General features: G+C 41.8%; 3 protein-coding genes and 1 long non-coding RNA gene across 4 annotated transcripts in view; 2 read left to right on the forward strand and 2 right to left on the reverse strand.

Annotated features, from left to right (window-relative positions):
• The window catches only part of LOC9271617 (cytochrome P450 87A3-like), a 5,080-nt gene extending 4,903 nt beyond the window's left edge, over positions 1–177 (reverse strand). Inside the window, 1 exon segment of the mRNA XM_066312689.1 lies at positions 145–177. Within this exon segment, the coding sequence (XP_066168786.1) occupies positions 145–177 (33 nt within the window).
• A 38,894-nt stretch (positions 178–39,071) lies between these two features.
• Positions 39,072–41,224, forward strand: LOC4343238 (uncharacterized). Its single transcript, XM_015790106.3, has 6 exons — positions 39,072–39,300; positions 39,478–39,544; positions 39,914–39,962; positions 40,200–40,244; positions 40,384–40,488; positions 40,908–41,224. Exons 1-5 carry the CDS (start codon positions 39,091–39,093, stop codon positions 40,448–40,450), a joined length of 438 nt encoding a protein of 145 aa, XP_015645592.1. The 5' UTR covers positions 39,072–39,090; the 3' UTR covers positions 40,451–40,488; positions 40,908–41,224.
• A 923-nt stretch (positions 41,225–42,147) lies between these two features.
• On the reverse strand, positions 42,148–47,456 carry LOC4343239 (FT-interacting protein 3). Its single transcript, XM_015791407.3, has 2 exons — positions 47,127–47,456; positions 42,148–45,372 (listed from the first exon to the last, which is right to left on the reverse strand). Exon 2 carries the CDS (start codon positions 45,325–45,327, stop codon positions 42,292–42,294), a length of 3,036 nt encoding a protein of 1,011 aa, XP_015646893.1. The 5' UTR covers positions 45,328–45,372; positions 47,127–47,456; the 3' UTR covers positions 42,148–42,291.
• On the forward strand, positions 44,037–46,015 carry LOC136357242 (uncharacterized). The gene is made up of 2 exons (XR_010742439.1): positions 44,037–45,698; positions 45,784–46,015. It is a non-coding gene; the product is annotated as an uncharacterized lncRNA (long non-coding RNA).
• Positions 47,457–72,089: the final 24,633 nt, after the last annotated feature.

Here is a 72,089-nt window from a genome sequence, read left to right on the forward strand (position 1 = left end):
ACAATACCAAAACGCTTAGTATCCTACGTCCGATACGAGACGAAACCCCGGACGGTCACATAAGATGGGACCCACAGCCAAAACCCATCTTTTCCCCAACCTTATCCTCACTCCCCCTCGTCGTTTTTTTGGTAGCACACGTACAGGAACACCATCAGAGAGAGATTGCGGGGCCATCACCTGCGCAAGCGGCCACAAAAACGCGAAGAGGAAGGAGTCGCCGGCGGCCACGTGGGCGGTGGCAGCCGGCAGGGAAGAGTGAAGCGAAGAGGGAGGAGGGCGGCAGTGGTTGGCAGGGAAGCGTGAAGCAAAGAGGGAGGAGGGTGCAGGTGGCCACGTGGGCGATGGCGGTTAGTGGGGAAGCGCGAAGTGAAGAGGGAGGAGGACAGCGACAACTACGTTGGCGGCAACGGCCCAGGGCAGCATGACAGAAAAGCTTGAGACACCATCACTTGAGAGGGCTCTGAGCTCGCCGGTGAAGGTGAGGAGGCTTGTGGCAACATCGAACTAGTGAGGATTATTGCACACCACATATTTTTTGTTGCACATAGTGTGTTCGTGATGTTGAAGCCGTATTTTCTGGATGTTTCTTAAATCAGTACTGGATGTTGTATTTGGTTTCTTCGGATGTTGCATATATTGGGTTTTTGTTGTTGCAGACAACGCTCTTGAGTATTGCATTCGATTGAAACATCTTCGATAAATCGGTAAAATATTGTTCAGTGAAAGATGAAACATCAAGAAACAATTCATGTTGAAACATTTTTTTCGAGCGATGAAACACTGTAACATTCATTCAACATACAGTAAAACATCGTCTAGAGATTTGAAAATCTCCGGACGTCTGATGCGTAGCTCTCTCCATACAATACTAAACATGCATGTGATATTCTACTACCAATCTAAGTATAGAAGGTAGACATAATACGTAACAGTATGGATATCCAATTATTGTTGCTATACGAATATCCACATTACACATAATGTATCTGTTGCTCCTTTCTGTCCCTTGTCTTCTCGCATTTTCTTAGATTATTTTAGCCTACAAACACTAATTCAAGATATATATGAATATTATTTTAACATACACAAATTAATTAATGGCTATCCAAATCAGACATGTATTTGTCACTCCGACAATTTGGCATTTGTTTGCACTTGGCTAAGTCGTATGTGTTGAATTCAATCGATATCATCCAGTCTATTGATCTGACTGTTTTATTTGTGTAAAATTAGTTAATTATACATGGAAATTATTTATGATCTGTACGAGCAATTTGAGTGGTTTCAATCTCCTGATAAATATTGTTTTTCATATTTGGGGCCAATCCTATTTGGTCCTTATCTTTCTTAATTAATTAGTTCATTATTTTTCTGTATGCGAGTTATTTGTATCCCTTTTTCCATGTGGCCGAACGTGTGATTTGGAACTTCTCAAATCTCTTACTCAAATTCACTTGCAACTTTATTTTTTTCCAACAGTAGGTGGCGTACTTGATAGCGAGACGTTCGTGATGACTTCGTTAATCTTAAAATATACTGGCCTAGTCTCTCTGAGATGTTCATAATAATATGGTGTACATATATTCGTTAATCTTAAAATATACTGGCCTAGTCTCTCTGAGATGCTCATAATAACATGGGTACGGCAAAGTGAGCATAGCTCAACTGGTTTGGTTCCTTGTGGTGGAACCAACCCACCCGGATTCAAATCCTAGATTTGACACGGGTGCTCGCATTTTTATATGCCTTAATAAAGATGAGCTAAGCATGTATTTGTGAGCTGTACTGTTCCGTTGACTTTTTAAATGCATTTGACCATTCATCTTACTAAAAAAATATGTAATTATTATTTATTTTATTGTGACTTGATTTATCTCCAAATCTTCTTTAAACATGATTTAAATCTTTTTATATTTGCAAAAAAAATTGAATAAGATGAATGGTCAAGCGTTGATAAAACAGGTCATATATTAAAAAATGGAGGCAGTAAAGTCAGGAACACTACAAAAATTCTCCCATTAATTTTAAAAGAAAAGGGAAAAAAATTACATGCGCACAGCTATAAAATATATTGTAACACTTTCCCACCACTAAATATGTGGATTTATCATATTGGAATTTATAAATATCCAATTATATTGATCAGTTTGGATTCAATTGTATTGTTTTTCATGATTTCATAATTCTAAAACTAGAAATAAAAAATTTAGACCTGTACTTAGTCTAGAGAAGTCCCCAATATAGTTTTATGATAATTTAATAGTTCCAAAACATAATATTTTTAGTCTAATATGGGCGGCGCTCGGAAGTGCTAACTACGGCTGCACTGGCCAGCGAACAAATACCAAGCACGAGCAATTAGAAGAATGTGGCCATGGTCTGTAGACTGTAGACTCGATTAAAGTTTTCACGTTGATTTAATAATTCTGAATCCAGAATAAATATCATAAGGTCTATGACTCTAGGGTCTCAATTAAAGTTTTTAGATGATTAAATAATTCTGAAATTTATAGTTATTAAAAAATGATAATTGATTAATACATATTAAGTTGTACACTTGTACTTACTCCAGAGTTTCAATTAGTTATTTTCTATGATCCAATTATTTCAAATTTTAAGATTAATTAATATATAGCTTCGTTCTCAGTTTGGACTCCCAATTATTATATTTTTGATGATTTAGTAACTCTAAATTCTGAATTGATAAATATTGACCTGATATTTGAATATGTAGTTGTGTGGATGCAAAGTTGGTAAACTAGTCATACACTCATACTCATACCCTAAAATAATTAACAAGCAACTGCAGTACTCCCTCCGGGCTGATAATATTAGTCGTTTTGGACAAGAGTAAATTCAAACTTTAAAATCTTTGACTACAAATAATTTCTAAAATATTTATCTTAAAAATATAAAAACCATATGTGTAGATTAGTCTTTAAAAGTACTTCAATGAAACCATATATTTGTTGATATTTCTATATATATTATAATAGAAAATAATTATCAAAGTTACTTTTTGGAGACTGTGCTGTTGTCCAAAACAATAAGTATTATCAATTTAGAGAGAGTATTGTTAACAAGCAATTTAATTATATTTTGTTCTCCCAGCCGGCATAGGAAATTAGGAACGCGGGCGCTGAATTTATTATGAGAAAGAGACGAACACGCATGTTACGAACATCACCAAATGATGTTGTTGGCAATAAATGCACAGAAAGTCATCAAGCCGCTAAATTCTACACTGAAAAAGACCAGCCTCTGAAAGCACACTCGTAGCCCCCATGGCCCATGCATGTGTGGTGTGGCCATGTTAACGAAGATGGCATATCACCTCTTTAATAAATATCTACTACTCACTTTGTAAAAAAAAAACAACGTAGGATTAAATTTAAAGTACAATAAATTTAAATAAACTTCTGCGCAGATTATACCAAATTCAATTCTTACTTTTTTTTTATGGAGGGAGGAGCCATGAAAATCTATGATACCATTATAACTGCGATGGCATGACAATGAGCAGTCACACATACTCCCTCTATTTCAAAATATAAATGATGATTTTGGACGGATCCGGGCGGAGGGAGTATATAAAAGTCTATTGGAGACAGCACATCACCTCTTTAATAAATATCTCTCTGTCCCATTTTAAATGAACCACGAGTTTCCGCGCTCAACATTGATCGTCCGATTTGAAAAAAAATTATAATTAGTATTTTTTTTTTGTTATGAGATGATAAAACATGAATAGTACTCTACTTATAACTTATGTTTTTAAATTTTTTCAAAATTTTTTTAAATAAAACGGACAATTAAAGTTGGATGCGGAAAACCATTGCTGCACTTAAAATGAGACGGAGGGAGTATCCGTTAGTCATGAAGATAAAAGATTAGTCACGAAGATAAAAGATGCCATAATGACCGCGATAGAATGACGATGAGCGATCACACATATATAGAAGTCTCCTCGAGACGGCACATCATTTCTTTAATAAATCCAGTAGAAAGATATAAGATGCCATAGTAACATGATAGCACCAAACACAGCTCCTTGTGTTCTAAAGAGTCCCTTAGCAATGTTTTTTTTTTCTCAATCTTCTTGATGACTAGAACTAGAATATTTAGTAGGCTGATTGAGTGGATATTTTAATGTGATTTTCCAGGCTTCATAACCATAATCATCAGTGGCTTGTGAGCATTAGGATAACCGCACTATTGCCCTGCTGAGAGGAACTAAAGATTTTGAGAAGTAGTGGGTGAGCATCCAGCTAGTAATACTATTTAAAAAACTGTGATCTAAAAAGCTTATTTTTTAATTCTACAACAAGAAGTTTCTTCCGTACTATAGCTTATAATCACAACAACATCAATTTAGGCAAAGATTTTTCCAATAACAAATGTATCCATAGGGTGTACATGTCTCATCACTTCACTTTCCAAAAACGTATCATATGAATTACTTGCTTCAAACTGTAGATAAACTTCTTGATCAATCTAATCTATGTACCTTTCCAACCATTTGCCTGCTCTTAATATACAAGGGTGGCGTGTTTCGATATGGACATCTCCATTCAAAATCAACATCGAAGGTGATCTTCGCTGAATTTGCTACTCGTACAAGTGCAATCTTCTCGTACGACCATGGTTCAATCTGTGGGAAGCCGTTGTCTGAAACTGTTCACTCTGTTACGTGATGTAGGAGTATGTGCCTGTGTGTATCTTCTGTTGTATTGAAAGAAATTTCCTTGTACTGTACCATACGACACTTTATTCTTCAGATAAAGCCAGTATTGCAAAGGACCTCCACAATTAATTTTACAGGAAATCGATACCCCTCGTTGTGTACTTTTTCTTAATTGATCCCATCACACTAGCTCGTTCGTTTGACTACCTATGTAACCTTGTACTCACGCTCCTGCAAACACCATGTTATCTTTGACATTGGCTCATTCTCTAAACTAAAGCTTTTATCACTATTGCACACCAGGGGATAGAGAACACATAATTATTGGATCATATTTTGCATACTGTGTACGTAACAGAAGCGATCATTGCCCATTTTGATTAAATAATTATTAAATTTTGTGTCAGCTAGATATGTGTACGACAAATAGTATGAGACAGATTGGTAGTAGAGTATTTGATACACCTGGTGGAACTACAATATTACGAAATCACTTTACTTGTTTGATTTTCGGATATGTAAACGATTTTAAATGAGTGTCGTACATATCTTGTTGAGCTTCACAATTTTAATAGTACATATAGAACGTTATGAAGAAAATATACATATGAGTGACACCATTTTTCAGAGACTGATACAACTTAAGGCGATCGTCTCTAAAATTTAATTTTTCATAAGCTTTCGCTTGAGAGTTAGCATCATCAGAAGTGGGCGTCCATACCGACCCATACCGTTATTACATCGGCACCAAGGGGAATCGTTACTAGCTCATCCTAGTCTCATGTAACACATGGAAGGAGCGTAACAATGGAGTATTCAAGAGCGAGGAAACAGCGCTACCTGGGATCATCAATCGCATCATAGATAAGCTTTGCGAGAATCCTAATTAGCGCATACGCATGAGGAGGTTAAGTCGCGCACGTTTTCTGGCCTCTACGCAGACGTGTGTTTTCCTTTTTTTCGCAACGAAGCAATCTCAGATAAAAACATTCTATTTTTTCGGCACAACAAATCTGCCGCATGTGCGGAAGGCTTAGAGAAAAATATGATTAACTTAATTTTTATACGTAATTAGTTCCTACTAGTTGCCAACCCGCGCGTTGCACGGGTTACTGTTAACGATATTACCGTGACATTCAAATTTTGAATGATATATATCACTCAGATTAAAATAATTTTAGTAATTTTAACATAAATCTTACTTTAATCTTTATTACTAAATTGGTAGTCGTTACTAAATATAAATTTTTTACTTAGTTCGGAGTCTGAATTATCATTCCTCTATTATGGTTTATAAAACCCAAGTTCAAAATCAATATTAATACCCTTAATAATTGTAAGATGCTTCATTAGAGTTTATTATTCTTTATAAAATAAAAATTAGAAACTATAATATTATTGGACTACAAATCTAACCACTATTACAACTCACCCTCCTATGTTTAAACAAAATATGTTCTTTCGTAGTTTATGGTTGAATAATGAACTTTTATTAAATAAATTTACAGATGATAGAGTTTTTCATATTTAAATAAAAATATTCAAACATGGAAAAAAAATCTAGTAAAATGATACTTTTTATAAAATTGATGTGAAAAAAGCTAAATTTTTTTCCATAACATTGTATTTTCTTATTTTTATAATTCCAAAATTAAAAATTAGATAATGTGAAAGTTGATTGGGGCGATAAAAAGTCGACAAATTTAACATGCATATGCTCCATGCATAATCATGATGTAATAAAACTAAATAAAGACTTGATCTGGCTAAGTGTAAGTCAACAGAGTTTGTTCCCTTCTTCTATGTCGCTATTATAGCAGATTGAACGTGTGTGTAAAAAAGTAGGAAAAAAATTGTTGAGTCACACCATTAGGGCATGTACAAAGGCATTAATTAGTGGGCTCTCTTTATTGCTATGTAAGCATATTTGATTAGGTGGAAGAGAGAGAAAATAGAAAGGAGATGCATCGATGTTTTGCATGCCATCGGCTTGACATCGGCTCTCATCGAGATAAACACGAGCACACGAGATAAACAACGAACCGTTGTATGGTCCATCTTCAAGAAAAGTCGCTTATTTAGATTCAAAGTGCAGAAAATCACGTAATCATTGCTACTAGAATTTAATTACTGCATATCAGTGGAGAGACGATAAAAAAAGCCAGCCTTTGTAGAATTACTGTTTTATTCTGACATAGCATATCTATGAGCCCATAGTGGGCTCAACCGTTGAACGTGCCCTTAGAACATCCACAATGGTTATCTATAGGCTCTCTACAAGAGATCCATGTTAGCATATTTTCCTACTTGGAAAAGATTAAATGAAGAGAGAGAGCAAAACTATCTACGTACTAACCTAGAGATAATCTATACAGAAAAACGAGGCAATGTATTAGAGAGCTATAGATACCCATGTAGACATATTATTGAGGTGGTTTACTATTAATCTAGTCTATTACTGAGATGTACATGTTTTATAGAGAGCACCTTACTTTACTATTGCGGGTGCTCTTATAGCAGCACCGTATATATGGCTCTGGGACTTGATAGGCGTTAGCGTTCCATCAAACGGGCTGACATTAATTGTAGAAAAATAAAGGCACTACAAATCTTTAATCTTTTGAGAAGTCCATGCAAACACACCGAGTTAGCTCTTCTCCAGATATCAACTGCTTGCATCGACAACAGGCCATGCCTCTTGCCGCAAGCTAAGATTGTTGACTTTGCCGTAGCTGCTCTAGAGTGCTGAGATTAAAATTTACTTTACCGGATCGTGTATTCGTGATCGAATAATTTGTCTTGGTCCATCCATGAGATTCAGCAAGGCAATCGGTATGGTTGGTGGTCACAAATCAAAAAAGGAAAAAAAAAACCCCGAACATATATATACATGATACACGTGGGTTAATAAAGACATTTGAACGTATATTTTTGTAGCAGAAAGTATATTTACTCACCAGGATTGGATGGCTAAATCAAATTACTGTAGAGTTTAGTTGGAACTGATCAATCGACCTCATCGTCTTAAGTGCACAGAGAATTAACATGCATGTTAATTTAGATGCATAAGAGCACCCGCAATGGTAAAGTAAGGTGCTCTCTATAAAATATGTACATCTCAGCAATAGACTAGATTAATAATAAACCACCTCAATAGTATGTCTATATAGGTATCTATAGCTCTCTCATGCATTGACTCATTTTTCTCTATAGACTATCTCTAGGTTAGTAGATAGCTTTGCTCTCTCTCTTCATTTAATATCTTCCAAGTAGAAAAATATGCTGACATGGATCTCTTGTAGAGAGCCTATAGATAACCATTGCGGGTGCGCTAAGGTAGACGGCTATATCAGCCACCAGAGAAACTTGAAATCGATCATGTACTTTCCGCACTGGCTGCCGGTACGTACCAAAATTAGCTAGCTTGCATGTGCCTGCCCTTTTGATCAATCAGTGCCCAAGGTTTTGCTTTTTGGGCAGATGCGCTTCCCGATGAACTACTTCGGTCTAGCCATCCTTGCACTCTTTGCCGATCCAGATGAAGAGAGTACGAAGGAGATGCGACCCCCTTGATCGATTATTAGGATAGGTTTCGTCGCTAAACGCCGCCGATCTAAACGAAGAGCGCACGAAGGAGATGCCGCCGTCTTGTTTAATTAGAGATTAGAGATATGGTGGGGGTCAGATCCATAAGGAGACCGAACGGGCTTTAATTGGCCCACAGTGTAAATAGATCTATTAGATAAATTATTTACATGATGTACGGTCAGGATGATACAATCGACACAATAGATGGTTAAGATTTTTCTGATTAACGTGAGAGCTCGTAGAAAGTGCCCAATTAGTATAGGTATAGATAGATAGATAAATTAGGCCAATCAAGATAAACCTTTTGTTCTAGAACATTATTTTCCTTTTTTACTACAAATTTGCAAACTTTAAACTCAAATTTGGAACTTTCAAATCAAATTTTGAAAACTTTTAACTTGATTTCGAAAACTTTCAACTTGGTTTTGAAAAAATTTAACTCGAGATTTGAAAACTTTCAAGGGAAGATCTAAAAACTTTCAACTCGGATTTTCAACTTGAGATTGAAAACTTTCAAGTCTAAATTTGCAAACTTTTTAAGTGAAGATTTGAAAACTTTCAAGTCAAGATTTAAAAACTTTCAACTCAAAAATTTGAAAAAACGTGTGCTGAAGATTAAAGAAAAAAAATCAGGAAAAAGCGAAAAAGGAATATCAGGGAAAATAAACTGGCGCGGGGAGGGAGAGCCAGCTGGCGCACGCGCCAGTTAGCCATCCCCTAAAATTTGGTTTTGGTCGGCTACAGGGGAAAAGAGTCTCTTGGCCATAATGCGCACGAGAATAGTAGCCCAAACGATCCTGTCTAATACAACCAAACGTAGTGTGGACATGCTTAGCATGACACTCTTTGTCACTACTTTTCGGATTTGCTTTCTGGCACATACGCGTGAGCAAACGAAATCACGCGTGTTTCAAATCCACGCGTTTTGACTTTTTCTCTTTTTTTTTCTTTTTCCCACCGGATCCCCGCAAGCGCACACGCCAGCGCGCGTTTTCTCCTCTCCCGTAATTAATCGAGTGGCTGCGCGTGTTTTCTATTCTCCCGTAACGTAACGGAGTTAGTTTAGGATAATGACGATAATTAAGGAAATATTTCCAACTAAGATTTAGAAACTTTCAACATAAATTTGAAAACTTTCAACTCAAATTTAAAAACTTTTAACTCAAATTTGAAAACTTTCATTTCAAAATTTGAAAATTTTAACTCAGATTTGAAAAGTTTCAATAATTTAGAAACTTTCAACTCAAATTTGAAAACTTTCAAATTAAGTTTTGAAAACTTTTAACTTAAATTTGAAAACTTTCAAGTCAAGATTTGAAAATTTTCAACTCTAGATTTGAAACTTTCTTCAGATTGGAAAACTTTCAAGTTAATATTTAAAAACTTTCGACTCAAATATTTCGAAAACACGTGTACTAATGATTAAAAAAAGCTAGGAAAATAATATGAAAAAAAGAAAAACGTGCGAGGGGGGAAGAAAAAAAAGGAAAAAGTGAAAAGATGGGAAAAAACACGAAAAAATAGCCAAAAAAAATAAAATTGCGTGCCTCCCCCACCTCTTTTCTCTCTTTTTCTTTTTACTCCATACATGGGCCATCCTCAAACACCTCGCCTGCACAGGCAACAAGGTGTCGTTCGAGTGAATGCAGACGGCAACGGGATTGGCGGTGCCTAGGCAGAAGAAGGCGGTGGCAGTGATGATCTCAAGGAAGACGAGGGGGAGGAGCAAGAAGACTATGGCATCGTCGTGTTTGTGTCAGTGTGAAGGCGCAGCACGCTAGAAGCTAGCCCAGCACAATCAATCCATCACTCGCGTACTTGCTAGGCTAGCTCCTAGCATGCTAACGGCCTCACGTACGTCTCGCTACCCCGAAATTCTAACCCTACCCCGAGGTGTGTCGATATGAGGTCGCGAGATGCCTAGTTTGCACACGTTTGCGAACTAGTGATTCTTTGACCCGGGCCAGTAACTAAGCACGTACATCTCACCTTGCCGCTGATAGCTCACTAGAGCGAAACGTATGCTGGAGCATGGATTCGGTAAGAGCAAGTATAATAGTAGGCTATAAGCAGGCTAAATGCTGAGGTGGAGGAGAGAAAAGAGGATAGAGAGGAGAAGTGGGCTGTAAACTTGCAGCCGGCTTGGACACAGGAACCAAGAAACTATGTGAGAAAGATAAGTGGGCCTGTATTAATTACAAAGAGCTAACTATTATATGGGTAGGCTGAGAGAAAGCTATAAAAAACCTTATAGCCACTGGTGGAGAAACCATCTTTCGTCGGTCGGCCGATTTCCACAATAGTCCCGGATGCAATAAAAACCGGGGCTAAAGATGATCTTTAGCCCGGTTCAAAAGGAAAACGGGCATATTTGATCTTTAGTCCCGGTTTGTGTTACCAACCGGGACTAAAGATCATCTTTAGTCCCGGTTCGAATGCTGTCAGGACCTGTCAGGCCCCCCCGGGATCTTTAGTCCCGGTTGGTAACACCAACCGGGACTAAAGATCTTAACTTTAGTCCCGGTTGGTATTACTAAAGATCCCGGTGATCTTTAGCCCCAGTTGGTGTTACCAACCGGGACTAAAGATCTTAACTTTAGTCCCGGTTGGTAATACCAACCGGGACTAATGATCCCGGTGATCTTTAGCCCCGGTTGGTGCTACCAACCGGGACTAAAGTCCCACCCCTATATATATGTCTTCTTCCTCCTTCAGCTGCCCGAGCAAGCTTCAAAATTACTTCAAAAAAGAGGGGAGGTCATGCCAAAATTTCTATTGAATTTATTTTGGTGATTACATACAAATCGGAGGTGCCTAAAAGGTTTGCAACTTCATCCTCCAATGTTTTTTTTTGTCATACTACATTTGCACCTATGTTTTGCACACTTTTTTTTGTCTCCAAAATTTAGTTGTAAGTTGATGAGAGAGAAAATGTGTGTGGGGAAGAAAGAATATATAGAAATTTAGTTCATTTGCTAAACAAGGTTTTATAAAATAGTTGAGAAGGAAAACTCTAGTGAAAGTTAATCTTAAATAATAGAAAACAAACTAAAATGAAAATTAAAAGAAGTAAAACACATTAAAATTAGTTTAAAACTTTACAAATAGTTTTTAAGAATTATTTGGTGTAATATTTTATGATTTTTGTATGAATAAAGATATCTTATAATTATTGTATGACTGTCATTATTGTAAGAATAATTATTTGTGTGCGGTTTTTTTGACTCATGTAGATGGATCGGCAATGGATGTACGCTGACCGGCGGTCCAAAGAGTTTATTGACGGCGTGCACTATTTTTTGAGAGTGGCCGAAGCTAACAGGCAAAGGGGTTTTATTTGTTGTCCATGCAATAAGTGTAAGAATCAGAAGGAGTATTCTGCATCCAGGACTATTCATTTCCACTTGTTTGAGTCGGGGTTCATGCCAAGCTATAATTGTTGGACATCCCACGGAGAGCAAGGTGTTGAAATGGAAGAAGATGAAGTGGAAGACGACAATATTCCGGACTTTGCTCAGTATGTTGGATTTGAAGGAAATCAAACGGGCGAGGAGGAAATAGCTGCTGATGGTAACGACGTTGCGGATGATCTTGGTCAAATGTTGCAGGACGCCAGGGAGGACTGCGAAAGTGAAAAGGAGGCCCATAAATTGGACAAGATGTTGGAGGACCACAGAACTTCGTTGTACCTAGGTTGCGAGCAGGGGCACAAAAAGTTGGATACCACTCTGGAGTTGTTGCAATGGAAGGCAAAAAATGGGGTTAGTGACAAGGCATTTGGCGATTTATTGAAACTCGTCAAGAACATTCTTCCGGGGGGAAACAAATTGCCCGAGACAACGTACGAGGCTAAGAAGATAGTCTGCCCGTTAGGACTGGAAGTTCATAAGATTCACGCATGTCCGAACGATTGTATCCTATATCGCGGTGAGGAGTATGAGAACCTAGAAGCATGCCCTGTTTGCAAAGCACTACGATACAAGATTAGACGGGACGATCCAGGAGAAGTTGACGGGCAGCTAACAAAGAAGAGAATTCCTGCTAAGGTGATGTGGTATTTCCCTATAATACCACGGCTAAGGCATTTGTTCAGGAACAAGGGGAATGCTAGAATGTTGCGATGGCACGCTGAAGAGCGTCAACAGGACGGGATGCTGAGACACCCCGCCGATGGTTCGCAGTGGCGAAACATCGACAGAAAATTTAAAGAATTTGGAAAGGACGCACGAAACATACGGTTTGGTTTGAGTACGGATGGCATGAATCCTTTTGGAGAGATGAGCAGCGGCCATAGCACTTGGCCCGTTACGATGTGTATCTACAACCTCCCCCCTGGCTATGCATGAAGAGGAAGTACATAATGATGCCGATTATTATTCAAGGCCCCAAGCAACCTGGTAACGACATCGACGTGTACCTAAGACCACTGGTCGAAGATCTTAAACAGTTGTGGAAGAAGGAAGGTGTCCCCGTGTGGGACGAGGACAAACAGGAGGAGTTTAACCTACGAGCGCTGCTGTTCGTAACCATCAACGATTGGCCTGCACTTAGCAACCTATCCGGACAGTCCAACAAGGGGTACAAGGCTTGCACTCACTGTATGGATGAAACAGAAAGTACGTATCTTAAGCACTGTAGGAAGGTTGTATACATGGGTCATCGTCGATTCCTTGCAGCAAACCACCCGGTACGGAAGAAAGGCAAGCACTTCGAACATAAGGCCGACCACCGTACGAAGCCTAAACATCGCAGCGGGAAAACAGTGTTTGCTATGGTTAAAGATCTTAAAGTAGTGTTCGGAAAGGGGCCTGGAAGCCAGCATATAGAGAGCGAAGATGGTCACGCGGCGATGTGGAAAAAGAACTCTATATTTTGGGAGTTACCATATTGGGAATTCTTGGACGTACGCCACGCAATCGACGTGATGCACCTCACTAAGAACCTTTGCGTAAACCTTCTTGGCTTCCTAGGTGTATAAGGAAAGTCGAAAGATACACTGGAAGCACGTAATGATCTGAAGCATATGGAACAACGCGGCGACCTTCACCCGGAACCAAAGGAGAAAGGAAGCCATTACTTGAGTCCAGCCAGCTACACTCTTAGCAAGGCAGAGAAGGAAAGTATGTTTGAATGCTTGGAGAGCATAAAGGTACCGTCTGGATACTCCACGAATATCAAGCGAATAATAAGCACGAAGGAGAAGAAGTTCACAAACCTAAAGTCTCATGACTGTCACGTGTTGATGACACAACTGCTACCAGTTGTAATAAGGGGTATCCTTCCAGACAATGTCCGGGCAACAATAACAAAGATATGTGCATTCATGAACGCAATTTCGCAGAAGGTCATCGATCCGGATAGATTAGAAACCCTTCAGAATGAAGTGGTGCAATGTCTCGTCAGTTTTGAGTTGATATTTCCACCTTCCTTTTTCAATATAATGATGCATCTGCTTTGTCACCTTGTGAAAGAGATCCGTATTCTCGGGCCTATGTACCTACACAACATGTTTCATTTTGAGAGGTACATGGGCGTTCTGAAGAAGTATGTTCGTAACCGTGCTCGTCCAGAGGCAAGCATCGCCAAGGGTTATGGAACAGAGGAGGTCATCAAATTTTGCATAGAATTTATCGAAGACCTTCGCCCAATCGGGGTACCTGAATCACGCCATGAAGGGAGACTACGGGGAAAGGGAACTCTCGGAAGGAAAGCAATAACGACGGTAGACAACAATTTATTCCGTAAAGCCCATTTCACTGTTCTGCAACACTCTTCATTGGTAGCTCCTTACATCGAGGAGCACTTGGCTCTAGTTCGCGCCAGGAACATCGGTAAGTCCGATGCATGGATTACACGGCATCACATTGATACTTTCCCCGCGTGGCTACGACAACATCTCATGGGTAACGAGTCGATCAACCAACAACTTGCCTTCCTGGCGAGGGGACCGTCTGGGTCGATCGCGACATTCCAGGGATATGAGATCAATGGGTACACATTCTACACGAGAGCCCAAGACATGAAGAGCACGAACCAAAACAGCGCTGTTCGTGTCGATGCCATGGGACACGATGGAACAACTGCCACGTATTACGGTGCCATCGAGGACATATGGGAACTTGACTATGGTCCTCTCAAGGTTCCTCTGTTCCGGTGCCAATGGGTTAGGTTGACTGGTGGAGGCGTAATGATTGATGACAGTGGGATGACAACTGTTGACCTTAACAAGGTTGGATACTCGGACGAACCTTTTGTCCTTGCCAATGATGTAACGCAAGTCTTTTTCGTGAAGGACATGTCTAGCAAAGGAAAGAAGGGCAGAGGGCCTGATGAGCCTAAGCGTCAAGTGGTTCTCCCAGGCAAAAGAAAAATCGTCGGAGTTGAGGACAAGACTGACGAGGATTACGATCAGTTGGATGGGCAACCCCCTTTCACGGTGACGATTGACCCTAGCATCCTCCTATCAAATGAAGACACCCCTTACTCACGCAGCGATCACAAGGAGGGAACAATAGTGAGGAGAAAGTACGTGCCGTAATTATTGTGTACACGATGTAAACTATTTTGGATGTATTGATTATCCATATAAATCAATTGATGTATGGCATATGTTAATTACGCACGATTATTAGAGGTTTCAACAAGTTTAAATCATGTATATGCTAGTTATATGTGATACTTACAATTTTTAAAAGTTTTAAATCACACAGGTGGCAATTTCATATGTATGTTAATTAGAGTTTTTAACATTTAATTTACTAGCATTCATATGCTAATTATAATTGACTAGAGGATTTTTAAAAGTTTTAAATCACGCAAGTGGCAATTTCATATGTTAATTAGAGTTTTTAACATTTAATTTACTATCATTCATATGCTAATTATAATTGACTGGAGAATTTTTAAAAGTATTAAATTTAATATATCTTTAAAACTATCATTCATATATTAGAGTTTTTCACAATTTAATTTACTATCTTTCATATGCTACTTATATATGACTATTCGAATTTTTAAAAGGTTAAAATCATGCATGTGGCATTTACATATGTTAATTAGAGTTTTTAGCATTTAATTTAATATAATTCCTACGCTAAGTACATATGATGATTAAAATTTTTATTAATTTTAAATCATGCAGTATGTACATACATATCTTAATTAGAGTTTTTACCAATATAATAATATCATTCATATATATGCTAAGTATATATGATTATTGGAATTTTTATTAATTATATTTGCTTATTACGATTTATCCACTTAATTTATTACAGCCAAAAATAATTTTTCGAAGTAATTGTCATTAATCTTTGTACTTTAAATAATGTTAATGCATTAACTTCTATTTTATAAACACATATGTAAGCGAAAATCATATGCAGTGCTATAATCTTTAGTCCCGGTTCTTAACCCTAACCGGGTTTAAAAAGAATTTCGAAATAGCGGGATAAGATATTTACTCCCGGTTGTTGAGAACAACCGGGACTAAAGATATCTTTAGTCCCGGTTGTTGAGAACAACCGGAAGATATCTTTAGTCCCGGTTGTTGAGAACAACCGGGAGTAAAGATCAAGGGGTATATATATTCCCGGTGCGCCCTCGTCTTCTTCACCAACACTTAAACGTTTTCGGCCGATCGATCTCTCTCGGCCTCTCTCCTTCGCCGCCACTGCCTAGGGCAAATCCCCGCGCCGACGACGCCGTATCTCGCCGTCGTCTCGAGCTCGTCGTCCTCGCCGCCGCCTCCGCCTCCTCCGCTGCCGCCGCATCTCTGGGGTGAGAGCCGCCGCCGCCAGATCTCCCTTCATGCATCTCGATCTCTCCGATCTCGATCTCTCTCCGTCGCGCCGCCCGCCACGAGACGCCGCGCCACGACGACGACGCGCCACGCCGCCGCCGCCTTCGCCGCCGCGCGCGCAATGCCGCCGCCGCCACGCCACACCGCCGCCGCCACGCCACGCCACGCCACCGCCGCCACGCCACGCCGCCGCCGCCACGGCCCCACAACGCCACGCCGCCGCCGCCGTCGCCACGCCGCCGCGCCAACCGCCGCCCCGATGCCGCCACACCGCCGTTAACGAACGAGAACGAGAACGATCGAACGAACGAGAGCGAGAACGAACACGTCAACGTACGTTGCCGCGACAACGTGAACGAGAACGATCGAACGAACGAGAGCGAGAACGAGAACGATCGAACGAAGACAAGCGAGAACGAGGGAACGAACGTGAACGAGCTAGGGAACGTGAACGAGCGAACGAACGAGGACGAACGTTAACGTGAAATGCAATATATATATATATATATATATATATATATATATATATATATATATATATATATATATATATATATATATATATATATATATATATATATATATATATATATATATATATATATATATATATATATATATATATATATATATATCTGTGTGTGTGTGTGTGTGTGTATATATATATATGTGTATATATATATATATGTGTATATATATGTATATATATATGTATATATATATATATATATATATATATATATATATATATATATATATATATATATATATATATATATATATATATATATATATATATATATATATATGTATGTATGTATATATATATATATATATGTTACTTCGCATTTATCCTAATACATTTTTTTGTATCTTGCAGAAAAGACGTGTTGTCGGAGTCGTCCGTCAAGCGTGAGTAGAAGAGCTAGCCCTAGAAGGAATTGGAGCAGGCAAGTGACGTAATAATATAAATGATTGTTATATTTGTAATGCAATTAATTAAGATTATTAGACCTGTAATTAGACTTATCATATAAGATTGTGTAGTGTTCTAATATTATTTGAGTTTTAATATAAGATTATTTTATTGCAAATTAGACTTAGTATGACATTATTGACTACGGAATTGGTGCGACTCCTAGCAATTGACTATTGTAGTCTTAATTAGACTTAGCATATACGCACGAAACACTTAGCATACATTACTATTTTAGTCTTAGCATGTAATATTATTTGAGTTTTAATATAATATTACTTTATTTGTAATTAGACTTGGTATGTAATTATTGACTACGGAATTGGTGCGACAAGTAGCAATTGACTATTGTAGTCTTAATTAGACTTAGCATATACGCAAGAAACACTTAGCATATACATGACTATTTTAGTCTTAGCATGTAATATTGTTTGAGTTTTAATATAAGATTATTTTATTTGTAATTAGACTTAGTATATAATTATTTACTAGCTAGGGTTGTATAATATACGTCACCTAGACTTAGCTTATATCACGATTTGTAATTAGACTTAGCACGTAAGGTTGTGTAGGGTTCTAATGTACGACATTTACACTTAGCATACATGACTTAGATTGTTAAAACATAAATGTCTCGTGACTTAGCAGATGTTTCTTGTATCAACAGATGGCTGACCGCGATGAGGAACAGATATTGTACGATACAATCGCGGAGGGAAGCAGCCAGTACTGGAATGAAGAAGAGGGGAACGAGGATCCAAACCAGTACTTGAACGAGGAAGGGAACGTGGAGAGGGATGCGGAGGGGAACCAGCAGGGGCACGTGGAAAGGGATGTGGAGGGGAACCAGGAGGAGGAGGCTAGTGGTAGTCAACCCTCCGTTGGACAGAAGAGGGCACGCGGGCAACGAGGTGCAGCGAAGAAGCTTGAGGGTCGGCACATCATAACGGAAGTGGAAGAAGATGGACGTCCTAGTGCCCCGGCCGAAGCCGCCAAGAACTATGTACGTCACAGCGGTTGGGTTGTGCGGGATAACGTGCCTGTCAGTACGGTGTACTGGCGAAGAACAAGGGCACGCGGAGATCATGAGAGCTTTGTCCCAGATTCGGAGAAAGAGATGCTGTGGACCACAATGCTCGAGACATTCACCCTTCCTGCGGGTACAGAGGACAAAGTGAAAAGGTGGACTCTGAAGAAAATGGCAGAACAGTTTCAGAGCTTCAAGGGAGATCTGTACCAGAAGTATATACTGAAGGGGCAGACACCGAACTTCGACACATTCCCAAAGCTAAGGGATCACTGGGACGAGTTCGTTGCATATAAGACAGGTGAACAAGGGCAGGCGATGATGGAAAGAAACAAAGAAAATGCCGCCAAGAAGAAGTACCATCACCACTTGGGGTCAGGAGGCTATAGCGTCGCGATGCCGAAGTGGGAGCAGATGGAGGCTAGCTTGATTGAGAGGGGTATCGAACCGGCAACAGCCAATTGGCCGGAACGATCGAAGTTCTGGTACTATGCTCACGGTGGAACGCTCAACCCAGCTGATGGCTCACTGGTCTTCGGCTATCAGATACAAGAGGCTGCGCGACGACTAACAGATGCAGTGGAAGCCTCCTGTCAGGGCACGTTCCGACCAGACAGAGATAGGGACGAGCTGACACTCACCCTGCAGACTCCAGAGCATCCAGGACGAACTCGAGGGAAAGGGGTGATTCCTTGGAAGATTGGTTTCAAGGAGGACATCCACACGTACAGGAGTCGGATGAGGAGCAAGAGAGATACCGAGGCGAAGATTGCAGACCTAGAGTTCCGGGTATCGAGCTACGAACTCAACATGCAAGAGGAGGTGGCAAGGAAGGTTGATGAACGCATGGCCGCACATCGGTCCCATGATCCCCAGCCGACCATTCCTCCTGCAATGGTGAGCCCGTCAGGAAACCGTAGCAGCTGCGCCTCAACGGGGCAGGTAGGATCACAGAGCATGGACGCCATGCAAACACAGGACGAATCGACCTGTCCCGTTGATGACATCACTCAGCGGACACCATGTGAGCTGCATATTCCTTTCAAGAACTTATCAATAAAGGTAAGATTTAGCCATTCCGCTAGTTGCTGCTTATATATGTTGATTACTAATAAATAATCTCTCACAACATGAAGGTGGCGTCGGGCATGGCCATCCCAACAGACCCTTCAGGTACTTACCACTGCAGGCCGATTCCAGCAGGATACTCCAAGGTCGAAGTTGAGTTGGTCGAAGGCGCGTACGAGGACCTCGAACTGGATTACCCTGGAGGAGACGGTGAGACGCATCTACGAGACACATGCCATGCCATTATTCTATGGCGCAGGCGGTACATCATCCTCCCTGGGCGACAAGCGGCGTCTCGTGCACCATCTCCTCCGGCTCCGCCATCTCCTCCTCAGGATCCTGCACCGTCTCCTCCTCATGCTCCGCCAGCACCGTCTCCACCTCAGGCTCCAGCATCGACTCCTCCTCAGGATCCTGCACCGACTCCTCCTCGTGCTCCTACACCTACTCCCCCGCAAGCTCCTCTTCCGGCACCTTCAAAGTCAAGGGCCCCCCCAGCTCCACCGCTTGCCCACACAAGGGCAACAAAGAAGGCGAAAGTTGACGCCGCCAAGAACAAGGACCCGGGGTACGATTGCACGCAAGAGGAGCTTGACGCTTACGTTGCATCAGAAGTCAAGAGACAATTCAAGCCTCGAAGTCCAGAAAAGAAGATTCCTATAGACCCCAGTGTCAGGAACTTCTTCAGGGGTATGTCTGCATCTGTCAAGGAGGCTATCAAGCTATCGGACTATGAGCGAACGCTGAAGAAAGCATCTTCTGGAAAGTCCAAACCAGTCCCTCAGCTTGGAGAGCAACCAAACCAGGAGATCGAGCCGTTGGTGACCGGTAAAGAAATGACAATAGAACAATTTATTACTGACACCGGTCTAACTACGGATCAATTGCTAGGAGTCGCACCAATCGAAAAGGCGGAAGTGAAATACATGTACGAACTCGGTAAACCGCTTGTCAAGCCTGAGCTGCTGCAGTCCCTACCCACACAAATGTACAAGTTCCATCAGCTGTACATGGAGATGAGCGCCACCGGTAGAGAGATGATCGGAGCGAGGATCAGGGACACGGACTTCTTGCAAGGAGATGACATTCTCTGGATCAATTTCAGGGGAATCTACGAACTATACCAGCTGGACGCCCTCGACGTCTCTATTATGAGTTGCTGGATTTTGTAAGTATATCGTTCAGTTAGATTTCTTACTATACGTCTCCTTTAATTAATTAGGTCCTTGTATATAAGTAGACCATAGAAAATAATATACTCCCTTTTATCGTTGTAGAATGGAGATTCAAAGGGCCCGACGGCGGAGGGTTTTCGATACTGGATTCATCGACCCTCGGAAAGTAAACGTCGCAATGCTCGACCAATATCCACAAGAAACAGAGGACAATCTCGTCCATCTCCTGAAGGCGCAGCATTACAAGACGTTCATACTGTTGCCATACAACACAGAGTTAGTTTAATTTTACTGTCTTCCTACATACCAAATTTCATTCCCGTACGAACTTGCTAAGTGTTTCATATGTAATGCATCCCACGCACATTGCAGATTCCACTGGGTGCTTTTACTCATCGACCTGGAGGCCTGCACCGTCAACGTATATGACTCAATGGATAAAAAAGAGTCTACGTTTGACAAGGTTTTCGAACTTATAGACAGGTACCGTCATAAGTTCCTTTGTTAATTAAGAAAATCTTGTTATGTTAATTGCTACTACGAATCATAGCTTTAAACTCCATGTAGGGCTTGGTATCGGTTCCGTCATTTGGTCCGCGGCAAATGGAGAGAAAGACTTAGGCGGAAGTTCAAATTTCCTGTGAGTACACATGCTCTACATTTATATTTCTCCGATTCAAATACATACAAGTGTATATTAATTAGATCTCTCGTTGTTTGTCATTTATTTGTAGTGCGCAAAGCAAAAGCAGGGAACTAACTTGTGCGGCTATTACGTGTGCGAGTATTGCCACTGCCTTGCAGACCAAATCATCACCACAAGAGAGCTCGATGTACGTACAAATAAATTCAAAATTTCATTACGTAGCGATTTCTTGTTTAATTACTAATCAATTTCATACATTCATATAGTTTATTCGCATGAGGGATAACCTGACCATACACAAGGAATTTATCGCGGCGGTTCAAGAACAACTCATGGGATTCATCAACGAAGAAATCCTTGATCCCAAGGGTGAATTCTACTACGACGGAAACACAATTCACCGGTCCTTAGCTTCTGAGCTAGCAGCGAGTACTACTACGTCGAAATCGTAGCTAGCTAGGACATATAATGGATTGTAATTAATACATGACTACATATGTTTCTATATGCATGTGTACACATTTTCTATAATGTAAATATATTTTGTTCATATATATATCTATATACATATGCATTTGCATAACATATATATGTATAAATACATATATATTATGCATGTATATACATATAATATAATATAATATATATATATATACATATATATATGTATGCATATATATGTATTGAAACATATATATGCATGGTTTATATATATATAAACCATGCAGCAACAGGGGCATGCAAAAAAAAAAGGTCAGCTCGATCTTTAGTCCCGGTTGGTGTTACCAACCGGGACTAAAGATCGATCTTTTACTCTCGGTTATTTCACCCGGGACTAAAGATAGCGATCTTTAGTCCCGGATTGGTACTCCCGGTTTGGAAACCGGGACTAAAGGGGGGTTACGAACCGGGACTACAAAGGGTTTCTCCACCAGTGAGCCAACAGGTCGGCTATAAGGTGACCTGCCGGCGGCAAGGTGAGCGGTACCTACACACTGATACAAACACGACAATGACATCGTCTTCTTTCTCATATCCCTCGTCTTCCCTAGAGATAATCGATGCCGAATCCTTCCGCGTTCACTCGGACGACACCTTGTTTCCATTGAAGGCAAGGTGTTTGAGGACGGCGTGGTAACTCTCTTTGTCCTGGCCATTTCATGCTCTCCAGATTATCCGAATGCATCCGCTTCCCGACGACAGGCCTCCTTGGCCGCTAGATGCATTGCCTTGCAGCTTCAAATTAACAAAATGTACGTGAGTCAGCAGTGTGTGTACGAAATGTTATGTTCGGTATATACTAGAGTACGTACGAGCCACAGTACAAAAGCAATGTACGGCAGGACAATACACAACATAACATACATGGCGCATAGGCTGAGGAGGTCGGCAATGGACTCCATCACGGTGGCCGCAACGAGAACGAGGCCCGCGATTTAGACGAGTATATCATGGCAACAAAGCACATGACATGTCTCTGTGAAAGACGTGGCCACGTTGGTGTTTGTCACGTTCGACTCGCCCACATGCAATGTGACCGCGGCCTGGGCAAGCGCATTCTCGGCCGCTTCGTCCTTGTCCTTGAAGGAGGTAGCCATGGAGATAGCCCCGTGTTGGCTCATGGAACAAGGTTGAAGAAGAAGAAAAAGAAGAAGAAGAAGAAGAAGAAGTGGTTGCTGAGCGAGCGATGGGAACTTACGGTTGTGAAACCTTGTGGTTCTATTGTTGATGGATGTAAATGATATAAGTATAACCCAATCACGGCGATTCGGAAAATTCACGCGGTGTGCGACGCTTTGTTAACCACATTTTAATTTGCACAACGTATTGTTTCACATCAGAATTTAATTTTCCCTTGCGGGCGTAAATGGTCATGTACGTACTACGTTGCTTCGTTAACCACGAATGGCCTGGCCGTTCATTGGAACTCACGTAAATATTGTGCGGTTACCGAGAATATTGCAAAAAGAATGATGGAATGGAAGCGAAACCAATGGGATTTCCCAAACGTCCGTACTTCGTGGGAGGTGGTGGTTTGTGACCAGCGGTGTGAATGGGGTCGATATATATGCCCCCGCCCCGCACCACTCCACAGTCCACACCTCTCAGATCCCCTACTCCCCCATTCCATCCCTCCCTCCATGTCCCACGCTGACATCCCCCCACTCCCTCCCTCTCATGCCGGCGCAGACGTTAATACATGCTCCTCCTAGAGAAAGTCAACGTGGACCTTAACATAGATTCAGTGCTATAATAAGTAAAGGAAGTACATAGATTCAGTGTCAAGCTGTAGACCTTAACATTTTGTTGATATGTTTATAGAAGGAAATCTTATGCTACTGATGTACATCGCATACTAAAAACTTGATGAAGATACCGTTTTTCCTCGATTTCCGTTAGCACGGTTCTCAAATTACTAAATGATATACTTCTTCATAGGCAAAAACTTTTTGATTATAAGTTGTTTTAGAATATCATATAAATCTATTTTTAATTTATAATTGTTAAAACACCATTAATCAGTTGTTAATGACTCCAGTTTTATGTGCCATCACTTAATCTTCGTATTTCAAACGGGAAATAGATCATCTTCACGCGCGCGCTGCCTGTGCACACAAGCATATAGCTCTGATATTGCTCAGAAGTGAAGAATAATCTTGTGCAAGTTCAGAGCAAAGGTGCTGTTGGAAATTCGGTCATAATTCGGCATATTTTAATCCAAAATATTAAGACAATAAACATGACATTTGCAGTATGAGTAGATCTAGTGACAGTGCTAGATGTATACAACTTGAGTATGCTTAATATGAAATAAGCATCAACATTTACAAAGTAACGCAATGCTGCCATTGCAAAGAGTATTAACAAAGAAATATCTAATAGAATCGGGAGAATGAAAGTATACCCCGAGAACGTCCCACCGCTGGATTTTGAGGCAGTATTGCTTCCGTTGATGTCGTTCATCTTCTTGTCTCCAATCTCCGTTGACATCTTGGTGAAGGTGCCGATGCAGCAGCAGTAGCCACGAAGAACAAGAGCAGTCGCGCTTGAAGTGCTATCCAAAAACTTGATCGCCCGCCTACCCGTGCAAGTTCTCAAGCGGACGGAGTTCCGGAGGCACCTGCTCGTCCCATACACCTGTGCACGCAGGTGAATAGAACCGGGGAAGGATTCTGCAGCTCAGGAACAGAGGAGGAGGAACTCGAAGTGCAAGAGTCGTGAAGAACTTCTTCCGTCCTTCTGGTCGCTGCGGAGTATACATATGCGAGCACGAGAGTAACGTTCGGAGTCATCAACCGCGGTGTTTAATTTCGTAACCGACGCGCTCGTTAATACGGAATCAATTCACGACGTTTAATTCCGTAACCGACGGAATCAATTTACGACGTTTAATTCCGTAACCGACGGAATCAATTCATGACGTTTAATTCCGTAACTGACGCGTTCATTGATACGAAATCAATTCTCTGTGTTTATTATCGTCCGTTACAAAACGAGAGAGCGCAGCAGCAGCAGTTGTCTGCCTCGCCTCTCCTCGCCTCGCCCCGCCTGGTTGTCCGCGCACCATCTCAACCGGTCAATAAAGACTCTCCACTAGCTTCGTATTTAAGTTGAGACCTCTTCACTTAGATTTCCAAGGTGATATTATTACTCATAGCACTTAATGTGGGCCAATGGAATTTATTAGGATTTAATTGGGCCTAGCCCATTAATCTAACAATCCCCACCAAATTTCATGGCTCACAGGAAATGCTCTCGATTCTGATCCTGTTTGTTATACCAGTGTTTCGGTGGAGACTGTTAAGTTGAACTTCCACCTAGGAAAAGAGCTACACCAGATCACAACTGAATAATGGACTATGCCTTGAATTGTCAGTCTAGTGCGATTCAGGTTTCACTCAAACCCTTAACTGGTACTAGGCAGCCGTTTGCATCCCCTCTGTTTGGAGCGTATAAGTCATACTCCTGGCCTTTTCATGAGTATCTAGATATCACCCAGATCTCATAGACTGTGACTAGCAGTCGGACTCATATAGGTGTGTTCCTTCTAAGATGTTCTGTAGGCCAACATCTCTGCTTTATGAAAAGCCACTCGGATCATATTAAGGTGTATACCATCCTACCATACAGATTAGAAGAGAAGTGCATCATGAAGATAAAGCCCATTTTAGGGTCTCTTCTCTCAGTTACACAATAGTTTGTTTCGCCATCCAAATTCACGGGATCTCCGATCACAATGGACAGGTTTCCACCATGTGCAACTCTAAGTGGGTCTCAAGCCCATCTCCCTCGATGCACAGTCTATCACATTACGTGGTAGCCCCTTGGTAAACTGATCTGCCAGATTTTTAGCCGTCTGGACATAGTCCAATGCTATCACTCCGGAATTTTTCTGCTTTCTGACAGACTTCAGTCTTCTTTTAACATGCCTGGATGACTTCATGTTGTCCTTCGAACTGTTCACTTTAATAATCACTGTTTGATTATCACAGTTCATCAGGATTGCTGGTACTGGTTTTTCAACCACCGGCAAGTCCATCAGGAGCTCACGAAGCCATTCAGCCTCAACTGTGGCAGTATCTAAAGCTGTGAGCTCTGCTTCTATTGTTGACCTCGTTAAGATGGTCTGCTTGCAAGACTTCCAGGAAACAGCGCCACCTCCAAGTGTGAACACATACCCACTTGTGGCCTTTATATCATCAGCATCAGATATCCAGTTTGAATCACTATAGCCCTCCAGCACTTTTGGGTACCTGGCGTAGTGAATTCCATAGCTCATTGCCCCTTTTAGATAGCGCATTACTCTTTCAAGAGCATGCCAATGATCATCTCCCGGATTTGAAACAAGCCGGCTCAACTTGCTCACAGCAAATGAGATGTCAGGCCTCGTTGCACTAGCTAAGTACATCAATGAACCAATAATCTGGGAGTACCTCAATTGATCCCTTGCTATTCTTCGGTTTTTCCTTAATAGCACACTAGGATCATAAGGAGTAGGAGCTGCCTTGCAGTCACTATAACCAAAGCGACTCAAGACCTTGTCCACATAGTGAGATTGCACAAGTGTAATCCCACCCTCAACTCCTCTCAGTAGTTTAATGTTAAGAATAACATCAGCCACTCCCAAATCCTTCATTTCAAAGCTTTTGGACAGAAAGTCCTTGACCTCCTCAATCACATTGAGGCTGGTCCCAAAGATCAATATGTCATCGACATATAAACACAAGATCACTCCCTCTCCCCCACCATAGCGATAGTACACACATTTGTCAGCTTCGTTCACAACAAAGCCAGCAGATGTAAGTATATTGTCAATCTTCTCATGCCATTGCTTAGGCGCTTATTTGAGACCATACAAGGACTTCAACAGCTTGCACACCATTCCCTCCTGACATACCCATCTGGTTGATCCATATAGATCTCCTCCTCCAACTCTCCATTGAGGAAAGCTGTCTTAACATCCATTTGATGGACGAGTAGACCATGAGAGGCTGCCAGAGCGAGTAGTACACGAATCGTAGTCAAGCAAGCAACCGATGAATAAGTGTCGAAAAAATCCTCGCCTTCTTTTTGGGTATAACCCTTGGCCACAAGCCTTGCCTTGTACTTTTCAATTGTACCATCAGGCCTAAGCTTTTTCTTGAAAACCCATTTGCATCCTACAGGCTTACACCCATATGGATGCTCGACGACTTCCCAAGTACCATTAGACATAATTGAGTCCATCTCACTGCATACCGCTTCCTTCCAATAGTCAGCGTCAGGAGATGAATATGCCTCTTCAATGGTTCTTGGAGTATCATCCACAAGATATACAATGTAGTCATATCCAAAAGACTTTGCAGTCCTTTGTCTCTTACTCTTTCGAGTTGCTACAATGTTATCCTCCTCAGGATTTTCCTCAAGCGTTTGATCAATGTGTTCTATCGGCACAAAGTGCTCAGGGGATAAAATAGGTTCTTGACTAGAAGTGCTAGGTGCATTTTTCATAGGAAATTCATTCTCAAAAAATGTGGCATCTCTGGACTCAGTAATTGTACCAACTCGCATGTCGGGTACTCCAGAATTTACTATTAAGAACCTATATCCCACACTGTGGATAGCATAACCAAGGAACACACAATCTACGGTCTTTGGTTCAAGTTTACGCTTTTTGGCTATAAGTACATTTACCTTGGTCAAACAGCCCCATGTGCGCAGGTGAGAGAGATTTAATTTCTTCCTTTCCCATTCCTCGAATGGTGTTACTTCCTTATGCTTAGTAGGAATTCTATTCAGGACATGACACGCAGTCAATATTGCCTCACCCCACTATTCCTTGGAAAGTCCTGCAGTGTCTAACATGGCATTCACCATCTCAGTTAGAGTGCGGTTCTTTCTTTCAGCTACCCCATTTGACTGGGGTGAATAGGGAGGCGTCCTCTCATGAATAATTCTATACTCTTCGCAAAAAGAAATAAACTCATTGGAAAAATACTCACCACCCCTATCAGACCTTAACCGTTTGATTTTCCTTTCCAGTTGGTTTTCTACCTCATCCTTATAGATCTTAAAGTAATGTAATGCTTCATCCTTTGTTTTCAATAGGTACACATAGCAGAATCTAGTGCAATCATCTATCAGTGTCATGAAATATTTCTTTCCCCCTTTAGTCAACACGCCGTTCATTTCGCACAGATCGAAATGAACAAGTTCTAATGGTGCCAAATTCCTCGCCTCAGATGCCTTGTGAGGCTTGCGAGGTTGTTTCGATTGAACACAAGTATGGCACTTAGAGCCTTTGACTAAAGTGAATTTTGGAATTAAACTCATATTGGCTAAGCGTGTCATACAACCAAAATTCACATGACAAAGTCGCAAATGCCACACATTGGACTCATCATCATCATCGTTTACATGGTTCACAACTTTATTACACATATCATCCAAGGAAAAGCGAAACAAACCTCCGCTGTCATAACCTTTTCCAATAAACGTTCCATATTTAGATACGACACATTTATTGGATTCAAACACAAGTCTAAAACCATCTCTACACAGTAGAGAGCCGCTAACTAGATTCTTCTTTATTGAAGGGACATGCTGCACATTCTTCAGCTGCACAATCTTTCCCGAAGTAAACTTTAGATCGACCGTACCAACACCATGAACAGCCGCAAGCGATCCGTTTCCCATCAAAAAGGAGGAACCTCTCCCGACTTGATAAGAAGAAAACAGGGAAATGTCCGCACACACATGAATATTAGCACCAGTATCAACCCACCAATCAGGTGAGTGACACACAGAGAGAACTGTAGGTAAAAATTTACCATACCCCAATGTTCCTCTACCCTCACTAATAACCATGTTTGCAAACTTCTTGTCCTTGTGCTCAGGACAATCCTTGGCCCAATGCTCAGGCTTGCCACACAAAAAGAAATCTCCTTTTACCTTTCCCTTGCCTTTCTTCTTAAAATTGGTTGTAGCCTTGGGTTTGACGTCAGGTTTGACTTTCTTGTTGTTGTTGTTGGATGCGTGAGGGTTCTTCTTCTGCATCAAATTGGCGCTAGAACCTCCCTCGATCTTTTTGCACCGGTTATCCTTTGCCCTCACCTTCTCCTCAATACCCAAAGAGCCAATGAGATCAGTGACACTGAACTCTTGCCTCTTGTGTTTTAGAGAAGTAGCAAAATCCGACCAAGAAGGTGGCAATTTGGCAATAATGCCTCCAGCCACAAACTTGTCCGGCAACTCGCCGTTGTTGTTCTCAAGTTCCTTCAGCATCTGAATCTCATGAGCCTGTTCCACTACAGAACGGTCATCGACCATCTTGTAGTCATAGAACTGTTCCATGACATACAGCTTGCTGCCAGCGTCAGAAACCCCGAACTTGGCCTCAAGAGCATCCCACATGTCCTTCCCTGAAGGTATGTGCATATACACATCCACAATATTATCGGCGAGCACACTGATCATTGCTCCACGGAACAAGCAATCTGTAGCCTCAAACTTAGCCTCCTCCTCAAGAGAGAGAGGCGGTTCACTCGGTTTGCCCCGTGAGACAAAGAAACAATGCATCACCGTCAACCACAAAAGTGCACGTGCTTTCCATCTTTTATAATTTGAACCATCGAAAGCATGTGGTTTTAGTGATGCAGCAAAGCCAACTACCGAAAAAGACCTAACAAGTTTTTGGATTGTTGGAAATTTGGTCATAATTCGGCATATTTTAATCCAAAATATTAAGATAATAAACATGACATTTACAATATGAGTAGATCTAGTGACAGTGCTAGATGTATACAACTTGAGTATGCTTAATATGAAATAAGCATCAACATTTACAAAGTAACGCAATGCTGCCATTGCGAAGAGTATTAACAAAGAAACATCTAATAAAATCGGGAGAATGAAAGTATACCCCGAGAACGTCCCACCGCTGGATTTTGAGGTAGTATTGCCTCCATTGATGTCGTTCATCTTCTTGTCTCCAATCTCCGTTGACATCTTGGTGAAGGTGCCGATGCAGCAGCAGTAGCCGCGAAGAACAATAGCAGTCACGCTTGAAGCGCTACCCAAAAACTTGATCGCCCGCCTACCCGTGCAAGTTCTCAAGCGGACGGAGTTCCGGAGGCACCTGCTCGTCCCGTACACCTGTGCGCACAGGTGAACAGAACCGGGGAAGGATTCTGCAGCTCAGGAACAAAGGAGGAGGAACTCGAAGTGCAAGAGTCGTGAAGAACTTCTTCCGTCCTTTGGATCACTGCGGAGTATATATATGCGAGCGCGAGAGTAACGTTCGGAGTCATCAACCACGGTGTTTAATTTCGTAACCGACGCACTCGTTAATACGGAATCAATTCATGACATTTAATTCCGTAACCGACGGAATCAATTCACGACGTTTAATTCCATAAAGTTCATTGATACGAAATCAATTCTCCGTGCTTATTACCATCCGTTACAAAACGAGATAGCGCAGCAGTTGTCTGCCTCGCCTCTCCTCGCCTCGCCCCACTTGGTTGTCCGCGCACCATCTTAACCGGTCAACAGAAACTCTCCACTAGCTCCGTATTTAAGTTGAGACCTCTTCACTTAGATTTCCAAAGTGATATTATTATCCATAGCACTTAATGTGGGCCAATAGAATTTATTAGGATTTAATACAGGTGCTCCCTTATTTTTGAGTGCAGGTCACGGCAAGACAGGAAAAGGATTTGCTTAATGTTAAGATGTCACGCTAAGAAAAAAAAAAGAAGCATGTGCTCCAACTCCAACGCTTTGAAAGAGAGTGAATTTTCTTTGTACAACCATTATATTGCAAATGTAAAAATTATGTTATTTGAGAATACAATAGTGTAAAAGATTGGCGCTCCTAGATTTCTAATGCCATTGGAAAGCACCCAATACTTAAAAAAAATAGGGCGTCTGGTTCTTGCCATTGCCATTTTATTGAGGTGTACGTGAGGCTCGAAATTAGGCCAACTAGCCCACCACTTAGACCAACTAGACCAAATAGCCGGAAAACTCCAACTCGAGCTATGCTTTAATCAACTGTAGAGAATGGTTCAATGAACTGACTTTGGCCTGATATATATGATCCCTCTAGTCAAACCAACCATGATAAGTACGATCTTTGGTGAACGTCATTTAAGTGTATCCAAACCAAAAAAAAAAAGTGTATCCAGGCTTGGTTTAAGCACAGTAGGTGGCAAAATTACCAGTACTTACAGGAAATAAGTTAAATAAATTTAGTTATTTTGTGTGATTATTATGTAAAAAAAAGTTATTTTGTGTGATTTTATAGATTTGTACTCCCTCCATACTCATAAAGGAAGTCATTTAGGACAGCGACACGGTCTCTAAAACACAACTTTGACTTCTTGTTTCTATAAAAATATTTATTGAAAAGTAATATATGTATACTTTTATGAAAGTATTTTTCAAGACAAATCTATTCATATAATTTTTACATTTTCAAACTCAACAACTTGAGAGATATTTATGATTTATATTCCTAAGATTTGACTTAAACATTTTCCTAAACGACTTTCTTTATGAGTACGGAGTGAATATGTAAAATTAATTCAGGACGTGCAGTTCTATCGGTTGCATTTATGGGTAGCGGATAATATTCCACGCTAACAACAAACAGGTAGAGGTAGGGCACGCAGTAGGCTGTAGTTATAGGATTGAAAAATAGGGGGTCGGTAGTTGGCGCGCGTGTTTTCTCAAGTAAGGTAGAGATAATTTCGGTAGTAGTTAAGATTTTCTTTTTTTTCACGAGACTTTTTTCAACTAACAAATTGAAAAGAAATCTATATTTGAAATTAAATTTTTAAAATTTTAAACCTATATTTGAAAACTTTCAATCCAAGATTTGAAAACTTTCAATTTGAGGTTTGAAAATTTTCAAGTTTAGATTTGAAAATTTTTAAGTTAAGATTTGAAAAATTTTAAGTTAAGATTTAAAAATTTTCAAGTCATGATTTTAAAACTTTCAACTCAAAACATTTGAAAAAACACGTGTAATAAAAAAAAAGCAGAAAATAAAGAAAAAAATATCGCCAAAAGAAAAAGGAAAAAAAAGGGAAAATTGCAAAAAACTACCCCAAATATCACTATAAGTTTGAGATGGCCCCTATAAGAAGATTTGTTGCAAATCCCCACCTCTCCACCTCCTAATTCACCTTGGTTCGATTTAGGCACCTTCTCTCTACACATGCGTGATTTAGGCATCTCATGGCGTAATTAGCCAAGTCCCGCTCATCGTGATGATTTGTCAACAGGTCCCTTTTTGCATTAGATTGTGTGGCCTTAATTTTCTGATTAAACCGTACTAAACTTGCTATTTTGGGTCATCTGATCAATTACAACATATGAAATCATCAGGTCTAATCTAACTATATGATTACTGCTTAATGTTCAAATGTTTCTATATGCTCATTACGTCCCTGGAAAAAAAAAACGGATATGTTGTTCAGTCCAAAAGATATCGATTTGGAATATATAGCTAGGATACCATAAAAAACACAGTGAAATGGTCATGACATCACAACGAAATGATCAGTTTATACTGAACAAACATCATAATCTCTTGCACCCGCCAAGTGGGACTCGGTTGATTTTGCCACGAGATTCTTCAGGAATCACGCACGTGTGGAGAGAAGGTGCCTAAATCAAACCAAGGTGAATTAGGAGGTGGAGATTTGCAACAAATCTTCTTATGGTGAGGCATCTCAAACTCAGAGTGATATTTGGAGTGTTTTTTGCAGTTTTCCCAACGAGAAAAGGTCGTGTGGGAAGGAGCCACCAGCAATGTTGCTAGCGCGCGAATTAGCAATCCTGGGAAAATAGAGCTTTTCGGTCCGCTCCGGAGAAAAATCAAATACGATCGTGACAAATCTCTGTTACGAATATGGATAATTTCTACCAAATATGAATAGGAATTTTTTTTGGGAGGAGATACGAATACGAATATACTAACATTTCTGTTCCTGGCAGATATGCGGACGTTGTTGCTATACAAGTATCCACGCGAACACATAGCGTATCTCTGGCTCCTTTCTGCCAATTTTCTTAGTTCTTTAATGGTATTTTAGCCAACAACAATATGGTTGTGTTTAGTTTACCTGAAGTTTAGAAGTTTGGTTGAAATCGGTACGATGTGATAAAAAAGCTGCGTGTGTATGAAAGGTTTGATGTGATGAAAAGTTGGAGGTTCGAAAAAAAACTTTGGAACTAAACAGGACCTATATGCTACAATTATATACTTAAACATCCATTAAACCTCCTACAAACACTCTCAAGCTGTCACATGGCCTTTTATAAACGCTCATAAACTATCGTGTGGTGTTCTAATAAATTAGAAAAAAAATAAAAAAAAATTGATAAATATCTAACCATTGATTTCTTATTAAATTGGTGCATCCATAAGTTTTAACCATTAAATCTCTTAAAAATGGGATTTACTATAGTTGTGTCGACAGTTTTTTCTTCTATGGTTACATTCAGTACTCTAGCTGCCGTTGGATCTATGTTAAAGATCTGTGCTTCCATCCGACTTTTTTCTCGGGAAGAGTCCCGCTTGCAGCTATAGCAGCTAATTTTGTGCTACATACATGCATTCTAATTTAGCACTAACTTTCAAATACGAATTCCTATATCTTTTTTCCGATGTACTAGAGCATCACCGACAGTATTTCAATAATAAATTCCTAAAGTGAGAAAACCTATAGAAGAGAAGGCCTAAAATTAATTTCCTATAATCAAAAGTGGGCCTTTTCTACTCCTCACGCGCGCACCACGTGGCCAGCTCCTCCTTCATCTCATTATTTTTTTTCCGTGCGCGGTCATTTTTTCTCCTTGCACGCACAAGAGAGAGATTGGGAAAAAATCGTTCTCTTGAGGTGAGGAACGAGATATCCGGAGTTGAGAACCTGGATCACTGGGAGAGGATACTAAATAGAATGGCTGCGCGCGTTCTTTTCTGTGGATTGAAAACTATTTCCCTCCGCACAGAAAACAGAGCGATCTATTAGCACGTGATTAACTAAGTATTAGCTATTTTTTTAAAAAAAATGGATTAATATGTTTTTTAAGTAACTTTCGTATATAAACTTTTTTAAAAAAACACACCATTTAGCAGTTTGAAAAGCGTGAGCGCAGAACACGATGTAGAGGGGTTGGGAACAGTGAGCAAAGAACACAGACTAAGGAAGCTGTTGGTCATGCTCCTCGGATTTAGGAAAGTTCAGTCAAAAATTGCATCCAACGTAATCCCTAACCTGTCTCCCAATAATACTAGTTCCCAACTCCGGATATCTCGTTCCCCGCTTTAAGGGAGCGATTTTTTTTTTACGAATTGCTCTCTCCCGTGCGCACGGAGAAAAAAATCGCGAGATGTAGGTGTAGGGGAGGAGAGAAAAACTAATTTTATCTGTTGGTAGTTAAAGGGAGTGCCCACTTTTCATTACAGGAATTAATTTTAGGCTATCTTTTAGAGTGAGATTAGTTTTCTCACTTTCTATATTCTGTTTAGGAGCTCTGAGAAAAAATAGTTTTGAGAATTGATCATTGTCAATCTCTTGGTGATGCTCTTAGCAGTACGTACGGTTGACTCTAACTTTCAAATAATTATTGTCAACGCACGCTAACATGTTGATCAACCGTTGATCTGTGAAATCCAAGGGCTAAAAAGCTGATTATTATTTTTTTGCCAAAAAATATGTCAACAGATTTATAGATTTATAGATAGTCCCAAAAACACAAGGTAGCCTCACCCCCACTGTGGGCAAGTACGTACGTACTCTCTCTATCCGGCCACCCTCCAACCCTCCTACTCTATATCTTCTCCTATTTTTTTAAGCTAATAACTATATTTACATTATACATATCATCTCATCTATGACGGCCCCTCACATGTTTGAGTTTTGCAGGCCGTCACAATGAATTCATCTCAAACGGCCCAAAAAAAAGAGACCGACAAAGATATACTCGCATAGACATGTTAGATATGCATAGAAATCGAGCCCGTCACATATGACACCTATCGGTGATGAGCTCCAACTTAAGGCCCGACAAAGATAACCGATGATATCTTTGTGGGCCCTAATAGAAGCCCGTCACCGATGTCCATCATTGGTGACGGGCTCTAACTTAAGGCCCGGTTGAGATAACTATTAGGCTCATCATTGATGACGAGCTTTTGCTTAGGCTCGACAAAGATAACTGAAACCCATCACTGTTGTAAGTTTTTTTTGGCCGTTATAGATATTTATTACAGTACAAATACCCGAACTACCTAGTGTAATGGTTATCCCACTTCTCACTATTTTGATGGGAGTGTGAGCGGGCCGATTTTTGTCTCTGTTTTCCAAGAAAATCATAAATTGCAAATGGAATTGAAAAATAGTAGTCAATTCTCATAAATTTAGTAAATACTTACCTGCAAAATTTATATATAATACTTTTCCACTTTTTTCAGCTCAGGGATGGACCAAAGTTGGATGTATGGGAAAAACTGTATGACGTCATACCAAGGAGTATAGAAATGGTGTATTGGATATTATTAACGTCGCGGAGGAGGATAGGAAAACAAGAAATAGCGATTACATGTGTTGTACATGTGCAGATTACAAACATGAGAATATATTTGATAGCAGAGTGGACTGTGGACGTACACGCTTATCTGATACAAAGAGGTTTCATGGAGGACTACACATGTTGGGTGAAGCATAGAGAGCAAGAATCAGGAAGTGGTGCACAAAATCAAGAAGATGAAGATCATGAGCATGAATCAGGAAGTGGTGCACAAAATCAGGAAGATAAAGACTAGGGTTCACTCTCACTCAGATCTAGATCGAAAATTTTTCTAAGCTCTGCCACTCTCTGAACCCTAGCGGCGCCGCCCTCTGGGAGCCCGCTGCCATCCCCGAGCCCAACACCGTCGTCCACCGAGCCCGGCGCCAACCCCAAGCCAGCGTCGGCCGCCGTCGACCTCCTCCACACCGTCCTTGCCCCCGTCCTTGCCACCACCGCATCGACGTCCCCCGCCGTCCCCGAGCACGCCCACCGCCTCACCTCCTCCTCCGCTGGTTAGAAATTTTTGTGAATTAGTAGGATTTTTAGGATATGTTTTTGAATTAGTAGGATTTTTTTTGAATTAGTGAAATATATTTGAGATGTTTGTGTGTGATGGTACTTAGTGAAATTGTTGTGAATTAGTGAATTATTAGGATATGTTTGTGAATTAGTGAATTATTAGTATATTTTTTGAATTAGTGAATTATTAGGATATTTTTTGAATTAGTGAATCTAGGGTATTTTATTGATGTTAAGGTGATTTAGTGAATTATTAGGATATGTTTGTGAATTGGTGAATTATTAGGATATGTTTAGTGAATTATTAGGATATTTTTATATATATGAATTAGTGAAGTATTAGGATATATTTGTGAATTAGTGAATATATATGTATGGATGATGGATTTTAGTGTAGATAGTACGTAGGTTATCAAATTATCACATAATACAAGGTGCATAGGGTCCGAATTTGGTTTTATCGAGTTAGTGCATTCACAGAACTGATTAAGACACCTTCGGACCCAGCGCACCTCGTATTCTGTCATTTTTTTGATAATTATTCATTTATGTATGGATTTAGTTCCTTGGTTATCAAATAATAACACAATTTGAGGATCATAGTGATTTTAGGATTTAGTACCTAGGTTATCAAACCATCACAAAATACGAGGTTCTTTGGGTGCCAAGTTGGTTTGGTCGGGTTAGTGCTTGGACGGAACCGACCACGACACCTTGGCACCCAGAGCACTTCTTATTCTATTATTTTTGATAATTAAGGAACTTTAATAGGAAATATGTATGTTTAGGGTATTTTAGGGGTTTAATGCAAATGTATGAAATTTGTGATGTGAGTTACTAATTTAATTAATTTTGTGATTTTGTAAGTTATTTAGACGATGCCTCAGCAAGGCGAACCAATATTGATGACAACTAGAGGGTCCACAAGGACACGGACCCCTAGGATAGGGAACAAATTAAATCCCTAAGGAACGGTACACCATAATAGAGGTGAACCACCTAGGAGTGTTGATAAGTCCCCCAAATGTTCTGAAGAGGTACAAGTTGATATGCGGGGTCATAGCGAGGGAGACCTTCATCATTTTGGAGGATGACATCAACCTAGTACCCGAAGCCGAGAAGAACGCTGCTTAGCTAAAATTCAAGGAGAGCTTCGACTATCTTGCAGCCGATGAGGATAGGCTCAAGAGGGCGGCTTTCAAGAATATGGGAAATTCTTGGAAAAACTTTAAGTCCAGGATGGTCAGTGAGTACGTCCTCAACCCGGCTACTCTGGAGCCATTTGGGACCTTCCCGTTCATCACACGAACTGTGTGGGAGTAGTTCTAAGACAAGAAGTCGACCCCCGAATCCTGGGCCATAAGCGAGGGTTATCGGGCACTCCAGGGTAGGAACTTGCACCCGCATCGGCTTGGCACCGGAGGATATGCCTGACAGTACCCTCGGCATAACACAATTTACAGCAGCGCACCGTATCAGAGGTGGTCTCTCGAAACACCAGGAGGACATAGTTAGGGGGTATTGGCTACATGATTGTATACTAACAAGTGTAAACTACTGACAACTATATATTAGAAGTATATGAACGATTCTTTTTTTTATTCATCCTCCACTTAGCCTAGATTATATTTTGGCAGAGTAGTTCTTAGTTCTTTCTTCTGTGTGTCACCCTTATCATACTCACGAATTAATTAACCCCAACATAGATTTTGATCTATACAAGTAATATATGAATTATTAGCATAGTACTCTCTTATCATATGTTCCATTGGGATTAAATAAATATGATACCTTGGATTACTCATGGATGAAATGCTACAATGGTATATACGTGCGATTGCGGATTATATCTGTGACCATAAATTTACCAAGAATATTTCGGTGTCATTGCTTTGAATTATATTTCTATTAATGTTGTTAAGAAATATCAACAGGGAGTTGGCCCGAGGAGGGAGGAAGAAAAATAGAGGGACGGGAAGGGGACTTTGGGCTGGGAAGGGAGAGGGGGGAGAATTTTGGGCTTAAAAAGGCCCAAAGGAGAGACAGAATTATTTTATATTTTTCTTTTTATAAAACTCTAAAAATTGGTTATGTTGATTAGAATTATTTATAGTCCTATGAAAATTGAAGCAAAATTTTAGGGTTCATTTTAGGCTATGGAGAATTTAAGAAAAATACATTCGAACTTTTCTTGTTTTATTGTTTGTTATATTTTTTAGGATTTTAATAAATTCTATTATTTATTTTAGAGAATGATTTATAATTTGGGATGAATTTATCATGGCACGCCAAATCTCCACTGCCGCAGAGGCCTCCTAGCAAGTTCTTTGTATTTTCCCTTTGCCTTCTTCCTCTTTAGGTAACATTTTGATTGGTGTGGTATGTGCTCGATGGAATCTCCTTATGAGGACAGAGAAAAGGAGATGAGGGAATTTGTATGTGAAGGAAACAGTTCAAAGTCCCGTGTCTTTTATTACGATGTGATTTCCTCTTTTGTGATTGTATCCATGGACCTCCGAAAGGATTGTATCACTGGTATAAGCCTCTTTCGGCTTGACTATGTGGCATGTCCTTGGACTGAAACACAAGTGCTCAGTACTAGCCTTGAATTGTGCTCTTTCTTCTTGATGAAACATATACATAGAGGAGAGAAGGTAGGGAAAACAAGAACAAGGATGCCTCACACGTTCTCGGACACAAGGGTTCCATTTCAATGTTGTTGGAAGAAGGTTATGGTATGTGTTGACCACGACGATAGCGATAGCCATGGCGACAATAGGATCTTAGTGGGAGCCATTGAAGGTAGGGTAAAAATTTAAGGGTTAATTAAATCCATGCCACTGCAACTTTGCTAAATTTAAAAAATACCACTACTATTCGTCGTATCGGCTACATGCCACTGAAAAGTTCTAAAATTAGAACCATACCACTCCCGTCGGTTTTTCTGTCATCCTCTCTCACGTCTATCATTGGTTTCTAGATTTTGGATGTAGTTTTTATTTATATTTTTATATCACGGCGTTCTACGACTACTCATTGATGGCCGCGATCGACACGGTCGTGCTCCTCATCATGGTCGCTGCGCTAGGTTTCCTCATGGTGCCTTATGCGAAACTGTAGATCCGGGGGTTGGGGCTCGGTGGTAGTCTTGACATGCTCAACTTCATGGCGCTCCTGGCGTGGACCGAGTTCGACCTTAACTGGAACAACTTCACCAGTGCAATCAGAGAGCAGCGGGGAGGCATTGTCAGCGCCGAGATTTGGGTCTGAGAGGAGCATAAGCAGAGAAAGAGGAGAGAATGAGGAAAGACAGAGGTAGAAGATGGGGACATTTTCATCCAATACATACAAAATACTATCTTAGTGGCATCATTATAGATATGCAAATAGTAATAGCATATTTTGAAACCACCTAATTTCTAATGGCATATAGGAGTATCTAATTAACAAAAAAGGAAAAGGAAAATCACCTCACTCTCCCATCCCCCTTCTGTTCCACGACACGGCCTGCCCACACGGCACGGTAAGCCCAACCCAAGATGGAAGAACCCGCCGCCGCCGCCGCCTTTCCCGATCCGCCGGAGGACCCCTCCCCCTCCCCCTCCTCCGCGCCTTCTCCGGCCGCCGCGGCGCCTCCTCCGGGGCCGAGGGAGCTGGCGGCGGCGATGGAGGCGGTGGAGCGGGACGTCGCCGCCATCTCCGACAGCTACGCCTCCCTCTTCGCCTCCCTCCGCGTCGCCCTCGCCAACGTACGTACGCACTCACGCACGCGTAACTGGACTAAGCTCCCGCGGCTTCTTCCACCCTCCACCCTTCGCTCGCTTCTCCCATTTCTCCGCCTCGCTTCGTTTGCTGCTCGTTCGCTTCGCTCACTGATATATTGTAGCCTAACCCTCTTGCCGCAAAATTGAATTTTAAAAAAAAAGGTCACCTCGACGTCGGCGGAGAACATGGAGTGCCTGGGAGACGTCGTCGGCCGCCTCCAAGAATCCGGTGAGGATGTTTGCTTACGAATCTGCAAATTTCTCTCGATTTCATCATAAGGGTAAACGATTGGGGGGAAAAATTATGTTATAGGGGGGTAAGGCTGTAAGAGTGTGCGACATTTACCTCTGAATGCTAATTCTTGTATGGTAGTAGTTTGCATCCGGACATGGTGCCCTTTATTTTGATATTGTAGTTGGTAATTCGATCATTTCGCCAGGTTTGCTTGCGCATTGGACTGTCATATTTTCTCTTTGTACAGTTGGGGTGTCCTAATGTTGATTGTATCGTTGGTTGGTTGCTTTATTTTTCTGGATAAAAAAGAATGATTAGATTCGACCAGGTGGCGATTTTTACCTTTTTACTCTGTCCCTGCAGCACTCGAAGCTTCTTCGAAAGGAAATAAGTACATCAATTCGTGCTTGAGGTGATCACTTTCAGCTAATCTTCGTCATCTTTCCGTTTTCTGCTACATCTATTTTTTCTCTATGAATGTAGATGGGCTAATTGTAGTGATTTTATAGCTTATTGTATGGGTGTTCCCTTTCCTGTTTCATCTGTAACTGTAAAAGCATTCATCCTTGAAACTGTGGACTGTTTATATATGAAATAGTAATTTTGCTTTCAGTTCCTTCATACATTATTTTAATGACCTATATTGCAGGTTGAATGAGGAAATGAGAGGTCTGGAAAGCCTAGCCATGCAACTGTATCCTTTGTTAGTTTTTATAAATTTGTTCTCCTGGATCTATGTCATATAATTAATCAAACACCATTTTGCTGTGCAGTTTTATTAGTTCTGAAGTATATTCTGTTATTCATTTTGTAAGCCTTAATATTTGTAAAAGAAAGATTTTACGGAAGAATGTTGATTCACTAGACTTGGCTGTCAATCAGTTGCTCCGCCTCCCCTAGTCAGTTGCTGTTATCCAGTAGGCAGTAGCTAATGCAAGGTAACTACCACTGCTATATGATTTTTGGGGTCATATGCTTTTAATTCTTTTTTAGTTTTTTATATGTGCAGTAAGTGTTTAATGCTTTCACAAAAAGTTAACAGCTAGAAATGGTTTTTAGATTTTCTGCAATTTGGTTTCAAAGCATGGACATGCTACTCCACATGTGGCCTATCTGATGATGGACCCCTTGTTACTACATCTCTTTTATAAATGCACCATTATTAGCTGTTGGGGAAACACGAGCTTTATTAAAAAGAGATAAATTAATTGTTAACAGAGAGTGTTCATTCATGGCCTGATGGCCTCATGAATTGACTACCCGAAATATATATTTATTATGTATATCTGCATACTGATAGTTTATATTCTGGTATGTTGTGTTATGTACTGATTCTTTTATAAATCATGTACTGCAGGAACATGTAATGACATTGTTTCAGCAATTATACATAATAACTCGCGCTCCAAGACAGCAAATGCTATAATCTGAAATGGCACACACCAGCAAAGGAGAAGATTTACCTTGTGTGGCAATATAAAATACTACATCCAGTGTTTCACTTCATTTCCTCTTCTATATGTGTGCTTATGAGCTCCGTATTTGTATAGTGGGTTATTCAATTCAACCCATGGTGACATAATATCATTATCTGTAAATTGGCTATAAAGACTATCTTCATCACTTTGTTCTAACTCCATTCAAAAGAAAGCAATAAAGATCCTTTTTATTGTTTGTTTGTTTGTTTGTTCTACTATTACCCTGTCTCCGTTTAGCCATCATTTGATCTATCCTATGTGATCACTTGATTGTGTTAACACATATACAATTTCTTGACGTGTTGTTTGTTCGGTCAACTTATTTTAAAGTTTAAATATTCTCATATGAATAGGTCTGCACTCAATAGCTACGCTAGTTGCATTATGAAGGGAACTTAAAGAGTGTTATCTTATCATGGACACTTATTGGACGTGCACATAGTACCTTTTCATGCTATTTTTTGCTCTTCATGCTTATGTTTGTACTTAAGCAGATTCCATGTGATTGCATGATGGAGCCAGAAAAGATGAAGGTCTGTGCTACTCTCAAATTTGTAAGGCTTGTATAGTGTTTTATCTGCTCCTAATTGCTATGGTTGATTTTTACATTTTTATTTTATTCTTTTACTTAACATGACTTGAGTATGTTAAAAAATGTGAATCATAGCTACCACTAGTTTGCAGGCAGCCTTGTAATTCCATCACTATTGTTGCTCTCCAATATGTTGGTTGATGCCATATATTTTTTTGGTTCTTCAGATCCTAGGAGGGTAAAGGTGCTGCTTCAAATGAAGAGCACAGAATGAATCTCCAGATTTTTCATAGGCAGTAGGTACTGATTCTCATGCTCGTAATACATTCAGATTTTTATGCTCAGATTTAAGCACGGCTATTTATTTGAAAGAGACTTTATTTAAGCACGGCTATTTATTTGAAAGAGAATTTATTCAAGCATGAGTATTAATTTTTATTGAACATAGGATAGATTCCTCAGACGTATCAAATTCGGTACTCCTTGATTGTGCCAATGTTGATTCAATTGGACAAACTACTGTTGATAATGATTCTTGTAAGCTACTCATAGTATGCAATTTGAATTTCAATATCAAGTCAAGAAAATTATCTGTTGAACTGGACTTATTTTATCCTCTCAGATGAAGCAACAATTACAAATATTAATGTATTTCCCTTAATGCTATCATACAACAATATACTGAAAAACAAAAAATAAATACACAATTGGATATTGATCTCTGAAAATATTTATAGCAAAGAATCTGTCTTTGCAGGTAGCCTCCTGAAGAAGTTCACAGGTGCCGATGGAACCTTATGACGAAACCGTGGGTGCCTCATCCAGAAGAAACCAAGGCAGAGTGCAATCACTTGGAATGGTGTCACATACAAGATAACTGCAGTAAGCAGGCAAAACAATAGGAACATAGATGTTGCCCTTGGATCCCTCCAGCTGAGCAGCGACTGCAGCCTCTCTCCTTGAGTTGCAATGTCCCCAACAACTGTCTGTATCCTCCCAGCAACATGCCGTAGCCTGTCATACCTCATCCTAACCAGATCTGGACTCTTTGATGTTGGGAATGTATCAAATTCTTCATCAAGCTCATCTGGGTTTGTCATATCGGCATGAGATATCCTTGTGTTCATATGAGGTGGGAAACGCGGCCGGAACCGGTAATTCCACAATCCTATCAAGAACATGTAGAGGAAGATTGTTGGGAGGATAAGGTCTGGGTAGAAGACAAGCATGATAAATAGCACATGAACTAAAACTGTTGTGACTGGGTTTTTCCACTGACAAACGTCGCCAAACCACTTTCCTGCAGCAATGAATCCGGAGAAGACTTGCATAAGACGGAAGAAGTTAGCCTTGCTTCGCCGCATGCTCCACAGGTGTGAGCGGGCATCTGACATGAACTCAACAACTTCCCTGCGAACTGGTGGCTCCATGCGCCCTAGACGCTGTGCGACAAGTTGCACAGCTTGGTGGCGGAGCATTTCCTGCTGCACTATTGACAGTGGTTGCGCGTAATGCATCTTGGGCAAGAGGGGCCGAGAATATGTGAAGAGCACATTGAGAAGGGATGTGGCTGTGAACCTGATGGCCAGGTGGAGTTCTCCCATTTTCTTAACTCCTGATGGGTGGAGGACAAGTAATGGATACGTGTGTGTGTACACCCTCCCAGTCTCAAGAGTTGAAAGCCGAATTCGCACTTTCCCGATGGGCTTGTCCATATGGCCGGGGGAACTACTGTGGTTGCTGTCTGCAGATATGTGGCAGTTGTCAAATAAACCAATGGTGAGCACTGTTCCATGGTCGAAGACATCCCATGTGTACTGTTCATTGAATCTAGGGTTCAAGTTGTCAACAATAGTACGTGTCCGCACCCATTTCTGACCATACTTGGCAACACAATATGCATCGCATGACCCCCGCTCATGCTTGGTCTTTGTTGGATTGAGCCCATTTGCACTTAGAATGCCAACTTCAAGCAGACCGATTGGTGGTTTCCACAGCTGCTTCATTGTTGGCCGGAGATCGCTACAGTACTGTGTGGACTCATCGAGCACATGGTAACCACCTTCAAGGCAAATACGAAGTTGCACCTTTGCATAGAATTTATCTTCCTTTAGTTGGTTCAGATCAATCAGTCCTGGCCTTCTGAGATCAAACCATGCTGGCAGCACTGGCTTATGGTCAGCCCTCCTTGGAAGCCTTGCGAGAGGTATCATAGTTTCACCAATCACTTCATCCTTGTTCTGAGCAACTCGATCCTCTATTTGTATGATCAAGTCCTCCTCGAAAGGCTCTGCCGCGACAAACATCATCTCCTCATTCCACATGAAGTTTCTGGTTGGTGAGCGAGCTGGCCTTGTCTTCAGCATTTGGTGGCCCAGCCTCACCTTAACAAATACATCAGGTATGTGGTTCTCCATTGGAAATATATCCTGTGCCCCAATTACATTGACCCTCACATACCACATTCTGGGTACAGGGTAGACCTTCCCACGGATGTAGTTGTGAAGATGGGAATCAATTGGTTCTGATCCTGCGTGGATGGCACTTGGGAAGCACTCATCTGCTTGAGTTCCATACCAGACAGCGAGCATCAGCTCCCCTTTATCCCTGTGCCCTTCCTTCCCCACAAGTCGATACCACTCTGGTGCCAATGGGCTGTCAGGAGGGACCCTTAGTGGTACCTCATTTAGATCTATTGACACCCGGCCAACATAATCATCCCGAATGAAGTCCTTATCCTTCACAATAACTTCAAGTGACGTTGACTGCATTACTTCCCTAGGGAAAGCAAACACCTCATCCCACTCAGGCCTCTGGTTCTTCTCAAAGTGCCTTGTCTTCATTTTGTAGTTTCCGAGGTGCACCTCAACATAAGGATCAAGACTCCCAGTGATGTCCATGTGGGGCAGATCACGGGCCTTAACCACACGCACAAATAGGTACTGCATCTTCTCAACAAGGTCGTATGCCCCTGCCTTTTCACCGGGGATCACCCGGCCGCCAATAACACGTCCGCCACCAAGTGTTGGGCTTGTTTCCTTCAGCTGGAATTCTACAGGCTGCTGCTGTGGACCTTGAGCATACATCCTCATGACTGGAGGTGGAGGACCTTCAGCTTTGTTCCCGACAGCAGAGTAGGTTTTCTGTTGCTGTTGTCCGTATGAACTTTCAGGGTAGTATGGCTGCGCAGTCATTGGCTGCGGACGGTGCTGGTGCTGTTCTTTTGGTAAGTGTTGGAATTGCCTCACTTGATCTGCTCTGGTCTCCTGGAAAGGATTTGGAATGGCATTGGCGGCTACCTGCTCTTGGGCAGTCGTAGGCGTGCTTATGAAGTCGAACTCCTGACCAGGAGCGGACACTCTGACTGATGGATCATCTGTAAGGAACACCCTGAGACCGAGCTCACCACGAGCACGGGATAAGATCGTGCGCTTCTCCAGGGGGTAGTGAAGAGGTGTGGCATCTGAGTGGCTGACAAAGGATGTACCGGAGATCCGAACCTTGCCAAGGCAAGTCTTGGAATTGCTGGCGCGGTTTGCGTGGTACACATACGCCTCGAGGTCTTTCTCAGTGAGGCGGGATGGATCAGATATGTTGAAGTAGAACTGCTCGTTCCAGACAGGGTTGATATCCCTCTCTTTGATGGCTGTGCGGAACTTCTGGTCATCGAATTCGATCTCGACATAGGGGTTGCATGTGCCCTGCTCTTTTGGTAGGAGGTCATGAGCACTGGTAACCTCCACCCCAAGCTTAAGATTGCTCATCATGTTCTGCCACTAGATCTTGTACCTCTGCAGCAGATTTTCTTTATCCTGAAATTAGAACAAGAACATGTATTTAGAAACCTGCCATTGCTGAAACCAGAGAGGTAGCTGGCAGCGTAACTACCACTTTGACAAATGTTCTTGGTTGCAACAAGAGATGAAAAAACAAAAGAAGGTTATTGCAGAAGAAAGTTGTGCCAGCTAAAGTTGGTTGGGAAAGTTTTGTTGGGATATCGAATGCCCACAAGATTTACTTTTTCCCAAGGAATCATAAGATTGGTAGTAGGAATCATCAGGTTGTTTGAAGCATATCCCGCACAGAATGTTCAACAAGAAAAGTGTTGACAACAACATGAAAGGATAAAGAAGAAAAAGTATGTCTCCTTTCTGCAGATCTTTGTATTCACATCAGCTGGATATCAGTTTTTAACTCCCTGTCTGGAATTTACATCTTTACAGATGGAAGCTATCTATCATGATAGGAGTATTCTGCCTCAATTTCAAATCTTTGGAGGGTTGCTACATACGTGTACGCTTGAAATCTCTATTAATTACATCCTACAAGTATCTTTACTACAATAGAAGTATCTTTAAAAAATTCAATTATACCCAGATGATGACATGTTGATGCACACATAGTCATCAATCAACATTTAGACTCTAAACACATATTAAATTCAATCCACAGATAGCTGCATGCATGCGTATAAAATGTGCTGAAATAATAAGTTACAAGTAAACCCTCAGCAGCATTTGGTAGACCAGATGTGAGGGGTAGGGAAAGTGAGAGGCCACCGGCCACCCTCTTTTCTGATTGGGACATCCATTGTAACCACATAAACAATTGATCAAAAATATTATTATAACATAACAGAAACATCAATTTTTATTAAAACAAGAAAATAAGAAGCATAAGCCGGTATGAATACGATGCCTGTTTACTATTACTACAGCCTAATTAGCTTCCTGGAAAACGCTTTGATTAACAGTGATATGTGGTCAGATGACATAAATGAAGAAACAGGATTCTCAGGTCTGAAAGGTAGCATTTGAATTGTTCAATTAAAAGCACAAATGGGCATGAGCTCAGAATGGAGAAAAAAAAGTAAGAGAAACTTTGATGGATGGACACCATGGAGCATGGACCATTTCTTGCACCTTTATTGGAAAAGGTTGGCAGGTGATGGCTAAGAGATGGGGGAGGGTGTCACCATTGGAGTTAAGTGAAGTGCTCCATGATGTTGCATCCATCCATACATACATCAGATATCAAAATCATGTTTATTCATGTGATAGTCTCTATTCTCTAGGAAGTTCAGGCACTTCATTAAATAGATGGAGCAAGGACCAAATGAAATTAAATTGGAGATCTCAACAGAGAAAATAGGATCTGTTTTCACATTTTTGTGCCTCCTTGGTTGAACTTTGGACGGTTTTATAGGAACTGAAATTTCATCTCCCTTCCTCAACTCAGAGTACCATAAACAAATCTGCAGCCCTCATAGTAAACAATCTAAGAATTCTTCCTCCCTTACCTAGTTACCTAACTAATAACTTTCATCCGTTCAACAAAAATAACTAATACAAATTTCAAAACAAAAGAGGGGGGTGAAGAAAAAGCCAAGACAAACATACCAAAACTTCTCTCGGGTACAAAAACAGAATATGATTAAATTCACCCAAAAACAGACTAAATCAGCCACGCAGAAGCACAAGACGGACTCTAGAAAAGAACTAAAGCAAATCCGGAATATTCAGAGCAAAGCAAAACATGCAGAGGTGTCAGCAGGGAGGGTGGTAACCTTGAGAGCTACGATAGAAGCCGGCAGAGAAGCTTCTGCTCCACGTGTTCTTGATGTCTTCTTCTTCTTCTTCTTCTTCTTCTTCTTCTTCTTCTCCGTTTTGATTGATTCAAAGTGGAGAGGAAAGAGAGAGAGAGAGAGAGAGAAAGAGAAGCGTACGGGACTATGGGTTATCTATCCTCTTCGCGGCAACAAGGAGAGAGGAGGAGGAAGATGAGGACAACTGGCCACACGGAGGAGCAGCCGGAGAAAACCCCAACGTATGGTAGGGAAATGAAAACGGCAGGTAGCTAGCGAGAGGAGGAAGAAGAAGACGACGACCCCGAAGACGTAAGAGAGAGATGGACAGGGATAGATATAGAGAGGCAGATCATTACCCCAGCCTATAGAGCGAGAAACACATGCAAATAGTTGTTGCTTAATTGCGTGTTAAGGTTATTAAGATATTATTACACTGCTTGGGAGGAGCTGAGCCGAAACCAGCGTGTGAAAAGGGGTTAATTTAGAAACAGCAGTGCCTATTTAAACAAGGATTAAATGCTCTCTTAGGAGGAACCCAAACAGGATTGTGTTTTGTTGTCTGTACTTGCATTGCTAGTATAAGGGTGAAAACAGTAGAACATGGTCGGAAACAGTATATTATTTTTTATGGGAACGGTTTTTGGTTGGTCATGAATTTTTTCTATATACATCAACTTAACTATTTAGTGACGATTACAATATAGTTCTGATAGATATGTAAAAAAAAAAATCAAAATTTATACTTTCTCCGTTTCATAATGTAAGACTTTCTAGCATTGTCTACATTCATATAGATGTTAATGAATCTAAATATATATGTGTGTCTAGATTCATTAATATTTATATCAATGTGAGCTAATGTTTTACATTATGAAACAGATGGAGTATATTGGTTGAAAATGGTACCACTTTTACGAAAATGATATTTCGAACGCTCAGGAATTTCAGCCACCGTTTTTGTTATAAATGAACAATGAAAGAGATTTCGTTTTAGGTAAAATTAATCAAGGATTGTTCTGTTCAAAACTTACTGTTTTTTAATATGATTATTAGATGTGATTAACCAAGATTTTTTTATGTAAATAATCAAAAGGATTGGGTTAACAGCGACAGGTGGAATATACATACACGGATCAGAAGCGTGGCGACGGATCAACGAGAGGCTGTCATTTCCGTCGCATTCCGACGCTGACCCTTCACTACTGTGGCTGGCCACTACTGTTTTGTCTGTTTATTTCTTGGTGTTTGCTTGCTTGATTATTATTCCCCTTTTTTCCTGCTTGCTTTCTTGCACACTAATACCCCCATTTACTTGTGGTCCTTTTGTGATAATTATCACGCTGAATCCCATCGTTTTTTTTAACAGTCCTTACCTATCATTGCAGTGCTAGTCAACCGTCAATGCACTGGCGGTTTTTGGGGGCATTATACTGGCGCTGATTTTTTTTTATTTGGTTTTGTTTTAACAATATAACTACCTACCCCACGATGTAATACTGCTAGTTTATAGTTTAGCAGATTTTATTAATTAGTCGTCGTATCATCACATGATAATTGCAGATCAGCTCTCGTTTTCTTTCTTGACTCGACATGCACTAACCAAAAAACTAGTCGGGGACTGCACGCACGTGCCGGTGCAACCAGCCTCTCTTTTTTTCTTCCCATTTAGCACCAGTTAATTTGTAAGAAAAACGTACTCTCTCCGTTTTCAAAATATTTGGCACTTTGACTTTATAATAACGTGTTTGACCATTCGTCTTATTCAAAAAATTTAAATAATTATTTATTCTTTTCATATCACTTGATTCATTGTTAAATATACTTTCATGTACACATATAGTTTTACATATTTCACAAATTTTTTTAATAAGACAAATGGTCAAACATATGCTAAAAAGTCAACGGTGTCAAATATTTTGAAATGGAGGGAGTAGAATTTAGAGGATTTTAATCTATATATGAAAATTTCCAAAGGAAAGGTCTTTGAAACGATTAATTAATCCTATCATTTTCTTGAAATCCTATAAAACAGATAATCCTATAAAATTTTAGAGAAAAGTTAACAATAGCTCCAACCTCTTAAAAGATATTTATGTGAGTCTATCTCTCTCCCTTGTCTCACGTCTTTCCTGTGGTAGAGTAAATTGCATTGGTGGTACACAAACTTGTTAGGATGGTGCAATTTAGTACATAAACTTATAAAATGCCCATTTCAGCACATGAACTTGTCTAGTTTGTGCGAACGAGGACCTAAATATCATTGTTCGGTTTTTTTCATCTTTTTCTACTATCACTATATCATATTCTATTTTTTATTGAGAAGGTGTATGTCTAATAGCAACCTTCCTAGATATAAGTTTACATAGTATATTAATCAGCCCCTGAATAATAAGATTAGCCATGTAGTTTCCTTTTCGCCTTCCTCCGCACGCACCAGACAATTTTATGCACCAAAACGAGTATTTTACAAGTTCATGCACTAGATTGCACCCACTTGGCAAGTTAATGTATCGGTGATACAATTTACATCCCTGTGATATATTCAAAGGACATTTTTTTTATTTTTCTTGTATTTTACAATCCTTTATTTTGCACATGCATTCCTATCCAAATCATGCAATTTTTTTATATTTTCTTTTGTATAAGAGACCACTTCTCTTTTCAAAATTTATGAGCAATTGCTTAGTTTTGATTGACTACGATTTTGTTGCTTAGTTTTCGTCAAGTCAATGAGCACCAACAACATTTTGTCATTGACGCGTGTCATGTGGGTTTGCTAGTATAACAACCATCATTATTTTACAATCTCGGAAAAAAGGGCGTTTTCATGCTAATCTAGGATTGATGATTATGAGCTACTAGTATCTATCTATTGCATCGGATCCAATAGTTTTTGGTTCCATTATACTGCACCTATTAAAATGGGTTTATAATTTTTACAGGGATAACTAAAATTAAAATTGGAAGGCATGACTGTAGAACAAATATACTCCCTCCGTATTGTAATATATGACGTCGTTGATTTTTTATGCCATTCTTAAAGAACATTTGATGATAAATCAAGCCACAATGAAATAAATGATAATTACATAATTTTTTTTGATAAGATGAAAGACCAAAAGTCGACAAAAAAGTCAATAGCGTTATACACTAAAATACGGAGGGAGTACTTTCAAATAGATTACACTATAATAGATTAATGGTTTAATTTATTCCTTTAAAACTTTCAAATATTTTTTTAAAATAATTATGGAAACTAATGGTTAGATTTAGATTCTACTGCTCCCTCTATTCCAAAATATAATTACCTTTAAATTTTAAATTTATTTTAAATATAGCTACCTAATATTGCCACTCTTACAAGTGGTGCTAAATTATTTGCCACTAAACCCATATGTCATATACACATGAGGGCCCACATGTCATAGACAGTGAGTGGCAAATAATTAATTACCACATCTTAAAAATGGTAAGAAGTTAAATGTCCCAAAATAAAAGATGATCTTACTTTCTCATCCTACCCCTAACCATCTATATCACACCGACTACTTAACTCTAAGAATATAATGAGGGGTCGTTTTATCTTGCACCATAATCCTTAATATCCTTTAAAACCTTCATAAGTAACTATAACTATTTTGATATGGAGGGAGTACTATCATTTCAGTTAGGACAGAGGGTACCATAAAGCAAGAAAAAAAAGGATTTGATAGGGTTGTGTTTAGTTCACGTCTGATTGAAATTAAAACGATGTGACGGAAAATTTAGAAGTTTGTGTGTGTAGGAAAATTTTGATGTGATGAAAAAGTTGAAAGTTTGAAGAAAAAATTGGGAACAAAACCAGGCCGGAGTACTATCATTTCAATTATCTGCTGAACAATTTTTGCAGGGGAGTCCTGGACTGAGTAGTTCTAGTTTGCTGGTACACTGCAAAGAAAATTGAATATGGAGTGGCCTGGTTGAATGTGCTGAGAAAATAATGCAGGGTACAGCTAGCGCGAAGGAACAGGAGTATGGGTCCAGACTTGAGAGATACTCAACGTAAACCATATGGTTGACTGACTTGACGTTGACATGGACTTGTTAGAGTACAAGTCAAGAAAATAAAATTCGCATAGTACTCCTTATGTTTGTATTTACTGGTCGCTATTACTTTTACTGTTCAAATTTTGACTAGTATTAGATTTTAAACTGTTAGAACACTGGTGGAGAAATCCTTTTTAATCCCGGTTTACAACTCCTGTAATCCCGGTTATGCAACCAGGACTAAGAATCTAAAACTAAAGATACCCATCTTTAGATCTGGTTGAAATAACCGGGACTAAAAATGAACGGTATAGTCCCGGTTGGTAACTCCAACAGGAGTAATATTTTTTTTTCTTTTTTTTCCTGCTAGTATGATTTCGAAATACACAAATCATTCATAAAATTATCCACAAATCATTCGAACACCACAAATCATTCACAAAATCCCCAAATACATCAAGTTGCATTTTCTATATATCCCCAAATACATCAGAAATCATTCACAAAATCACAAAAACATCTCCAAAATCTATAACAAAATTATCCACAAATTCATCCACACATCACATGTCACACAGATCAGGAAAAAAAAATCCACATCGAACAGATCGGCTGTACACATCGCACATATTAAGGAAAAAAATCCACATCGCACAGATTTTACAGATCAGGCGCCGGCCGTCCGCCGCCTCGCCGGCCTCCCGCCCAGCTGCCTCGGGCTCCGCCGCCGCCTGGGGAACGCGCCGCCCACCGCCTCGGCAGCCGGCGCCCGCCCGCTGGCGCCTCCCCGGCTTCCCTCCTCGTGCGACGGCCCCGCCGGGCGCAGCCTCTGCGCGCCAGCCGCCGCCCTCCGCACACCGGCCGCGGCCCTCCGCGTGTCGGCGGTCGCCGCCCTCCGCGCGCCGGCCCCGCGGACCTCGGCTCGCTCGATCTGCATGCAGCAAAGAAAAAAGGAGATGAGGAGTTGAAGGAGAGGATAAGGCAAAGAAAAAGATAAGAGAGAGTAAGAATAGGAGATGAGGAGTTTAAGAGGATAAGTCCTAAGGATTATATACGGTACATCAAATTTTAGTCCCGGTTTGTGATACCAACCGGGACTAAAGATCACGGTGATCTTTAGTCCTGGTTATTAACACAAATTGGGACTAAAGATCCAAACGGAGGGGCCTGACAACCCCTGACAGCATGTGAACCGGGGCTAAAGATCACATAGCCCCATCTTGCTTATAAACTAGGACTAAATACCATCTTTAGTCCCGGTTTTTACTGCAACCAGGACTATTGTGGTTTTTGGCCGATCAGGCAAAGATGGTTTCTTCAGTAGTGGATGTGATACCAGAAACAAAAGTTTATGTGAAGGACAAAAGTCACAAAACACACTTTGATAATACTGTTGACAGTAGGAATCGGCAATAAAAAAAGGTAGCACACAAGAGCTAAAATAAATGGGTTGTGAGACAAAGTTTTACTAGATAGGTTCGGACCCTCTCTATCGACGGGGGATACCCGTAAACCGGATATAGAGGGTATTGGGGTACGTTGGTACGAGGATCTATGTAATACGACATCAAGCAGGCAGAAAACAAAGATTATACTGGCTCAGGCCCCTTGGTAGGTAATAGCCCTAATCCAATTGATATGGGATTATATGATGGAAACCACATATTACAAAGGGAATAGTGGAACTCGATGGTATTGACAAGATCGTAGTCAACTTGATCCGACTAGATCCTCGGCGACTTGGCTCCGATAAGCTCTGGCTTCGTAGGCTGTGGTGGATGTGTTGGCTCTGAGATTCGATGCCTTAGGTCCTCCCGGGGGGTCCCTTTTATACCATAGGTCAACTGGTCTCCAAGTAGGACTCGGAGACATCAGACCCGATACGATACAATGACGACCCAGTTCTATCCGAGTAGGACTCCTTACATCTGTGAATTCCGTAATGGATTTCCCCAACTTATGCCGAAAACGTCCGCATACGCGCAAGCATACCATGTTGATATGTGACGTATATCAAAGGGTAGAGGGTATAACTTTCCCGTAACCCTGACAGTAGCCCCCGACTTCTGCTTGAATAAACTCGTGAAACCGATCGCGACTTCTGATGTCGAAGTTGTCGTCGTTCTCGGTGTGATGACCGAGAGACAAGAAGTGATCGACAATGCCGGGTGAAGCTCAATGGTCATGAGTGAATTTAAATTGAAGTCCGAGAAACTGCCGCGCGTAACGGACCCAGAAATTTCCGGCGGCCATCTCTCCCCTTTCCTTGGAATTCGCACCGTCAAAGGTGCGTCTATTTAAGGGAGTTTTGGTTCTCGATTCACAGGTCTGAGCAGCGAAGCCGTGGAGCGCTGTGTCAGCCAGATGATGATCAGTGGCCCGACAATGGCAAGAACGTCCCTGTTCCCCTTTGCGAGAAGGGGGCAGCCGAACGCGAAGCTACCATCAATGTAAGTGTACTCGACAGCTCTTTTGCACTTTTTTCCCAAGATCGCATCGTGACTTCATAAAGCGTAGGATCTCTCTCTGACTGACATCATCGGACCGCTCGTGGATCACCTGGCGGCGGCGTCACTGAAGGAGAACATCGCCAAGGAGGTGTCCGATGTTGCCGCCGCTGCTGCCACAACGAGTGGCGGCAACGTTCCGAAGAGGGGGAGGAAATTCTCCTCCGTGATCGGAAATCGTCGGAAGACACCCACTCCCTCGATAAGCTTCCTGGTCCTTCATCGCGTGATCGGCAAACTTCCAACTTACATCATACCCGTTATGCTCCAGGCCTCAGACGCGTCTCCCCCGCCTCCGCGACAGCGGCGGGTTGTGATGCTTGGCGAGAAGTAAGCGGATGAATTTGAGGTTTTGTCACTTTGCCAAACTCATTTAGCCTGTCTCAATTGCAACCTTTCGCAGAGCGGCGCAGGCAAAGGCGGCGCAAGACGGGTCTGGAGGAACCTCCAGCGCGTCTCCTGCTGTGGCCTCGACAGACGTCGTGGCCGTGCCCAGGAGCTGCGAAGCGACGCCTAGTGGACCGGCCAGTGATCTTGCGGCTGGTCGGGGTCCGCCGGCTGCCGTCCTCACCTGGGAGGAGCTCCAGGTCGAGATGGGGCGCCTCCTCGGGGCTGGTGCTCGCGGCATTAGTTGTGAGATCGCGGAGGCGAGGGCGGCGGTGGCGTCGTCGGCGAATGAGCGCGCCGATCGGCTGGCGCGTGATCTGGCAGAGGTTCGCGAGGACCTCCAGAAGATGAGAGAACTGGTGGCCGGCAACGAGCGACAACGGCAGGGGCTCGAGCACCGCATGTCGGAGCTTGAGAACAGCTTGTCGGAAATCCGTGGCTCGTTGCAGGTCACCTATACTGGTCTGCACCAGCTTGCCGGGGAGTGCGGTATCAAGTCCACCATCCCGGCGAATCCCGATGAGTTCTCGCTGACGTCTTCTCTTGCGGAGCTGGTGACGGCGATGGAGGAAATTCCCTCCAAGCATGCGGCCAGGATCGGAGAAGAGACGTCTAACGGGATCTACACCGGGGCGTGCCACGTCCTTGCGTGTGTGAGGCTGGCGCACCCTGAACTCGATCTGTGGAAGATCTTGGATCAGGGGGTGGCTAGCGACGCGCACAAGGATGTGATGGAGGAGGTCGGCGATCTGGGGGAGTCCGTCCTCCCGCTTTTTTAAGAGTAGGGTCTTAGCTCTCTTGTACTCTTTAGTCATGCTTTGTAAAACTTTTATTGGTCCCAACCGCCCTAGTGTGTGCGGTCATTGCCTTAGCTTTCTTTAGCATTTTGATCTTGAGTGCTTTGTTGTCGTTTGTAGAGATGTTGATGTCGAGGATGTCCAGCAGCGTGGGCAGCCTGAGTTGCCAGTGGTCGTTCCGTTACTTACGTCCGAGCCAAATGTGCCGGAGGGCGATGTAGATCGAAGTTCGCCTGTGGAAATGAGCATGGCGACGACTCCCTTAGGTTGGTTGTCTTTGTTATCATTTCCTTTTCCCTTCCGTCTGGATCGACTTGATTTGTTGTGCTCTCGGGAGAGAAGAGCAGCTTGACTTAGTCGTTTCCATGCTGAGCAAATCCCGAGAGTGCGCTTGCTGACCAGGATTGTCGCATCCAGTATTGAAGGACGAAGTTTGAGGTCGCGGGACTCGAGAGGACTATGCTGGAAGTGAGAAAGGACCAGGCCATGGAGACACTCCGGGGTCGTGAGGTGTGGTTCAACTCGTATCTGAAGAGTTGTTGCACATCCATGTCGAGAGTCTGTAGAGAGCTCCGAGTACCCCGTGGGGATCCCGAGGGATCGGCAGCCGGATACATCTCGTGGCTGAATGGAGCCTGCGCCTAGCTCGAAGGCATCGGTCAACGTCTCGACGAGGCCTTGAAGCAGGAGTGTCGTCGCTCAAGCCGATATGCTGAGGGGCACGTGTTGGCCTGCATACGAGATCATCATCCGCAGCTGCACCTTGAGTTCCTCCGCGAAGGGTTTTCACGTTCTCGGAGGAACCCTGCGGAGATAGATGGCCTGGCGAAGTTGATGGCGCCGCTAGTGGAGAAGGTCTTCCAGTCGATGGACTGGCGTTGGCCTTCCTGGTAGTCTCTGTGTTCTATCACAAATGTCTTAGGAAAAAGTGTAATATAGTTTTGGACTTTGATGGAATTGTAAGAAATACTAGTGGAATAGAAAAGAAATCTATCTAACTAAGCTTTCTTACTCTGGATGTAGTGTGTATGAGTGTCTTCTCACTTCGCGACTTTGATCAGTCGTTTGAGTTATACACTCTCCCTAGCCCCCAGCCTTGTCATCGGAGAATTCTTCTCGGAAGATAAGGCTCTTGGACCTTTGACCTGCCTCGGTTGAACAAGCACTGATCCTAGCCCTCAGTCATGAAGTTGGAAAGTTTATTTCCGATTACACGGCTTGGTTAATACGCATGGCGAGAACTCTTACACGACTAGATCTTACATGGTCTTTCATCTCTACAGGATCCGACAAGGCCTTATCGGCTCTGGGCGTCCCCAGCCGAAGTTCCCTTAGGTTCCTCGGAGGCCTTGTCAAGATGGCGTAAAGGGACATGAGGATAGGTTTCAATGCTAGGTGTCATCTAGGTACGGGATCATAGGAAAGGAACACTTTGATTGTGGTCTTGACCTGAAAATAGGCTTTATTGAAGCTGTAAGATGTCTTACAAGTATGGATACTATTAACTTATACATAGAATTTACGTAATTGATCAATGTTCCAGGAATTTGCCAACTCGCGACCATCGCCGTCTGCAATTTTGAATGCGCCTGGCCGCAGAACTTGTGTGATCGTGTACGGTCCTTCCCATTTGGGTGAGAGCTTGTTTCGCCCTGCTTGGCTTTGAACCCGTCGGAAGATGTAGTCGCCGATTGAAAGCGTGCGTGCTCGGATGCGCTTCTCGTGGTAACGGCGAAGGGCCTGTTGGTAGTCGGTTGCTTGAATGGCAACTCGTTCGCGATGTTCCTCGAGTAGATTCACATCGTCGTTTCGCTGCTCCTCCTGATCCTCATCGGAATACTTCTGTACTTGTGTACTTTGATGTCGTAGCTCGGTGGGGAGCATGGCCTCTGAGCCGTACACGAGGAAGAAGGGTGTCTCCTTGTTAGACGTTGTCGGTGTGGTACGCGCGACCCATAGTACTGATGGAAGTTCTTCGACCCACTTCTTGTCATGTGACATGAGCCTGTCGTAGACGCGTGTCTTGATTCCTTGTAGTACTATGCCGTTTGCCCTCTCGACTTATCCATTGCTCTGAGGTTGAGAAACCGAGGCGAAACAGATCTTGACTCCCAGCCTGATGCAGTAATCTTGGAAATCGGCATTGATGAACTAGGAGCCGTTGTCCGTTATGATACGGTGGGGCAATCCGAATCTGCAGAATATCCCTTTGATGAATTTGATGGCGTTGTTGGCCTTGATTTCCCCTGTGGGTGTCACTTCAATCCACTTAGTGAATTTATCGATTGCCACGAATAGGAACTTGTAGCCGCCCTGTCCTCGTGGGAATGGCCCGAGTATATCTAGCCCCCAGCACGAGAACGGCCAAGTAAGAGGGATAGTTCGGGGTGCTTGCGCTAGCAGTTTTGTGTGTTTACTGTGGAATTGACAGGCTTAACACCGCTGAACCATGTTGCAGGCGTCTTTGAGGGCGGTTGGCCAGAAAAACCCTTGTCGGAAAGCTTTTCCGACTAATGTCCGACCGGCAGCATGTGACCCACAGATCCCTTCATGTATGTCGAGGAGGAGGTGTCTGCCGTCGTCGGACGAGACGCATGTTAGGAGTACCCCGTTTGGTGCCTTCTTGTATAGATCGTTGCCGATCATACAGTAGGACTTTTGCTTTACGGGATATTTTCTTGGCTTCTGCGTCGTCTTCGGGCAACTCTTCGCTGCTTATGAATTTAATGAGTGGGGTGCGCCAGTCGTCCGTGGTCTCAATATCGGCAACGGCGCGCTCTGCCTCTGTAGCCCAAGAGCTGGTGTCAGGGGCGACCGGGCTATCTTTGCCGCTTGCCTCTTTCACTGATGGCGTCGTCAGGACGTCTAGAAAGGTGCCAGGTTCAAGTGGTTCTCATCTGGACGCACGTCGTGCTAGATCATCCGGTTCGATGTTGTCTTTGCGGTATACATGTCAGACCTCGATCCCATCGAACCTTTTTTCCAGCTTCCTGACTTCTGCGAGATACTTGGATAACTCGGGGCTAGAGCACTTGTAATCTTTATGCACCTGGTTCGCGACTAGTTCGGAATCCCCTTTCACGATCAGTTGCCTGACTCTGAGTGCAGCCGCAACTCTGATCCTGGCGAGTAGTCCTTCGTATTCGGCTGTGTTATTGGTTGCCCTGAAGTTGAGGTGAATTGCATGCTTGAATTGATCTCCCGAAAGTGATGTCAAGATGAATCCTGCCCCTGCTCCCTGGTGTTGATGAAAAAAATCGAACACACCGGCCTGGGAGATCTGCTTAGCTCCAGTGCAGGTCCAGAGATTGATGAGATGCGAGCGTGCCAGTCAGTTTGATCCTGCAACTGACAAGATATACAAATAGTAGATCAAAACAGCCGATCGGCTGACAAGCCGATGGAGTAGTTCCAGCCGATAGCGATAATAGCCGATGCCGATACCAGCCGATAGCGATAGGGTTTAAGCAATCGGCTATATGTCCAATGTAGATAACGATATAAAGGCAATCGGCTGATGATAATAAAATATAACAATAATATAGTCCAGTAGAAACCAATCGGCAAATAATGATATGACAAATAAGCATTGATCCGAAGGTTAAAGCACACATCGGCTGGAGGTCCGATGTCATGAAATCCACAAGATTAGATTAAACAGTGAAACCTTTGTTGCCATCGGCTAAATCCAACTTATATATATATGCAATCCTTATGAGCCGATGCAACGTCCAGATAACTCACCGGCTGAAACCCCGATGAAACCCTTATTAGCAGTAAAAAAGCAGGCTAGAGATTATGGTTCTAAGCACGACTTAGTAGATCAAACTTAACTGATGCAGCACTAAGTATGAAAAGAAACATAATATCTAGACAATCAAGCCGTTGACTTTGTTTTCAGGGTGGTAGATGTCTAAGCTAATCTAATTTAGCAACACGATTTAGCCGATACCTGCAGAAACCCTAAAACGAGAAGCAGCCATTAGAGCTAAATTGATATGCTAAGACTAGATTAACAGAGACATATGATAAATAGGTAGGCAAATATATCATCCAAACCAGAGCAATCCAAGAGGTTGAATGTACTCATGCAGCCTTGAACGACGCCAACGTAGACGATACAATTGCCTGGACCAACGGAACATTGGACTTACCCCTTCACCGGAGATCGAACACCGATGCAGCCCCGCGTCGGGTGCCAAGTCCCGCTGGACGATAAAATAAAGTAGAAAAGGTAAAAGGTGGCGATGCGCCGAATTGTATTGATCGTGAGGATAAATTACATAAACCCCGGGTGTACATATTTATACCCATGGGTTGATACAAGTCCTTGTCGGACAAGAAAGAAACTTTACTAAAGATAAAAGGAAAAGATAAAGTCCTTATAGGACACTAAACACACTTTCCTGAAGATAAAAGGAAACTAACGAACTATTCCTAATTAATAGATAACTTGCCATGCCGCATTCTCTTTGAACTCAGTCTCTTCTGGATAAGCTTCCTTTAGTAGATCAATTTCCTTAACCGAATATAGCAAGAATCCGACAACCGACGACTTGACAACTCTCATCGGCTAATCTCAGGACATCGAAGCCGATGCTGACTCTAAGCCGATGACTACTCCGGGCTTGCCAAATTCCACTGTTAACACCTGGCTGTTGAGTGCGCCCGTCAAACGCCATTGTCCACGTTTCATTGTCGATTTGGTTGTCTGACCTATTATCAGGCATGGTCCAATCGGCTACAAAATCGGCGAGAACCTGGGACTTGATGGCTGTTCATGGCACGAAGTGGATATCAAATTGACTTAGCTCGACTACCCATTTTGCAATGCGGCCGACAACGTCTTTGTTCCTCACGACTTCGTCGAGAGGGAAGGAGGAGACAACTGTGACCCTGTGGGCTTGGAAGTAGTGGCGTAGTTTTCTTGATGTCATGATTACTACGTAGAGCAGTTTTTGGATCTATGGATATCTTGTCTTTGCGTCGTGGAGAGCTTCGCTGACATAGTAGACTGGTCGTTGCACCTTCTCTCTCGACAATAATGACAGTGCAAACGGAATATGGCGTGGCGGCAATATAGAGAAATAATTCTTCATTAGGTTGAGGGCAATAAGTACAGGTGGATTTGATAGGTAGCGCTTGAGTGCAATGAATGCCTTTTCGGCCTCTTGTGTCCATACAAATTTGTCTTGCTTTTTCAGCAGAGCGAAGAAAGGTTGTCCTCGTTCTCCCATCCCAGCGACGAACCTACTTAGTGCCGCCATGCATCCAGTTAGCCTCTGTACTTCCTTGAGTCTTGTAGGCGACTTCATGTTCTCGATTGCCTTGATCTTCTCGGGATTTGCTTCTATTCCTCTACCAGAGACGAGGAAGCCGAGTAGCTTGCCCGATGGTACTCCGAACGTGCACTTCACTGGATTGAGCATGAGGCGATATCGTCGGAGGTTGTCGATCGTTTCCCACAGATCGTCAATCTGAGTCGCTTGTCTTGGTCTTGATAACAATGTCGTCGACGTAGGCCTCGACATTGTTTCTGAGTTGGTTGCTAAGTGCGCCCTGGACCGTGCGCTGGAAAGTGTTTCCTGCGGTTATTAGTCCGAACGGCATCTTAACGTAGCAGAATACCCCGAACGGCATGATGAATGCTGTCTTCTCCTCGTCCTCTCTCGCCATGCTGATTTGGTGGTAGCCGGAGTAAGCGTCGAGGAAGCTCAACAACTCACAGCCGGATGTTGAGTCCACCAGTTGGTCTATTCGAGGAAGAGGGAAGTGATCCTTGGGACACGCCTTGTTGAGGTCGGTGAAATCGACACAAATTCTCCATTTCCCGTTGGCCATCCACACCATGACTGGGTTGGCTAGCCACTCTGGATGAAGTACCTCTATGATGAAACCAGCTTTGAGAAGCTTGTCGAGCTCTTCTCGTATGGCTTGTTTTTGATCTGGTGCAAATCTCCGCAGTTTTTGCTTTACTTGCTTGGCATTGGGTCGCACCATGAGTTTGTGCTCAATCACCTCCCTGGGTACCCCCGGCATGTCGGACGGCTGCCAAGCGAACACGTCAGCATTGTCGCCGAGGAAGGTGATGAGCGCGAGTTCCTATTTCTCGTCTAGTGATGCCCCGATCTTGACGGTTTTGTCGGGGTTGGCGCTGGAGAGTGGAACGATCTTGATTGCGCCGTCCGGCTTCAGCGTCTTGTTTGTTTTGCTCACTTTCTTGGGTGGCTCAGCTATGGCGGGTGGGCTTGGCGTGTGCTCGACCATGTCGAGGCTCCGCTTGTCGCATTGTACTGCCAGCTTAGCGTTCCCTTGAATAGTGATTGTTCCCTTCGGTCCCGACATCTTGAGCACTTGATACGCGTAGTGAGACGCGGCCATGAACTTCGCGAGTGCAGCTCTCCCAATGATGGCATTGTATGCTGTATCGAATTCAGCGGCATCAAAGGTGATCTGTTCTGTTCGGAAGTTGTTTGCTTGGCCGAAAGTCACAGGCAACGTAATTTTGCCCAATGGTTTGGACGATGACTGAGGAGTGATTCCATGGAAGGGTTGATCGGTGGGTGTCAACTCGCTTCGTGGGATCCCCATCGCGTCCAAGGTGCTGGCGAAGAGGAGGTTTATTAGGCTGTCGCCGTCGATCAGAACTCGTGCTACCTTGATATTCCGAATAGTGGGTTCGACCACGATCAGATATTGCCCTGGGATGACAGCAGTCTTGGGGTGGTCCTCTTCTGAGAATTCTATCTTCTGCTCGGACCACTTCATGTTGGGCGCAGCCCCCTGCCATGTCAAATAGACTTCACGTTCCACTTTCTTGTATTCTCGCTTTGAGGAGTATGCCGTGGAACCTCCGAAGATGTGTGAGACATGAATGTCGGAATCTAGTTATGCTGAGTCCGATTCCTGAGTAGGCGCCTTAGCGTCCTTCTCAACCACATGTACTCGCTTGCCTTTTTCCGATGCCATGTGTTTTGCGAGTGACTTTTTGAAGACGAGGCAATCTTCTAGAGAGTGTCTGTCCGTCTTGTGTATATGGCACCATGCTTTCTTCATGTCGCTGCCTTGTGGGTCTAGGCACTTGGGAGGGTCCGCGTATTCTGTTGCGAAAACTTCCGATTGAGCTTTCCTCTTCCCACTCTTGCGATTTTTCTTCTTGCTCGACTCAGGTGCGTCCTTGGCTGGTTTCTTCTCTCCTCCGGTCTTCGGTTTGTCGTTCTTGCGTCTCAGTGCGTCATCCGCATGAGCGCATCGATCGACAATTTCGAATAATCTCCGAGTAGTCGTGATGCGCCTCATTGCCAACTCCTGAGTAGTATAGCGATCTCTGACATCGGATTTGAAAGCGCGAATTATAGAAGCATTGGTGATCTCGGGGATTATGTTTCTGCACTCGTTAAAGCGCCGAACATAATCCCTCAAGTATTCGCCCGGGTTCTGTGTCAACGCATGTAGGTCGTCTTCGATCGCGTGGCGCTTGTAAGTTCCTTGGAAGTTGGCTATGAATTGCTGCCACAGGTCTGCCCACGAAGAGATCGAGTAGGGGGGAGATGCATCAGCCATGAATGTGCAGAGCCTTTCAATGCGGTTGGCAAGTAATTCGCCAATGCGTTGTCGTCCGCTCCGGCAGCGTAGAGTACCATGGAGTAAACCTGAAGGAACTCTTCCGGGTCGGTGCTCCCATCGTATTTCTCTATTGCTCCAGGTCGAAATCTTTCAGGCCATCGGACATCCCGAAGTGAACGACCGAAAGCTCTACACCCAGTGCTGGGGGCAGTGGGTTGTCGGCGATCATACGTTCTTCGTGGATGTCTATCTGATGATGAAGATGACGAGGATGATGATGATGACGATGAGTCGCTTGGTTCCGGCGTGCGATTACGAGGACGTCGACCGGGTTCTCGAGAATCCTGTCGTCGTCTCCCGTTGTTGTCTCGGCGCCGATCTCCATCATCGTCGTCATTATGGCGATTTCCTCGACCAGTATCGCCTGGCACCCGCCGTTCACGATCATCGTGATCGTGGCGGTTGTGGCAGTTATCACGGTCTCGGTCTTCGCTCGAACGGCCTCCTCGTTCTTCGTTATCGTGACACCGTGAAGAGACGCGATGTCGGGAACGGTTCTCGTTATCTCGTGTGCGTCGCGCCTCTCAGCGGCCATTCAGGTGATCGCGGAGATCGCCAATGCTGCGAGGTGGAGGGGTGGCTCGATGAGGCGATTCCCGCTGTTCAGGGTTTTCACCATTAGCATCGCCAGTTGGTGGCTGTTCCGGGTGCGCTACAGCAGCGGCCTCTTCGAACGCGTTGCTGAGGTTGGTCACTGATTCCCGTAATCGTTCTGTCCAACGTGCGAGATCGTCGTTCAGAACGGGATCGTAGGGGGTTTCCCTCAGTATTGCGTTGACGGCTCTGATATGCTGGGCCGGAGTAGTCACTTGATTCTCCGCTTCCGCATTGGTGCGCGCTGACGCGCCGACATCGTCGATAGCCAATACCTCACGCGGCGTGCTCGTTGTCGATGATCCATAGTCTTCGAGGAGGTGCAAGACTGATGGTTCGTGGGGATCGATGTCGATTACCCCAACAAATCGATCCGAAATTGGCGTCGCTCCTTGTTCCTTGTCTTTATCCCTGATGGGGATGTGTGACTGCTGGACCTTAGGAGATGGCGCCTTCATGGCGCTGAGAAAGACCTTGCAGCTCGAGAGGTCGTGATTCTTTGTCTTGTGAATAGGACAATAGACATCACGAGTTGGAGAGGTACGCTGAATTCCATGCTCTTTGCAGGCACGAATTTCAGCATGGACGTTGAGAAAGACCCAGCAGGCTTGCAGGGTGTTTTTCCTGGTTTTGTGGATAGGACACCAGGACCTTGTCACCTTGGAAGTAATCCTCGTCGGCTTGTGATTCCTGTCGGAAAGACAAGGCTTGGCCGCACTAGGATCCTTCTTGGGCTCGGATGTCGTCGACGCTCCGATCTCCGCTTCGGCGGGAGGATCCTTCGACATGGAGTCGCCCCGGGTTGTAGCCACTACGTTCTCGTTTCCGGCCATTGGCGGACCAGCTGAGATCGGCATAGTGGTATAAACCGGAAAGACAATTTCGCCGACTTGAGTCCACACCAGTGTTGTTGAAGTAGGAACTCCTTGGTTGAGGTTGGTGTTGACACTGTTGTCAACGAAGCTGGATGTCATAGTAGTAGAACCTTGAGCACCAAGTCCCCCTACCTGGCGCACCACTGTCGACAGGGGATACCCGTAGACCGGATATAGAGGTTATTAGGGTACGCTGGTACGAGGATCTACGTAATACGACATCAAGCAGGTAGAAAACAAAGATTATACTGGTTCAGGCCCCTTGGTAGGTAATAGCCCTAATCCAATTGATATGGGATTATATGATGGAAACCACATATTACAAAGGGAATAGTGGAACTCGATGGTATCGACAAGATCGTAGTCGAGTTGATCCGACTAGATCCCCGGCGACTTGGCTCCGATAAGCTCCGGCTTCGTAGGCTGTGGTGGATGTGTTGACTCTGAGATTTGATGCCTTAGGTCCTCCCGGGGGGTCCCTTTTATACCATAGGTCAACTGGTCTCCAGTAGGACTCGGAGACATCAGACCCGATACGATACAATGACGACCCAGTTCTATCCGAGTAGGACTCCTTACATCTATGAACTCCGTAATGGATTTCCCCAACTTATGCCGAAAACGTCCACATACGCGCAAGCATACCATGTCGATATGTGATGTATATCAAAGGGTAGAGGGTATACCTTTCCCGTAACCCTGACACTCTCGACGAGAAGTAATACTCTGCTCTTATTTAAGGATTGGAATCTACCGGGTGTTGTATTGATTTGACGATCTTGGTGTTGGTTGTGCCCTTGAGAGGCCTCATGCCCTCTTTATATAGGTCGAAGCGCAAGATTACATATAAAAACCTAACCTACGGCATCTACTTTACAATATTGTCGAAATAAGACTTTAAGACGTTTCCTTAATACCTTAATCATAATCCGTTACATATTCTAGAGATATAACCTATCCTCTACAACCAGTCGGATAAACCAGCCATGTGGATATAAGGTACTCATAATCTCCACAAATACAATAACCATTTAAAGCTTTGTTCAAATCAACAGTTAGCTTGAGTCTTTCAGTTGCATGTAAAACGGAGTGAGTGATTAGTACAAAATTAATTAATTAAGTATTAACTATTATAAACTTAAAAATGTATTTACTTGATATAAAAAGTCTCTTGTAAAATACAGATCATTTAGCAGTAAAAAAGTGTGCTTGATAAATGCAATTGGACGCAACCTAAAGTATTTATAGAACTTTTTACGATTAAGATAAATGGTTAAACTTTATGTATTTGTACTCCAACGCCAAGTATTTGTGCACTGCATCAGTTAGTGCACAACCTAGCTAGTTCTTCAAAACAATTATTCAAGCACGCATATATAATGCATGGCTAATGATCCAAGTATGTAGATTAAATAAGAGACATGAGAAGGTAGCTACTCCGTGCACATCTTTGGTGGAAAAACTAGCCTGACTAGGGTAGGGGATCAAAGAGATGATAATTAATTTACTATATAATGAGGTACTAGATGACATGGAAATGGAATAAGATAGGCAGGATATGTTCCCCGTTTATAATGTCCTTCCTCGATCGGAACTGCTAACATCCCCGTTTAGTATAAGGGGATGTTTAGTTCATACTACATCTTTGGTCCCGTTCGATTCTGTAACTGGGCTTGGATGAAAATGAAGATTTTCATGTCACACTTTTCAAATTGTTAAACGGTATGTTTCGTGCGAAAATTTTCTATATAAAAGTTGTTCTAAAACATCAGATTAATTAATTTTTCAAACTTGTAATAATTAAAACTTAATTAATCACACGTTATTACCACCTCGTTTTATATGAAACACTTCATCTTCAGGAGATTCAAACACCATAGGGATGTTAGCCGCTTCTTAGGCAAGTTTGAAAAAAAAAAGTTTTGAAGTCATCAACTCGTAGGATTGTGCGGTTGAAAAATTAATGTGCCTAGCCATGATCACAAATCATCAACCAAACTCTTCCTAAGTAACGTGTCTAAACTTTATTTGACAAATTTAAGGCATTCAATTAAACACTCCCTAAGTATTTTTTTTCAGCCAAAAGTTAATAGATATTTTCATCTTAGGACGTGTTTGGCTAGTGAAAAAGGCAAAAATAAACATTTAGCTAACCCATAAAAAACATAGCTTGTCTTTTTATATGCATATTTTAGCATCAATCCAAATTAAACTACTCTCTCCGTTCCAAATGTAGCAATCTAAAACTAAATTAGATTTTTTGCACTAAGAATCTAAACACATGTTCCTCAATCCATTTTCACGCTAGTATCCTCTAGCTATATTTTATAACAAAGTGAGCGTTTAACTTACACACACCACCAAAATTTTGGTACAATATCAAACCAAGCCGATCCTTAGACCAGCAATCTAACTATGATGAACGTTTACTTACACTACATGAAGCACCATCTACGTACCACACATCACATATAATAGCTTTCTCAGTTTCTCTGGGTAAATATAGTTATGGGGTGTTTAAATTCAGGGGTGTAAAGTCTTGGCGTGTTACATCGGGTATTATATAGGGGTGTGGTAAGGAGTGTTCGGGCACTAATAAAAAAACTAATTACAGAATCCGTCCGTAAATTGCTAGACGAATTTATTAAGCCTAATTAATCTGTCATTAGTAAATGTTTACTATAGCACCACATTGTCAAATCATAGAGCAATTAGTCTTAAAAGATTCGTCTCACAAATTAATCGCAATCTATGCAATTAGTTATTTTTGAGCCTATATTTAATACTTCATGTAGGTGTTCAAACGTTCGATGTTACATGATGTAAAATTTTGGGGTGGGATTTAAACATGGCCTAAATATAGCTTTTACGACGCTTACGACATGGTTACATTTTGCGGTAATATTCTGCTAAGACCATGAGAGTGTGTCTCCGCACCTTTTTTTTTTAGGGTAAATTTGCTTGATTTGATATCATACTTTCACAACCATGAGAAGAGCATAGTAATCCGGTGGTAAGAGAGCTACCAGTACTATTGACTGCCAGCGTTTGAGTCCCCCCGTACTGATTTTCACACCATTTCTTCTCTCTTCGCTGTTACGTAATCGAATTTTTCGGACAAAATCCCCAATAAATTATAAGCGGATCATAACTACTTCTATATGCAAAAATCACTTCCCAGATCAGATGTCGGTCTGCTATAATAGGTTATTCTCGCAAGCATACCGGCTGGATAGCAAGTGGGTCCCACGAATTTTACCACACCTCTTTTTCTCATCCTCCTCTTCCTCTCCACTGCATCTTTCCTCTCCCACTCATTTTATTCACTCCACACCTTTTCCCACTTCTCTTCTGCATTCCTCTCCTCATCTCTTCCCCTTCCGTATCCCCATTCTCTTCTCTGGCGGCAAGCGGGCGGCGACGGATCTAACACCGCTGCCCTCGGCCCCAAGAAAGGCAATGAAGATGGTGGGCAGCGACGGTGGAGTTCGAGGGTGGCTGATCCGTCGTAGCCATCCTCGGCCCTAGAGAGGCGATGAAGATGTTGGGCAGCGACGTCGGAGCTGGAGGATGGCAAATCTGGCGCTGCTGCCCCTAGGCCTAGGGAGGGGCGATGAAGACGGCAGGTGGCGACGGTGGAGCTCGAGAGCGGCAAATCTGGCGCCACCACCCTCAACCCCAGGAGGGGCGACGACGAGCCCGAGTGCAACAGAAGCTAGGGTTTCAGCGGAATTTTCTTTTTGGTATTCTTTAACCAAAATTATTTTTACAGTCGGTCGGCTTAAGCGTTCGTATGCGAAAATACCGAATTTAATTTGCATGCGGTTGCTATACCCGCATATAAAATTATCGATTTTCGCAGACACCTAGGTGCAAGTGGGCCACCCATGCACCTATGAAAATTGATCTTTTTTTAGAAACACATTACAAATGCAAGCACCCAACACCCACACAGTCATCTCTATGAACGTGCACACACACATTACCTCTATAAGCATATCCGAAAGACTATACCGGCATATCTATCGATTCTATAGTTATATGCGAAAATCTTTTATGTAGTAGTGCTTATAATCGATTCTACTATCAGTATCCCATATTATCATCTTTCAAATTAAAATGGAGTATTTCACAACTGTAGCAACCGTATTATTTCACACCACACGCGTTCGGTGTGCCGCGTACTAAAACTCTTTTTTCAGAGATCACGCGGCATTATTGATCGTTCTCTCACTGGTTTAATTTCGTCGTAATTGCGACATGACAGGAGTATTTGTCAGCAACTAGTATTGAAAAAGAAGAGCGCCTAAAAGAATCTGTGGCGAGCGCTGAGTGCTGCAAAAACATCATCATGAGCAATCTCCATCTAAAGCGCAAACAAACCACAAATTAATCACTTTTTAAAAAAATAGGATAGAGGGGTTATTTGAGAGGTCAAGAATCCGAAAAACTAGGTTTCTCAAATTCTAGGTTCTAATTTGTTTTATTTGTTTTATGGATTCTAATTTTTAAAGTTTACTCCATCCGTCCCAAAACAGACAAACTCTAGTTATTTATCTGGATATACATCATGTCCAGTTACGTAGCTAGAGTTTTTTTTTTTTAAGACGAAGGGGTAGTGATAATTTTAACTGTTTAAAAAGGTTTCTGACAGCTAGAAATTCTGAAAGAAGGATAGAGGTGTCAGAATGTTCCAAACAGGGCAAAAATAGAATATGCACTGAGCCGAGGGGAAAATCAGATAAATTAAGAGAAAAATAGAATATGCACTAAGCCGAGGGGGAAATCAGATAAATTACGGGCTCCCACGTGGACGTTCCGTAAACGACAATTCGCGTGCGGCACTGCGGCCCACCACCACGTCAGATACGTACTGATATTTTCAAGCGGAGTAGAGTATACGCATGATGCTAAAATCTATTCAGTATACGCTTTCTATTTTTTTAAAAGAGTTAAACAGTACAACATATACACTCAAAACACACGCACACTAACCCCTATAAACGTATGCACGCAAATCCTACCCCTATGAGCATCTTCGAAGACTGGGCCGACAAATCCTCGAGATTGATAAAGTCATCACAGACGCCTCGTTATCGACGGATCCATCTCCTACCACTGAAACCACAAAGCTGTTAAATCCTAAAAAATTCGCTCCCATGGAGAGTCGAACCCAGGACCTAAGGGGAAAATTTGCTCCCATGAGTATACGCTTTTTATTTCATCTTATTTAGATACCCTTTCATAAGTCCGATCAGTTAATGATGATTGAGGTACAAACACGTGAATATTATATAGATAAACAAGATCACTTGCGAGAAAAAGAGAACCACATGCTATCTATTACTACCTCCATCCTAGAATATAAGCATTTTTAGAGTTGGGCACGGTTATTAAGAAAGTAGGTAGAAGTGAATGATGGAGGGTGGTGATTGGTTGAGTAGTGGAGGTAAGTTGAAAAAGTGAATGGTGGAAGGTTATAATTCGTTGGGAAAAGAATGTTGGTGGAGAAGTTATATTTTAGGATAAATCTTGAATGCTAAAAAGTTATTATATTTTGGGACGGAGGGAGTAGTTGTCATGTTGATTCACGTGCATGTTAGAGCAGGTACAATAGTAAGCTATAAGCCAGCTATAACCACATATCCAGAAGAAAAGAGAAGAGATAGAAGAAAGCGGGCTACAGATTTGTAGTCAGCTGCAGTACGGACTCTAAGATGTTATGTGTGTATGAGAGGTGGGACCAGGTATTAATGGTATAGCATGATTTTATAGTCAACTATTGTATGAATGAGCTATTAGATTAACTATAGACGATTTAGAGTAAATATTTAGCTATCCTATTAAACTTGCTCTTACGAGGCTAACATATCGTTACACTAGCACATTTTCCTTTTATAGAATCTTTGATGACTTATATTTTTTTTATAGACAGTATATTATTTGTAAGATTCGTTTGAACTGTCCTATTTCACTTAAAATATGTAACAAATAAGTCTAATATTGAATATATTCAAATTAATTTTTTTTTCTGAACTGTTCTCGCTGGATAGTTAAAGAGTTACTTCCTCAGTGTCGTTACTTTCAACGCCGTGATAAGTTAATTCTCTAGCAATACAGTTATTTCTAATACCTTAAATAGTTATTTATGTTTTATGTTTCTTAGTTACTTTCCTCTAGAAGTGTATTTACTTATAATATTATGAAGAGTTCCGTCTATTTTTCAAAAAGTTAATTTCATCCAGTAGCGTAGTTACTTTTAATATAATGAAGGATTACTTTTTATATAACGTAAGATTTGATTTTTTCTAAAATAATACAGTGATTACTTTAAATAAAGTTGGACATCTTCTCTACACTTTAGTTGTAAGTTTATTCCACATAGTTTTGTATTCCAACTCAGTCGTAATGTAATTACTTCTAATGCTATAGAGAGTTACTTCTATTGCATAGCTAGGTTACTTCTACAATTTAAATAAATTACTTTTAAGTTAATAAAATGTTTGAATATATTTAACATTGATCTTGTTTTATCTCATATTTTAAGTGGAGTACAATGAAGCAAATAGATTTTAAAAATAATATATAATTTAAGAGATACTCCCTCCGTTCTAAAATATAAGGCACAACCACCCTTAACTCAAAGACCAAGAAACAATTATTATCATCTCCTAGTTTGAATCACTCTAATAAATATAATGCATACATCTAATAGAATTAGAGATCTTGAGGATGGAGGATTTAAAAAAGTAATAATTTAATGGAGAAAAGGTCCTAATTAATTATATGCATGCATGTATATCTTATATTATGAAACATCTTAAAAAAAATAGTTGTGCCTTATATTATGGAACGGAGAGAGTACAAGTTATCAAATAGGTAAGAAAAAAAATACAATTTAGCTAAGGAGATTTATACGTGGAGGAAGTGATCGCGGCTTTAATCAAACCAACGACCGATCGTTGTGTAGTCGTGTTCGAAGCAGCATCAGCTATCTTTCATATACGGTACAAATTTAAGCCGCCTTTTGAAGGCTAAAGCCCTGCAAAAATCGTTTTGTATAGTGTCAGTCGGATATCTTGGGCCCATTGGGCCACGTCTGCGCGAGGGCGACCGGCCGCGTCAGCGTGAGTCGGCTGACGCTGACGTGTCCGCACGCCTGATTCTTGGTCTAACTCATGTCCGGTGATTAAGGTTAATCTCTAGATATATCATCTGTTTACGTAATATCCTTCATTCACAGATATAAAAAATATTACAAATTAGGATGGGTTGGATTTGACTCTTTCTACGATAACGAACCTGAATATAATCAGTTTAGGACTTGGTCAAATCCTATTATAGATTGTAATTTTTGGAGAAAAAAAAAGTAAGTACTCCCTACGTTTCTAAATCTTTTAACACCGTTGACTTTTTTAAATATGTTTAACCGTTCATTTTATTAAAAAAATTTAAGTAATTATTAATTTTTTTCTTATAATTTGTTTCATTGTTAAATATACTTATATGCATACATATAATTTTACATATTTCACAAAAGTTTTTAATAATAAGATGAATGGTCAAACATAAACTTAAAAAGTCAATGGTATCAAATATTTAGAAACGGAGGGAGTACTTGTTTTCTCAACTACCTATTTTGTAAATCAGTAGTAATATATTCATATGATATAACTAGCCATGCCTATATAAGTAGGGATATGTTATAAGCAAATTAGGGATACAATTAATTTTAGATCCGGTGGTTACATAAGTAAGCTACGCGAGTGAGCGCAGTGGGAAGATGGGAAAGTAGGACTGCTAATATATATAATATATATTCTTCAGCCGTTGGTCGGCTTTATCCATTTCGCGGAAGACAAAATTAACAAGTCCATGATGTCCCGTAGTTAATTATTTATTTACAGCTTTCACATACGTACAACTATAAATACCTTCCCACAACAACAATAATATAAGGGGCAATTTTATTTTTACCCCTACTTTTGATCTTCAATGTTGATTTTACCCTGTTTTTAAGGGTTTTTATTTTTGCCCCTTTTTTTTTTTAAATGAAAGCAAACTCTACCCCTACTTTAGATGGACAAGTTGACGGCGTTAAATCTTTGGCGAAAAGACAATCATACCCTT

Source organism: Oryza sativa, chromosome 7 (genome assembly GCF_034140825.1).
Source record: "Oryza sativa Japonica Group chromosome 7, ASM3414082v1".
NCBI classification, from domain to species: domain Eukaryota; kingdom Viridiplantae; phylum Streptophyta; class Magnoliopsida; order Poales; family Poaceae; genus Oryza; species Oryza sativa.

Bases quoted from the DNA above. Each gene is read 5' to 3' on its own strand.
- LOC4343238 (XM_015790106.3), top strand. From the start codon at position 39,091: ATGGAAGAACCCGCCGCCGCCGCCGCCTTTCCCGATCCGCCGGAGGAC. The intron at 39,545-39,913 runs GTGAGGATGTTT...CTGTCCCTGCAG, and splicing joins CGGCCGCCTCCAAGAATCCG to CACTCGAAGCTTCTTCGAAA. The intron at 40,245-40,383 runs GTATCCTTTGTT...TATTTGTAAAAG, and splicing joins GAAAGCCTAGCCATGCAACT to AAAGATTTTACGGAAGAATG.
- LOC4343239 (XM_015791407.3), bottom strand. From the start codon at position 45,327: ATGATGAGCAATCTTAAGCTTGGGGTGGAGGTTACCAGTGCTCATGAC.